Source organism: Dama dama, chromosome 4 (genome assembly GCF_033118175.1).
Source record: "Dama dama isolate Ldn47 chromosome 4, ASM3311817v1, whole genome shotgun sequence".
NCBI lineage: Eukaryota > Metazoa > Chordata > Mammalia > Artiodactyla > Cervidae > Dama > Dama dama.
This window is the reverse complement of record NC_083684.1, coordinates 53,448,336-53,516,001: the sequence shown is the minus strand read 5'-3', so window position 1 is coordinate 53,516,001 and position 67,666 is coordinate 53,448,336. Positions and strand designations below refer to the sequence as shown.

Below are 67,666 nucleotides of genomic sequence, written 5' to 3'. Positions count from 1 at the left end.
AAGAAGTGGGGCCTTGCCCTTGGTAGCACTTTCCTGGAAATTCTCTAAGCTAGGACTGCTTAGAGATCTAAGCAGGGTACCCTGCTTAGGGTACCCTGACTTTGCTGGATTTTTAAAAAACATATTTTCTTGCCGGAGTTGCACGGCTTATGGGGTCTTAGTTCCCCAACCAGGGATCGAACCTGTGCCCCTTGCAGTGGAAGTGCATAATCTTAACCACTGGATCATCAGCAAAGTCCCAAGGTACCCTGACTTTAGAACAGCACCCTTGTGGGTCCCATCCTGTTTCTTGTCCCTTTGGAGGGCTCTGCCTCTGCCCCCACCATCAACCCTGGTGCACGGGGTGGGCTGGGAGTCCGGAGGAGCTCTAGGACTCTTGCCCCAATGGGGTCACCCTGGAGCCCTGTGGCTGGACCCCAATCCAGGTGAGCAGCCTGGCAAGGGGCTGGCTCCCACTGGCCAGCCACCAGAACAGTGCTGGCATGCTGATTGGGGAGGCCTCTCGCCCCCTCACCTGGACGCAGGGCAAGTTCAGGACTCTGTGCCAGGAACTGTGCCACGGTCCCTTAGCTGAAGCCTATTAGGTGGGTCTGTGCATCAACCCTCATCGCCCTTCGGCCTCCAGTCCACAGCACCCAAGGCTGGAGTGCGGCAACCGCAGGTGTTTTTCACCTGTGCATCCCATCCTGTGGTCTCCCTACTCCCCCTCCCCATTCTAGATCATCTAGATCTAGGTAGTCTTTACTGCTTTTTGCCGAGGGCTGTTTTTTTTTTTTTTTTCTTTTAAAACACATAAAGGAGTATTACATTTTATGGCTTAAAACAGAATACCATGTAGTCTGTGAGATGATAGAAAATAAATGCATTGGTCTCTACCCCTGGTTCTTGGTACAGAAATCCTGAAAGCTTTGTAATTTCCTAAGTGATAAGAACACGAACAGCGGACTTCCCTGGTGTCCAGTGGTTGAGAATCTGCCTACCAAAGCAGGGGACATGGGCTCGATCCCTGGTCTGGGAAGATTCCACATGCTGGGGAGCAAATAAGTGGGTATACCACAACTGCTGAGCCCGTGTGCCGCAACAAGAGAAATCCCCGCAATGAGAAGCCCTCGCACGGCAATTAGAGAGTAGCCTTTGCTCACGGCAACTAGAGAAAGCCCTAGCACAGCAATGAAGACTCAGGGAAACCAAATAATAAATAAGTGACTACAATTTTTAAAAAAGAGCACTAGGAGCATGTTTTGTTCTAATGATGGGACTCTGGGTGGGCTTCTGAATAGAGGGGGGAGGGCTGGTCACCAGAAAGACCGAGACACGATTAGAAGCCCAGAATGTTTAGAAACCCCACCCTTCCGCCCCCATCATCCTCATTCTTCAGACGGGGGAGTCAGCTGACGACGGAGTTAATAACTGACTCTGCATGCACAAGGGAGCTTCCATATGAGGGCAATAGTACAGGGCTTGGGGAGCTTCCAAATGGGTGAACACATGTACCCTGGGAGGGTGATGTACCCCAACTCCAAGAGGACAGAAGCTCCAGCACTCAGGAGCCTCTTGGACCTCATCGTGTGCATCTCTTCAACGGGCTGTTCCTCTGCATCCTTTATCACATCCTTTAACAAAATGGTACATATAGTTCCCTGAGTTCTGTGAGCCGCTCCGGCAAAGTAATTGAGCCCAAGGAGAGAGTCTTTGGAACTTCTGATCTATAGATCTATAGGTAGTTGGTCAGAAGCACTGTTGATAACCTGGCCTTGTCATGGGGGAGGGGTGGCAGGGGCAGTCTTTTGGGACTGAACCGTTAACTTGCAGGATCTGACACTCTCTCCGGGTAGATAGTACCATGCAAGCATATTAGGTTGCTTCGGTCGTCCAACTCTGTATGACCACATGGACTGTAGCCCACTGGGCTCCTCTGTCCATGGGATTCTCCAGGCAAGAATACTAGAGTGGGCTGCCAGGCCCTCCTCCAGGGGATCTTGCAGACCCAGGGATTGAACCGGGGTCTCTTATGTCTCCCGCATTAGCAGGCAGGTTCTTTACAGAGAGCAACACTTAGGAAGCCCCAGATAGAGTCAGAATTGAGTTAAATTGTAAGCCTTCCAGACTTCTAGCTGGTGGCACGGAGAAGTGTTTGTGGGGGTGTGTTGGGGGGTAGCCTCCACATGGTCGACGACCAGAGTCTCAGAAGTGCAGGGCTGTGTGTGAGAAGTCAAGGACACACACAGGGGAGAAACGCAGCAGGGGAGAACTGGATTTTTCCCTACAGAGGAAGGAAAAATCCAGATTTTTTCCTTTGTACATCTAAACAAAGAATCATCAAAATCTACCATATGCTTCCTGGTCAAAACAGAGATCATAATACCAAGGTGTATTCTGGTTCTTCTGACCTAAATGGCCTATTTTTTTGCGAATCGTGCCTGCCAGAATATTCAAAACCTGAGGCCAATTATGTAGCCAATTTAAATTTACAAAAGGGCTATAGCCCTTCAGGGAGGAGGTAGCCACTTCTTTCTCAGCTGTCCGTGAAGATCCCTTTATTTCTTTATTTTTGGCCATGCGGGGTCTTCGTTGCTCTGCCGGCTTTTCTCTAGTTGCAGCGAGTGGGGGATGCTCTAGAGGAGGTGCGCGGCCTTCTCTCGGCGGTGGCTCCTCTTGTGCGGCACAGGCTCTAGGGCACGTGGGTTTCAGTAGTTGCAGCTCCCGGGCTCTAGAACACGGGCTCAGTAGGTGTGGTGCATGGGCTTCGTTGCTCCGAGGCCTGTGGGATCTTCCCAGATCAGGGATTGAACCTGTGCCTCGTGCCCTGGCAGGCGGACTCTTCACCACTGAGCCACCAGCGAAGCCCAGACCCCTTTATTTCGACCATGAAAACTATTGTTCGTGTCCTCCAAGTCCTGCCGCCGGGAAGAGAGATCAGACTTTGAAAGGACTGGCCAGTACCTCCTCCACAGTCAGCAAATAGGAAGAGCTCTCTCTTCCCGGGGCTGTCAAGACGCTGAGTCCTTCCAGGAGGTGGGTAACAAGATGCTCCCTTAGGTAAGTCTTACTCGGTGTGGGGCAAATCCAAGACCACTCATTTTGCTTCATTATTCTTCACTGGGGGATGGTTTATGGAAGCAAAGGCACGGTCAAGGTTGAAAGACTCTAGGAAGGGACTTTAGGCAGGGACTCTTGCCTAAAGAGGGTAAGAAAGAGCTGGTTAGAAGAGGAATCCTACACCAACGCTATTAATCCCAAATAGGACCTTTTACAAGACCAGAGAAATTCCTGCTCACAGTTTCCTGCATTCTCTGATTAAGCATCACATTTGTAGGACTGCCCTGGTAGTCCAGTGGTTAAGACTTCCCCTTGCAATGCAAGGGACTTGAGTTCGATCCCTGGCCAGGGAACTAGGATCCCACATGCCTCAGGGCAACTAAGCCCTTGCACCACAACTAGAAAGTCCATGCTCTACAATTAGAAAACCTGTGTGCTGCAATGAAAGATCCTGCATGCTGCAACTAAGACCAGACACAGCCAAATAAGTAACATAAACATTTTTTTTTTAAATGTTAGGACTGATTAAGAAGAAAAGAAAAGAATTGCATCTGTTGTTGTTGTTTAGTCGCTAAGTTGTGTTGACTCTGTGACCCCATGGACTGCAGCACACCGGCTCCTCTGTCCTTCACTATCTCCTGGAGTTTGTTCAAATTCATGTCCATTGAGTTGGTGATGCTATCCAACCATCTTATCCTTTTCCGTCCCCTTCTCCTTTTGCTTTCAATCTTTTCTAGCTTCAGGGCCTTTTCAAATGAATCAGCACTCCCCGAAGCTAGAAAAGATTGAAGGTGATCAAAATATTGGCGCTTCAGTTTCAACATCAGTCCTTCCAACGCATATTCTGCGTGGATTTCCTTTAGGATTGACCGGCTTGATTTCCTTGCAGTCCAAGAGAGTCTCAAGATCTTCTTCAGCACCACAATTCAAAAGCATCAGTTCTTCAGTACTGAGTCGTCTTTATGATCCAACTCTTTTGTCCATACATCCCTACTGGGAAAACCATGGCTTTGACTATTTGGACCTTTGTCGGCAAAGTGATGTCTCTGCTTTTTAATACACTGAATACGTCTGTCATAGCTTTCCTTCCAAGGAGCAAGATTCTTTTAATTTCTTGGCTGCAGTCACCTCCCGCAGTGATTTTGGAGCCCAAGAAAATAAAATCTGTCACTGTTTCCAATTCTTCCCCTTCTATTTGCCAGAAAGTGATGTGACTGGATGCCGTGATTTTTTTTTTTAATGTTAAGTTTCAAGTCAGCTTTTTCACTCTCCTCTTTCACCCTCTTTACACTTACATGCAAACTCAATTGGGTTCTAGGCTCAGATTAACAGGCTTTCCTCCTGCAAGAAAACACCCTAGACATGGACTTTAAAGCAGGAGGAATCCGGGATGGCTCTCCCCTAGGGGACGCTGTCCTGCGCCTCACTACCCAATGACACTCCTATTACTGTGATACCAAAAGACACCCACAACTTTCTCAAGAGGCCCGGGGGTTATTTTGTACAGCCTTGTCTCCTAGGAGCCAGTACTCTCTAATCATTAGCTTCCAGGCAGTAGGCTCTTTTGGAACCCAATTATATTTGTTTTTCTTTCTAATCAGAGTACAGCATGGGGTGTAATTCTAGGAATTAATAGAGATTGTCTCTGGAGGAGGAAATTGAAGAATGAAAATAACTTGTCAGATTCTGGCCTTTTATCCTACTTGAAGTTTTTAAACATTTTTCTAAAACCGTATTTTTGGACTCCTAATTGGATTACAATCAATTTTCATAATCTCATTACCAAATAAGATTCCCCCAGCTTTTACATTACATTAAAAAATGATGTATTGCTGGGACTTCACTGGTGGTCCAGTGATTACGAGTCCACCTTCCACTGCAGGGGGTGCAAGTTTAAACTCTGGTCCGGGAATTAAGATCCCTTGTGCGTCACACTGCACCACAAAAATTAATAAATAAAAAAATTTTTAAATACAGTGTATTGCTATGGACTGTGCTTTCTAAGATTTGCTTCAAATTGCCTGAGGCAGCCAGTGGGTGGGAGTAGAGATGAAAGCAAATTGGTCAGAAATTAACTGTTGGCATTGACTGCTTCTTCCATTCTTCATCCACTTTGAGACATGTTTGGAAACCTCAATAGCAAAAAATTTTTTGACAGTGTATATATTGAAAAGAAATTTTTCCCATATAATAGTTTCCCCATCTCTTAGAATTCAGGGTCTCCCACCCAGATTGCTATGACCCCCTTCCCCCTTCCTTGCTCTATTTAGCATAGCGTTGATCACCTTCCAACATGTGACGTCATTTACATGTCACATCTACTGCTCATCATGGCCCAGTGAATCACAGTACATTTCATGCTTATTCCATAATAAAATGGAGTCTTTTCAATAATTGTGAAGACAATGTTGGGGCATTGGCAGATTCCTTTTTTAATGATTTTCCAAAAGTATCTAATTTGCTTACACTGTCTCCCGTTCACCATGTTTCTTCTCCTAGAAGGTAAGTTCCCTGTCCAGTTTTACCAGCTGATTTGAAAAGCATGTGTATTTTGGATGAAGTTGGTATAGAGGTTAAAAGCAAGAATTTTAGAGCCACCCTGGTTAGGTTCAAATACTGGCTCTGTCACCTACTATCTATGTGACCTTGGGCAGGCCACTTAGCAGGTTTTCTTATCTTTGAAGTAGAGACATAGCCACGCCTACCCCAGGTTGCTAACCTGACTGGTAGTAAAAGGGTCCATGAACGCTGGCTGGATTATTACTGGTTACAGCACTCATTTAGGAAGTCAAATAGAAATGCATTTGATTTCTACTGGAGCCTGTTTTATCTTTCGTTAGTGGTGCTGGGGACTTTTCTGGCAGTCCAGTAGTTAAGACTTGTGCTTCCACTGCAGGGGATGTGGGTTCAGTCCCTGGTCAGGGAACTAAGATCCCACACGCTGCCTGGTGTGGCCAAAAATTGGAAAAAAAGATAATGATGCCAGGCCCTTAAAAGGTGATAGGAATTGTTCCATTAGCTAAGGGATATGAGGCCTCCAGCCCAGATGCCTGACTGAATAACAGCAGATGTTCAGCACCAAGGGTCTTACAGCCTGGTGAGGGATGCTCCAAAGGACCAATGGTGGGGATGACAGACAGACTCTGGATCCGGGCATCTCTTGCTCCTCCCTCCACTGTGGCTTTTGCGATTTGGTCCCTTAATGACCCTGCGGGTTTGAACAGAGTCTGAAGGAAGGGAAGTTTGGAGAACAGGGCCTGGAGACAGGGCTGGGAGGGGATGGCAAGCAAGCTTGGGAGGCAGAGACGGGGAGAAGGGAGAGGTAGGCAGAAATGGCTAATCATTGGGAGAATGGAGCCAGGGCGGGGTGGAGGGGAGGAGTGGGAGGGGAGGAGGGGTCGGGCGGGGATCTGATATTGGATTTTAAGGGAGGGGCGGGCGAATAAAAAGGGTTGAAATGGCGACGGGAACAAGGGAGGCAAGGTGAAGGCCCACTGGTGAGGAACACTGGCTGAGATGCAGGGTAAGACGTGGGGCGCAGAGCCGGGTTGGCGGCAGGCGCTGGGACGTGCCGGGCGGAGAGCGGCTGCGGTGGTCGGCTGGCAAGGACCAGCTGGGAGTCTGGGGACTTGAGGGGGCGGCTGCTGGGGTGTGGGGGCGACAGCCCTTGGGTGCGGGAGGCAGGGGCGTGGCCTGCGGAGGCTCCAAGTCCCTTATGTCCGGACCCTGGCTCTCCAGCAGCCGCAGCCGCGGGGCCTGGCGAGGAGACCACGAGGGCCTCAGCCTCCCGGGGCCTGCCCGCCTGTATTCCCGCTTCCGACCCCGAGCCCGAGCCCGAGGAGGCGCCCGGCTTAAGCCAATTGCCCATCGAGATGCTCCTGGAAGTGCTGAGCTACCTGCCCGCAAGCGTGCTGCGCGGTCAATGCCGCCACGTGTGCCGCTACTGGCGCTCCCTGGTGGACACCCGGGCCGTGTGGCTGAGCATCTTGCCCTACAGCCACGCCAAGCTGTGGCCCGTCTTCCGCACCTGCCTGCCCCCAGACGACGACGACGACCCCAGGCCCTGCCTCCTGGGCCGCTTCTGCGAGCGCAGACCTTTAGGACGCAATCTCTACCCGAACCCCCGTGGCATAGGTGGGGAGCCCAGGAAAGGATGCCCATGGGATGGCTTGGAGGCAGAGAGGAGAGGCTCAAGGAAACCCCTGGGACTTGTCCGTGGGCTGGCGGGCAGGCCAGGAACTTGGGCACAAACATTTTTTCATTTAACAGACGCCTTCCTGCCTTGGAGGACAGTCAACTGTAGAAGCTGGAGAGAGGAGGAAAGCTGGGAGGAAGACCGCAGGCTAGTTCCCGAGGACTCTTTCCGGCCTTTCTACAGGTGGACTTCCCTCTTCCCCAAGGGCTGGGGTGGGCGGTGGTGAGTTCTTGCCTGGTTCGCACTAATCCTTCCCCCTTTCTCCCAGGTGGTGTTACAAGAAGCAAGTGTTGGACCTGGAGAAGGAGGGTCTATGGCCGGAACTCCTGGATAGTGGAAAGATTGAGATTTGTGTCTCTGCCTGGTGAGTGTGATGGCAAAAACAGCTTTAAAAACAGGGCTGACCTTGGCGTGGATGACAAGGCATGTAGGCCTCCCAACAACCCCTTAGATAAAGCAGGAAGGGAAATGACTCACCACCATCAGAGCTTTACTACTTAGCCATATCCACTCCCTGAACCCTCTCCTGACCCCCCAACAGACCTGGATGGGAAGATGCCAGGTTGGATCCTATGCAAAGGAGTTGGTTTAGGAGGAGGCAAGATAGAGTTGGCTAAGAGATCAGATTCTGGAGTCAGACTTCCCACACTCAAACCCTGGCTTCTGGGCTTTGTGGCCTTGGGCAAGTCATGGTGTGCCTACGTTTCTCTGTCTTCATAAGGCAGGGTTCTATGTCAGCCACAGAGCCAGTGCTTTGAAGTGTGACCTGTTTCAGCAGCCTTCATGATCCTTGATCCTGTGGGAAAGTGTGTTTTGAAACCTCGAATTGAGAAGTTCAGAGAGGTGAGGTCACTCGGTCTGGTGGCACAGCTAGGGCTTGGCGGGACTGGCATTAGGGTCTTACTTGTCTTTCTCCAGAGCTTGTGCTCTGTTTGATGGTCTTGAAACCAGGATGGTCCATGAAGATCTTCCATGGGATACCTCATTTGGATTATTTTAAGGGAGGCAAGTTCCAAATCCTCTATCGTTTTTTGTACCCTCTTCTCAAATTACTCAGCTACAGATTACATCTATGGTGGGGGTATTGTATGATTATGCTTTCCCAATTTCCTGTCTCTCAGCCCTTCAGTTTTACAGAAAAAGTCATTCACTAAGGTGTACTGTCCCTGGATGTAAAGGCCTCTGGGGAAACAGGCAAAGTGAGATTGAAATTTGAAATTTTGGCCTTACCACATTCACTTTCAGTCAAAACACTGTAAACTTCCCCTCTCTCTCTGAAAACCCATCTCTTTAGGAAATGTATTTACAATAAAATTCTTTATTTAACTTCATAATTTGTGCTAGTTATAAAGAATCCACCCGCCAATGCAGGAGACACAGGAGACTTGGGTTCAGTCCCTGGGTTGTGACGATCCCTTGGAATAGGAAATTGCACCCCACTGCAGCATTCTTGCCTGAGAAATTCCAGGGGCAGAGGAGCCTGGTGAGCTACTTTCCATGGGTTCACAATAAGTCAGACACAACTGAATGACTGAGTACACACACTTAGCCGATTAACAATATTCTGAGTTTCAGGTGAGCAGCAAAGGGACTCAGCTCTGTGTATACATATATCCATTCTCCCCCAGACTTCCTCCTATCCAGGCAGCCACATAACATTGAACAGAGTTCCATGTGCTATAGTGGGTCCTTGTTGGGATCCTTTTTAAATATAGCTGTGTGTACAAGTCCATCTCAAACTCCCTAACTATCCCTTCCCTCCATCCTTCCCCACCCCCGGCAGCCATCAGTTCATTCTCAAAGTCTGTGAGTCTGTTTCTGTTTTGTAAGTTCATTTGAATCATTTTCTTTTTAGATTCCACATATAAGGGATGTCATACAATATTTCTCCTTCTCTGTCTGACTTACTTCACTCATTATGACAAACGACATTATTTCATTCTTTTTAATGGCTGAGTAATATTTCATTGTATATAGGGTTTTTTTTTTTTTTAATCAATGTTTAATATCAGCCTCCAAGTCAACTGAGACTACATAAGCCATCCTTAGTCATATTGCTGGTTTTCCTGGAGTGGCTAGCCCCTGCTATAGTCTACCTCTGTGGTTGTAGCTAGCCTCCACCAAATCATATTGGCAGGCTTATCCCAGACAGAGATACTCCTATCAGACATAAAATTGCAAGGATCCAGAGATTGCCTCTTAGTGTCAGACGGCAATGACCATAACTTTGAACAGGGCGAAATTCCTTTCTACACAATATCTTTTCTGGAATCCACATGATTCCAATTTGCAGCAACGTCTGGCAGCCACTAGTAGGTAACAGTTCAGCCAAAAAGAAACAAATTTAGCACTTAGAAAATTTTAAATTTCTACTTCAGAGCAGTATGAAAGGTAAGTCAGAAGAATATAAACATATTATATAAGGGTGAAATCTGGAAGAAGTAACATGTACATTTACACTTAAGAAGTGATATGACACCTCTGTGAAGGAAGTTACTACTTTGTGTATATACATTTCCTTCTTCAATGCATGAAAGTAAAAAGTGAAAGTGAAGTCGCTCAGTCATGTCTGACTCCTAGCGACCCCATGGACTGCAGCCTACCAGGCTCCTCCGTCCATGGGATTTTCCAAGCAAGAGTACTGGAGTGGAGTGCCATTGCCTTCTCTGGTATGTATGTGTATATATATATATCAAATTAATCTTGTTTTTAAATTTTTATTTTTGACACCAAAAATGTACATATCTTGTGTGTGCAAGTCAATGAATTATTACAGAGTAAACTTATTCACTTAAATCAAGAACAGAATGTTAAAAGAAAAAAACAACATTGCCAGCAAACACCACCCTTGGTATCCCTCATGCCCCATTCCCATCACTTCCAATCCAATGGTAGCACCATCTTGAATCCTGTTACCATAGGTCAGTTTTGTCCATTTTGGTGCTATGTATATATATATGGAGTTATACCGTATATAGTGTGTATCTGGCTTCTTTCAACCACGTGTTTGTAAGTTCACCCATAACTGTATATAGCTGCAGTCTGCTTTCTTGGCTTCATAATTCACTGTGTGAATATACCATGTGAGCATAGGTGCTCAATCGTCTGAGTTGTGTCTTTGCAACCCCATGGACTGTGGCCCACCAGGCTCCCCTGGCCATAGGATTTCCCAGGCAAGAATGCTGGGGTGGGTTGCCATTTCCTACTCCAGGGGATCTCCCCGACCCAGGGTTCTTTACCACTACAGTCACCTGGGAAGTCCACTAATTAATTCTCTTCTCCAGTGGCTCCTAGAAGGAGAAATTCCTAAATGGAGGTGCTGGGGTTTGAACCAGGGGCCTTGTGCAAGCCAAACATGTGCTCTACCGCCGAGCTACACCCCCACTTAATCTATCCGTTTACCAGTGGCGGGCATTGGGTGTTGTGTCTTTGAATGTTACTTGATATCCCATTACTAATTTACTTAGATTCCCTTGGGTCCTTTTATGTGACTAAGGAAATTGTATCTTAAACATCACCATTGTACACATTGGAAATGACATCTTTTGCCACCAGCAAAACATAGAAAGAGAAATAATATGGTTGGAGGTACCTTGAAGAGCATGGCTCTAGGTCTTTACTTCTGAAATGAATGCACATGCAGATCAACTAGAGAGGGTGTTTAGGGCAGATGGATTCCTTGGGGAAGCAGAGGGGCCAAGCTTCCACGTGACCCTGATGCTGCTAGTCCTGGGGACCACAGCACCATTTTTGATTTTTAGACATGGGAAGGCCATTCAGGTAGAGGAGGCAGATGCCCGAAGAGGTGGGGTGGCAAGTTCAAACTTCAAGATTTTCCTTCTCCCACAGGTGGGCAGACCAAGAAGCCTTGGTCTGTCTGTATGAGCTAATTGTGCGACTTCTAGATGCCAAGCAGGCCAAGCTACATCATTTCTCTCCTAGTCCAATCCATCAAGGTAGAACCAGTATCCCTTTTAAGGTGAGTCTGACAGGGGCAAAGAGAAAGAATGGTATGTCTTATGATGATCTATTGCTAAAAAATAAATTTCCCCCAAATTTAGTGGTTTCATATCAGCAGCACTCATTTTATCTCCTCTCATGGTTTCTATGAGGAGGACTCTGCTGAGAGTTTCTGGCTCTGGTCTGTCATGTGGTTCCCTTCAGACACAGGCTGGAGCTGAAGGGCAGGGTGGGCTGTGAGTGTGTACACGGCAGCTGGTGGCTGGCCAAGCAGCTGTTGGTTTAGTCTCAGAGCTTGGCCATGGGATCCCCCTGCGTGGTCTAGTTGGGGCTTCCTCACAGCAGGGCGGCTTCAGGGCAGGTAGCTGCTTCCTGGTGGCTCAGGGCTCCACCATGCGGCTTCTGGAGAAACCAGCAGAAGCTGCATCGCCTTTATGACCCCACCGTGGAAGTCACTTGGTGAAAGTCACTCAGCATCACGCCCACCACACTCTTGGTTACAGTGAAACCTGCCCAGATTCAAGGGGGTGGGAATTAGACCCCACCCCTGGGTGAGGAGTGGCATGATTCTAGAAGGACATGTGGAAGTGGAGACATTATTGCAGCCATCTAGGGAAAATACCACAGGCCAGAAGGCCCCCAACTCAGCTTTTGAGGGGAAGGCCACGGCACAGTGGGACTTAACCTCTATTTCTGCCTACAGACCAACCACGTGTTCTCCAACCTCAGGAAGGGCGTCCGCTTTGTGTCTCTGGAACACTGGATTTGGGACATGGGGTTCCTGCCTGAGGACTATGGAATCACTGTGCCCAAGGCCAGTGTGATTGTACGGGTCTGTCAACTCTAGTGGAGGACTGTCCTTGTTAAACCACCTACCATGCCTTCCAGACCATTGGCTGGGCCACCTCAATAATCAACGGCTTGTAGTTCCTGGCATCCTGGGATCTCCTGGGTCCAATCAGGGGTTCTACCGGGCCCTGTCTTTAAATTCTACGAGAAGCTATGAGAAGAACGCTTTTACATCAGGTCTACTGGCTGCTGCTGCTCTAACACAGCCCCTGTTCTACAGAGTGGAGACACACGGGTGAACACCGGGAAATGGTGAGAGGGCTTCATTGGTCACTTCCAAGAAGCCCTCGCCTCACCTCTGAACTAGAAGCTCAATCCCTGTGGCTGAGTAATTCCAGCCCCTAAACTGTGATTTCAAACCTGGGACCAAGACTCAAGAGCTGAAAGTAAAACTAGCTCAAAAAATGTTGTGGAGGCAGAGGGTTCTGCCCACCCGGTGAGCAATGAATTGGTCCCCCGAACCCAACCCTGCTCTGAGTTGTATATTGTATGAAATTATTTTGTTACTTTGAAATTCTTTTTAAATATGGGGAGAGTAAATCAGGAATATATCTGATGATCATAGGTAATAAAATTTTGCCAAAGATGAATAGAAATACAGTGTTAACAGCTTGATGACTACTCAGTTCAGAGTAAGAAGTTGTTTCAGTTGAGAGAAAATTGTACAGAAGGAAACAACTGTAGTCTGGCGTGATGCAGTCCATTGGGTCGCAAAGAGTTGGACATGTGTATATATGCCAGATTGAAATAGAATATGTATGTATCCTTATATTTGTATTCTTGATTGCCTTTTGGACAGGAGAACTAAAGCGTTGCAGGGTTACTGCAATGGTGATAGATGCATAGGTGTGATTTTGTAGTTACTGATTTTGCTTATCTAAATTTCTCATTTTCTACATGCTTATGTGTAGAAATACAATGTTATGCACTAATAAATATTCTCCAATGCAATTTCCCTTTCCAGAAATAACCACATTTAGAAATCGTCTTTGCTGACAAAGTTGTTGTTGTGTGTGTGTGTGTGTGACTCTAATTCTTTTTTTCCCCCAAAAACTTTAAACTTTTAATTTTGTTTTAGGGTGTAACCAATTAACAATGCTGTGTTCATTTCAGGTGAACACCGAAGGGACTCAGCCATACATATACACATATCCATTCTCCAGATTCTAATTATTTGTATTAGTGATGACCCTTAGTGTGTTGAAGAGGACTCTGAGGATCTCAGTGTTTCTCATCTATTTGCACACATGAAATATAGTCCATGATGGCTACACATCCTCCGTGGCCAATCTCACCTCAAGTATTCACTTGGGCCACGGTCACATTAAAAGTGGCACACCCTTAACCAGGATGCAGTGGAATGGAGCCATAGCTTCTAAAATGCCATTTGGCCAGCTTAAAAGTTTTCATTTCTTAGTAGAGTTCTAACCATTTGTGAAACATGGTTCACCCTGAAATTTCCTTTGGAAAATTTTCACCACAGAAATAGTTGCCAGTTTTTTTGTTTTTTTTTTTCTACAGTTCCTGTCTGTCCCTCTTGAATGGTCGTTACCGTGTGTGCCAAAGTATCTTTCCACTGAAGTGTGTTTAATTTTGCACTTATATGTTGCTTACTTCTCTTGGGCTGGGACTTCTTTATCTTCCCAGGGACCAAGTAGCCCAAAGTCACTGCTTTTTTTATGACGATCATAATTAGCTGATGGATTATTCTATAAAATTGAATTTTTCTACTAGAAGTCATAGGAATCTTATCTTGTATTATTCTTAAATATATGGTTAATATTTTGTATGTATTGTTTAGATTTATTTAAGACAAACTAACAATTTTAAAAACTATATACGTGTGTGTGGCTGACTCACTTTGCTCTACAGTAGACATTGATACAACAGGCTCCTCTGTCCGTGGGGTATTTTCAGGCAAGAATACTGGAGTGGGTTGCCATTTCCTCCTCCAGGGCATCTTCCTGACCCAGAGTTTGAACCCGTGTCTCTTGCATCTCCTACATCATCAGGTGGATTCTTTACCACTGCACCACCAGGGAAGCCCCAAAATTAACTCTACTTCAATAAAAAAAAGACTAATGATAACAATAAACAATTTGAAATATATAAAGGGCAATAAAAATAATGTAAAGCATCCATAGATGACCATTCTTAATATTTACATGTATATTTTTATATTTAAAAAGGGGAGTCAACAAGTTCCATATCGCACATGAAACTCTGCTCATGTGACAGCCTGGATGGAAGGGGAACTGGGGGGAGAATGGATGCAGTATACGTATGGCTGAGTCCCTTCGATGTTCACTTGAAACTATCACAACATTATTAATCAGCTATACCCCAATGCAAAATAAAGTTTTTTAAAAAGGGTTACTTATTTTACTTATTTTGTTATGGATTCCCTGGTGGCTCAGACGGTTAAGAGTCTGCCTGCAATGTGCGAGATCTGGGTTTGATCCCTGGGTCAGAAAGATCCCCTGGGGGGAGAAACAGCAACCCACTCCAATACTCTTGCCTGGAAAATCCCATGGCCAGAGGAGCCTGGCAAGCTACATTCCGTGGATTGCAAAGAGTCAAACACAACTGGGCACCTTCCCTTCACTTAGTTTTTTAATAGGGAATTCTAAATACAAACATATGTAGAGAGAAGAGTATTTTTATTATTCTTTTTAAACATATATTTCCTTTTTGGAGGGGCAGGGAAGGGCACAGTATGCAGGATCTTCTTTCCTGACCAGGGATGGAACCCATACCCCCTGCAGTGGAAGCTCACAGCCTTAACCACTTGACGGCTAGGGAAGTTCCTCTCTCTTTAAAGAACCCACAAAACCAATGTGACACTGAAGGAATTATTCATGTCTTTTTCAATATATGGGATCACCTATTACTTATAGTTTCTAAATAGGCAGTTGCCAGTGAGTGATGCTACTGGGTAGGGTACACCAGAGATGCAGGCAGCTCTGCCTGAACCCTTACGAGGAATGTTTACATGGCCTGCGATTTTGGATATTCTGGCTGGACAGTTCAGTGAGAAGCAAGTAGTGGATTTCTCTGGAAGGAGGCAGGCCCTCCACACCCCCCAGGCCCATCTGCCCCTCAGGCTGGATCCCTCCTCCCAACCCTCTGCAGACCTTCCATACCAGAGCTCTTACTCCGGGCCCTCCCTGGCTGCCCTACTCCTTGCCCCACCCAGGACTCTCTTCTCAAATCTCCCTAGGTGTGTTTCCTCTTCAAACAGATCTTGGATCTTTAAATCTTATTTTGTTGTGTTCTACCTAGGAAACTGGCTCCAGCCAAACTTTTCTTAAGGTCTTGGTTATTTTATTCCAAGTGTAGCCTCAATAGGAGGAACTGATTCTTCAGTGTGAAAAGGTTTTGCAGCTCTTTTCTGCTCTTGACCCATGTCAATGAAATACCAATCAATTGAAGATAGAACTGAAAAATTTTATTTGGGCCAAATTTGAGGATTATAACCTGGGAAGAGCATCTCAAAGAGTTCTGAGAACAGTCCTGTCCTTTAGTGATCAAGACACACTTTATATAAGTTTTTTGAGACAGTAGACTGTACATTAAATGGTGTATTATTGACAGTTTACATAATCCAGTTTGAAGTGCCCAGTGTTTGTACATGTGACCCTTTACAAGGTCAAGAAGGAATGTTATCCTTTAAGGAGTTGTCTTGTTGACGCTAGGAGAACGCTGTTTATGGTTGAGCAGGTATTCCTGCTGGTGGGGAGGTTTGGTCAATGCATAATGCCGATGCACAATGCACGGTGCTGGGAGAGGTGAGGGAGGGCAGAGAAGAATTTTTATGTTAAATTTTTCTTGTCTTGCCGTAAATATGAATTTTATTTCACACCCACTACAGGCTGTTGGGTGGGGAGTTGAGAGGGTTTTACCTGAAATCTTATCTCCAATCCCACATTCTCCAGCCCCACTCCAGGAGACATGGGCATATCAGGATTGAAGCACCTTGAGGAAGGAGCTTGAACCCAACACCCAGGGCTGCCCCACTCAACCCTACCTCTAGGGAGTGAGGCTTTACTCAGATCCCTCCCACCCTCCCGAGAGAGATTTTATTAACTGCTTATGTCCTTCCTCCTAGGATCCTTCCGACCCTCTATCCACACAAAAGGCCCATTCCCAGTCAGGTTCCTTCCCTGGAATCAAAACACCTCCCAGCTCTACTCCTGTTAACAGGGTAGGTGAACCAGGGCCAGGAAAACCAAGTTTGTGGAACTTCTAACGACCTTGGGATATTCGTGCAGCCTGCCTCCCAGTGCTCCAAGATAAAGGAATTTTCTGCTTCTGCAAACCAGACTCGCAGGTTTCCGCCTGCCCCCCACCACCACCACCATACTCCCCACTTCCCAAGCACACCTTCAGAGATGCACCTGCATGCCCACTCAACACTTCCCTATCCATTCTTGTGGCTTCACTGGATCACAGCCAACTGCAACCTTCCTGCTTTTATGGCAAATAATTTCTCATGCAGCCTTTAACACCTTGAAATGAAATACTTAGGGATTTCCCTGGTGGCAGAGTGGATAAGAATCTGTGTGCCAGTAGAGGGGACATGGGTTTGATCCCTGCGTCAGGAAGACCTCCTAGAGGAGGAAATGGCAACCCACTCCAGTATTCTTGCTTGAGAAATTCCATGGACAGAGGAACCTGGCGGGCTACAGTCCATTTGGTCCCAAAGAATCAGACATGACTGAGAGAGTAACACCCACACAGGATGTATCAAGCCAGCCTTTACCATCTTGGCATGAAATACTTAGATAATGAAACCTGTGTCCACACAGAATTCTTCTAATGTTAATAAAATGTCCCAAATATAATATAAATAGGGTAAAAGTGAAATAAAAGGAGAGAAATTCATAATTATTTAAAATTCTTATTTTTTTCCTTTTTTTTTTTTTCTGCCACATGGCTTGCCAGGGAAAGTGTTGGACCTCCAAGAAATTCCTGAGAAATTCATAATTAAAAGAACATGTAGGGGGAGGAGAGGGTGGGACAAACTGAGAGAATAGCACTGATATATCCCTATATATACACTACCGTGTGTAAAATGGATAGCTAGTGGGAAGTTGCTGTATAATGCAGGGAGATCAGCTCCCTGCTCTATGATGACCTAGAGGGATGGAACTGGGGCCAGGGGGAGGCTCAAAAGGAATCGGATATAAGTGTTAGCACTCAGTCGTATCTGACTCTTTGTGACCCCATACATTATAGCCCATCCGGCTCCTCTATCCATGGGATTCTCCAGGCAAGAATACTGGAGTGGGCTTGCTGTTCAGTCTCTCGATCGTGTCCGACTCTTTGCGACCCCATGGACTGCAGCACGCCAGGCTTCCCTGTCCTTCACCATCTCCTGGAGTTTGCTCAAACTCATGTCCATTGAGTCAATGATGCCATCCAAACATCTTGTCCTCTGTCGTCCCCTTCTCCCCCTGCCTTCAATCTTTCCCAGCATCAGGGTCTTAGTAATGAGTCGGCTCTTCACATCAGGTGGCCAAATTATTGGAGTTGAGTAGCCATTCCCTTCCACAGGGCATTTTTCCAACCCAAGGATCTCCTGCATTACAGGTAGATTCTTCACCATCTGAGCCATCAGAGAAGCACCTATATATGCATAAAGCTGATACATACAGCAAAAACTAACAACATTGTCCAATTAAAAATTAATAAGTACAATACAATAAAATAAATAAATACAAAAAACCAAAAAAGAATATTACTTCAATATGCAAATGATACTTGGGCTTGCTCCCAGTAAGATTGTATGGTCAGGCCACTCAAGATGGCTGTTCCCTTGCTCTCTGTACACCCTTTGCCCTACCAGTGCCTGCTCTACTGCAACCTATGCACATGGGCACACGGCTGACCTACCCACCTACTTGCCCCAGGCCCCATCTAGTGATTGTTCTTATCAAAGGGGCAGTGAGGAACTTGCCCTTCTGGTTTCCCTGGTACTACTGAGGCCGCCTGACATCAATTCCCCTGTAACTGGTAATCTTCCCCCCAGTCCTGACTCCCACCCTGGGAGTAAAGACAGCCACCACATCCTGCCCCCGTGTTCTGCCCACCAACCTCTGCACACAGTGGGGTGTCGCTCCAGGACCTTGCTTCCGATGTGTAAGCTTCCCCATCCATTAAACTACTTACGTCTCTGTTGCTGACTCGGGGCTCTTTCTTTGGTCTTGAGGCTGGGCAAGCACAGACCTTGTAGACCTGTGAGGAGTGGCTCAACAAGATTTAGTTACTCAGTGTGGAGGGCAGTCAGCAGCAACCTTTGGGGATTTGTTACAGATGCAGATCTGATTCAGAGCTTGGATTTTAAAACCTTCCCAGGGCATGTGAAAAATCCCCAGGGTGATCAGACTTCTCTGTGGATGCCTAGGGCTCCATAAGACCCAGAGCTGGTACTGCCTACACGAGGAGATTTTGTGGTTTTCTGAATAGGAGCATAATAACTAGCAAAGTACCAACAAAGTCAAGGACATTCTTCCAACTGACACAGTAATTGCATTCCTGGATTTCTCAGTGTCTATTTTTTTTAAATTATTGTTACTTTTTTATTATAGTCGCTTTACAATGGTAAAGAATCCGCCTGCATTTCAGGAGACCTGGGTTCGATCCCTGGGTTGGGAAGATCCCCTGGAGAAGGGAAAGGCTACCCACTCCAATCTTCTGGACTGGAGAATTCCATGGACTATACAATCCATGGGGCTGCAAAGAGTCGGACACGACTGAGCGACTTTCGCTTTCACTTCACTACAACAATAATATAGTTGGCTTAAATATAGCTGGGTTCGTTTCTGCTGTACAGGAAAGTGAATCAGCTACACATATACATGTACCTTTTGGGGGATTTTCTTCCCACTTAGGTCACCAAAGAGCACTGAGTGGAGTTCCCTGCGCTATACAATATGCAAATGATACAAATGCAAATGAGACTTGGGCTTGCTCCCAGTAAGACTGTGTGGTCAGGTCACTCTGGATGGCTGTCTCTTGCTCTCTGTACGCACTTTGCCCTACCAGTGCCTGCTCCACCTACACGCTATGCACATGGGCACACGGCTGACCAAAAGATCTGCGTATATTTTGGCCATCTGTATGTCTTCTTTGGAGAAATGTCTATTTGGTCTCGCGCCCATTTTTTGATTGCGTTTTTTTTTTTTAATTAAGCTGCAGGAGCTATTTGTATATTTTGGAGATTAACCCCTTGTCAGTTACTTCATTTGCAAATATTTTTTCCCATTTTGAGGGCTGTCTTTTGCTCTTGCTTATGGTTTCCTTTGCTATGCACAAGCTTTTAAGAATAATTAAGCCCTATTTGTTTATTTTTGTTTTTATTTTCATTACTCTAGGAAAGTGAAGTCACTCACTTGTGTCCAACTCTTTGCGACCCCAAGGACTGTAGCCTGCCAGGCTCCTCTGTCCTTGGGTTTTTTCAGGCAAGAATACTAGAGTGCTTTGCCGTTTCCTTCTTCAGGCAATCTTCCCAACCCAGGGATCAAACCCAGGTCTCCTGCATTATGGGCAGACTCTTCATTGTCTGAGCTACCAGGGAAGCCCCAATTACTCTAGAGGGTGGGTCAAAAAATATCCTGCTGCAATTTATGTAAGAGTGTTCTGCCTATGTTTTCCTCTAGGAGTTTAGGCCTTACACTTATGTCTTTAATCTATGTTGAGTTTATTTTTTGTGTATGGTATTAAGAAGTATTCTAATTTCATTCTTTTATATGTAGCTGTCCAGTTTTCCCAGCACCACTTATCGAAGAGACAGTCTTTTCTCCATAGTATATTCTTTTTTTTTAATGTATTTTCTTTTTGGCTGCACTGTCTTCCTTGCTGCCTGAGGCTTTCTCTAGCCGCAGTGAGCAGAGGCTACTCTCTAGTTGTAGGGTGCAGGCTTCTCATTGCAGTGACTTCTCCTGTTGCAGACCATGAGCTCTAGGCATGTGGGATCAGTTGTGGCCCACAGGCTTAGTTGCCCCATGGCATGTGGGATCTTCCTGGACCAAGGATGGAACCCATGTCCCCTGCATTGGCAATTGGCTCCTTAACCACTGGACCACAAGGGAAGTCCCCATTGTATATTCTTGCCTCCTTTGTCATAGTTTAGGTGACCATAGGAGCATGGGTTTATCTCTGGATTTTCTATCCTATTCCATCTTATTTTTTTGTTTGTTTGCTTTTGTGCCAGTACCATACTGTCTTTTTTTCTCTTTGTTAGCACTTATTTATTTGGCTGTGTCAAGCCTTAGTTGTGTATGTGGGATCTTTTATTTCAGCACACAGGCTTCTCTCTAGTTGTGACATGTTGGCTCAGTAGTTGTAGCTCAAGGGCTTAGTGGCCTGACCAGGGATTGAACCTGTGTCCCCTGAATTAGAAGGTGGATTCTCAAACACTGAACCACCAGGGAAGTCCCACCATACCGTTTCGATTACTATAGCTTTGTACTATAGTCTGACATCAGGGAGCCTGATTCCTCCAGCTCCAATTTACTTTTTCAAGACGGCCATTCAGCATCTGTTAACACACTTTACATTTACATGTAAACTGAATTGGGTTATAGGCTCATATTAACAGGCTTTCTTCCTGTGTGAAAATCCGCAGGACATTGACCAAGAGGAGGAATCCAGGACGGCTCTCCCCTGGGGAGTGCTGCCCTGTGCATGGCTACCCGCGGGCACCCCCACTGCTGAGACGCCAGAACGCACCCACGCCCGTGCTCAGTCGCTCAGTCCCGTCTGGTTCTTTGCAATCCCCTGGACTGGAGCCTGCCAGCCTCCTCTGTCCATGGAACTTCCAGGCAAGAATACTGGAGTGGGTAACCATTTCCTCCTTCAGGGGATCTTCCCTACCCAGGGATGGAGCCCGTATCTCCTATGTCTCCTGCATCTCAGGCAGATTCTTTAGCATTGAGCCACCTGGGAAGCCCAAATACACCCATAACTTTCCCAAAATGTTCCTGTGATCTTTGTTTACCCTCGACCCCTGAGAGCCATTATGCTCCAATCATTTCAGGCAATATGCCCTTGCAATCGAATCATATTTTTTTCTTTTTAACTGGAGTATAGCATGGAGTGTAATTCCAGGAATTAACAGAGATTGTGTCTGAGGAAGAAATTGAAGAATAGAATCTGGCTGCTCAATTTCTGCCCTGTTATCCTACTTGAAGTTTTAAAACTTTTTTTTTTTTAGATTTATCTCTAGTTGTGGCTGGAGAAGGAAATGGCAACCCACTCCAGTACTCTTGCCTGGAAAATCCCATGGATGGAGGAGCCTGTTCAGCTACAGTCCATGGGGTCACAAAGAGTTGGACTCAACTGAGTGACTTCTCTTTCTTTCTTTTTCTAGTTGTGGCGAACAGGGGGTACTCTTCATTGAGGTTCTCAGGCTTCTCACTACAGTCTCTTCTCTTGTTGCAGAGCATGGGCTCTAGGCCCGCCAGCTTCAGTAGCCCTTGGGCTCTGTAGTTGTGGCATGCAGGTTTTGTTGCTCCACAGCACGTGGAATCTTCCTGGACCAGAGATCAAACCCATGTCCCTTGCATTGCAAGGCAGATTCTTAACCACTGGAGCACCAGGGACTTTAAACTTTTTTAAAAAACCACCTTTAGAGCTCATGATTGGGTGATAATCAATTTTCTTAAACTCATTATCAAACAGGTTCCCACAGTTTAAACATTACATTAAAAAGTAATGTATTTCACTGGATAGAAGGGTGTGGTTTCAAAGATTTGCTTCAAATTGTCTGGGGTAGCAAGTGGGTGGGAGTAGAGATGAAACCAGAATGGTCAGGAGTTAACTGTTGGAGCTGCTTGCTCCTTCCACTCTTCCACTTTGGGACATGATGGAAAACCGCAATAGGAAAAATTTTATTGACAGTGTACATATTGAAAATAAGTTTGTCCTGTATAATAGTCACCCCATCTCTCAGAATTCAAGGTCTCCACACCCAGACTGCTATGGCCCCCTATTCCCTTCCTTGATTTATTTCCCGTAGCATTGATCACCTTCCAACACATGACATGTCATTCACATGTCATGTCTACTGCTTCTCATGGCCCATGGGAATCATAGTTTCATTTCATGCTTATTCCATAATAAAACCATTTTCCTCCCGTTGTGAAGATGATGTTGAGGGGTAGACAGGAGATTGCCCCAAAAGCATCTAATTTGCTTATTCTGTCTCCTGTTCACCATCTCTCTCTCTCTCAGAAGGTAAGTTCTATGTGGGCAAAAAATCTATGATGGTTTCACTTGCTGATATTTAAAATTACATGTGTAGCTCATATTTTATTTTCATTGCATAGAGTTGGTACAGAGGTTGAAAGCAAGAATCCTAGAGCCACCCAAAAATGAAAGCATTAGTCATTCAGTCATGTCCAATTCTTTAGGACCCCATGGATTGCAGCCCACCAGGTTCCTCTGTCCATGGAATTCTCCAGGCAAGAATATGGGAGTGGGTATCCGTTCCCTTCTCCAGGGGATCTTCCCAACCCAGGGATCAAACCCAAGTCTCCTGCAATGCAGGTATATTCTTTACTTTCTGAGCCATCCAGGCTAAGTTCAAAACCCAGCTCTGTCACCTACTAGCTGTGTGACCTTGCGCAGGTCACTTGACCTCAGTTTTCACAGCTGTGAAGTGGGGACATAGCCATACCTACCTCAGGGGGTTGCTAACCCGACTGGTAGTAAGAGGCTCCATGAAGTTCAGCTGGATTATTACTGGTTACAGCACTCATTTAGGTGTCAAATAGAAATGCATTTGGTTCCAGCTGGAGCCTGTTTTCTCCTGTGCAAGGATCTCCAAGATAGTGATGCTGGATCCTTAGAGGTGATGGGAACTGTTCCATTAGCTAAGGGATATGAGGCCTCCCGCCCAGATGCCTGACTGAATAACAGCAGATGTTCAGCACCAAGGGTCTTACAGCCTGGTGAGGGATGCTCCAAAGGACCAATGGTGGGCATGACAGACAGCCTCTGGATCCTGGCATCTCCTGCTCCTCCCTCCACTATTGCTTCAGTGATTTGGTCCCATAATTACCCTGCAGGTGTAACTAGAGTTCGAAGGAGGGGAAGTTTGGAGAATAGGCCAGGAGGCAGGGCAAGAGGGCCTGGCAAGTAGGCCTGGGAGGAAGACAGGGAGAAGGGAGGGGCAGGCAGATATGGCTAGTCATTGGGAGAACGAGGCCAGGGCGGGGGTGGGGTAGGGGGTAAGGGAGTGGAGGGTGGGTGGTCTGGTTGCTGGGTATGAAGAAGGGAGGGGCGGACGAATAAAAAGGGCTGAGGTGGTGGTGGGAACAGGTGAGGCAAGGTGAAGGCCCACTGGTGAGGAACACTGGCTGAGATGCAGGGTAAGACTCGGGGCGCAGAGCGGATTTGGCGGCGGGTGCTGGGATGCGCAGGGCGCAGAGCAGCTGCGGTGGTCGGCTGGCAAGGACGGGCTGGGAGTTTGTGGACTTGAAGGGGCGGCTGCTGAGGTGTGGGGGTGACAGCTTTTGGCTGCGGGAAGCAGGGGCATCGCCTGCGGAGGCTCCAGGTCACTGATGTCTTACGCTGGCTCTCCAACAGCAGAAGCCGCGGGGCCTGGCGAGGAGACCATGGGCGCCTCAACCTCCTGGGGCCTGCTCCCCCGCGTCCCAGCTCCGCACCACGAACCACAGGAGGTTCCGGGCCCGAACCATCTGCCCATCGAGATGCTCCGGGAGGTGCTGAGCTACCTGCCCCCAAGCACGCTGCTCCGGCAGTGCCGCCTGGTGTGCCGGCGCTGGCGAGAGGTGGTGGACGGCAGGGACCTGTGGCTGAGCATCCTGCCCTGGCAACACCCCGACCTGTGGCCCGTCATCCTCACCTGCCTGCCCCCTGCTGGCGACCCCGGGCCCTGCATCCTGGGCCGCTTCTGCGAGCTCAGACCCATAGGGCGCAAGCTCACCGTGAACCCCCCGGAGAAAGGTGAGGACTCCAGGAAAGGGGTAGATCCTCGTGCGGGTGGGTGGGAAGGAGTTTTTCCGCAGCTAAAACTTGGTGGCTGGGGCAAACATGGAGCCTGTTGGGAGGAGCGGAGGGGCAAGGCCACCCTGGAAACCCCTGGGACTTAACAACGTAGGTTGGAGGGCAGGCAAGAATCTTGGTCACAAACCTTTTTCATGTAACAGAAGACCTCTGGAATTGTATGATGCTGAGCGGTAGCGATGACTCGGAGGAAGAGGAAGACTTCGGGGTCAGGCTGAAGACTTCTGGGGAGACTAGCTACAGTCCTGCCTACAGGTGAATGTCCCTAGTGCCCAGGGTCAGGGCGGTGGTGAGTTATTGCTGGGCCTCATTTATCTTGCTCTTTCATAGGTGTTGGTACAAGGGAGAAATTTTGGATCTGGAGGAGGAGGGCCTGTGGCGGGAACTCCTGGATAGTGGAAAGATTTGGATTTCTGTCTGTCGCCGGTGAGTGTGAGGCTAAAAACAGCCCTTTGTTCAGTGCTGACTTTGGCATGGATGATGTCATTTAGGTCTCCTAGCAACACCTTGGGGCTTCCCACCTCACTCAGTGGTGTGAGGAATCTGCCTGCCAATGCAGAAGATGTGGGTTCAATCCCTGGATGGGAAAGATCCCCTGGAGAAGGGGATGGCAACCCACTCCACTATTTTTGCCTGGGAAATCCCATAGACAGAGGAGCCTGGTGGGCCGCAGTCTGTGGGGTTGCAAAGAGTGGGACATGACTTAGTAGCTAAACAACAACCCCTTAGGATAAAGTAGGAGGGGAAATGACTGGGCCACCTTCATAGAGCAAAAGTCCACTCCCTGAACCCTCTGCTAATTCCCCCCTAAAGGGACTTGGATTGGAAGATGCCTGACTGGATTCAATATAGAGGGCCTGGGCCCAACTAAATCTCATCTGTGAATGAGATGCTCCTGGGTTTAGATGGAGGCAAGATAGAGTTGGCTAAGAGGTCAGATTCTGGAGCCAGAACCTCTCACGTTCAAATCTGGCATTAGGCTCAAACTTGTTTGCCTCTTAGAGCTTGTGCTCTGTATGATGGTCTTGAAATTGGGATCCATGAAAGAACTTCCAAGGGATATCTGACCTGGATGATTTTAAGCAAGGTGCATCCCAAATCCTGTACACTTTTATGTTCTCTGTTGTAAAATGACTCAGCTACAGATCACACCTATGGTGGGAGCATCACTGTTTATGCTTCTCAGTTCCTATCCCATAATGCTCATTTTGTTTTGTTTTGTTTTCCTTAATTCATCTGTGCCGGATCTTAGTTGCAGCTCTCTAGTTGTGGCACTTGCTCCAAGGCATGTGGGATCTTAGTTCCCCAACCAGGGATCCAATCTGAGTCCCTTGCATTGAAGGGTGGATTCTTAACCACTGACTCCCAATGCTCCAGTTTTATAGAAAAGGAAAACCCCTGAACTAAGTTCTTTTGGGGCCTTATTATGTGTTTCACCTCAGCCTCCAGGTCATCCTAAGTCATGTTGGTCTTACTGGAGTGGCTCACCCCCAGTTTACACTATGCGAACGTGGACAGCCTCCACCAAATTGCATTGTAGTCTGTCCATTATGACCCAAAGTTCCCAGGTGGACAAACACTTAGCGTTTCATGGTCACAGGAAAAATTTTGAATAGGTATTTATAACTGTATGTGGTTGGCACAGAACAGTTTGAAAGGTAAGTCAAAAGAACATATATTAGTACTATGTTAGGATACTTTGTGGGAGAAGGCAATGGCAACCTGCTCCAGTATTCTTGCCTAGAAAATCCCATGGACAGAGGAGCCTGGTAGGCTGCAGTCCATGGGGCCACTAAGAGTCGGACATGACTGAGCGACTTTCACTTTTCACTTTCATGCATTGGAGAAGGAAATGGCAACCCACTCTAGTGTTCTTGCCTGGAGAATCCCGGGGATGACAGAGCCTGGTTGGCTGCCGTCTATGGGGTCACACAGAGTCGGACATGACTGAAGCGACTTAGCAGCAGCAGCAGGATACTTCTGTGGAAGAAGTAGAATGTACATCTGAAAAGTGAAGTGATGCTAAGTCTCTGTAAACGAAATTACCTGTTTGTGTATTTATATAGTCCCTTACTCTTAAGTGACATGAAAAACAGAATGTTGCCGGCAAATCTACCCTTAGAATCCCTCATGCCCCATTCCCCATCACTTCCAATCTAAAGATAGCACCATCCTGAATTCTACTAACATAGATCAGTTTTTCCATTTTGGTACTTAATATATATGGAGTCATGCAGAATATAGTTTGTATTTGGCCTCTTTCAATGAACATGTTTGTAAATTCATCCATAATTATAGGTAGCTGCAGTTTCTTTTTATGACTGTGTAATATTGCATTATATGAATATACCATAATTTGTCCATTTAGCATTGACAGACATTGGATGTTTCTTTGAATGTTGCTGGGTATTCCATCATCAGTTTATTTAGATTTCCCCTGGATCCTTTTAAATGACTAAGAAAAACACATTGGAAATGACATCCTTACAGAATGAGAAGCAATATGGGGAAGAAAAAATAATATAGGAGGGGGTACCTTGAACAGCACAGCTCTCGGTCATAGCATACAGACCAGCCAGGGAGCTCATTTAGTCCAAATGCATTCCTTGGGTGTGCAGAGGTTCCAAGCTCCCATGTAACAAGCACTGGCAGGTAATGATTGTACTTGTTGGGGGGACCACCGTTTTGGATTTCCACATGGGAAGGCCATTGAGGTAAAGCGGGCAGACCCTCAGAAAAATGGGGTGGCAAGTCAGTCTTAAAGAGCTTCTCCTCCGGCAGCTGGACAGAACAACAAGGCAGTGACCGGATGTATCAGCTAGTCGTCAAGCTTCTAGATGCCAACTATGCCACCTTGCATTATTTCTTCCATAAACGTTTTCCCGTCCGTCCGCGGACAGGTAGCTTCTCCTTTCGGGTGAGTCTCTGACAGGGGTGAGGGGAAAGAATGGTGGGGTCTGTAATGAACTACTGTTGCCTAACAAATTGGCCCAAGTTTACTGGTTTAATATTAACAAGGCTCATCTTATCACCTCCTATGCTTTCTATGACTAGGTCTCTGCTACGAGTTGCTGACTTTGTTCTCTCATGTAGCTCATTTCAGACATTGGCTGGAGCTGAAGGGCAGGGTGGGCTGTGAGTGTGTCTACAGCTGGCCAAGCAGCTCTTGGTTTAATCTCAGAGCTTGGCCATGGGATCTCCCTGCTGGGAGAAGTTTGGGCTTCCTCACAACATGGCGGCTTCGAGGAAACCTGCTGTTTCCTGATGGTTCAGGGTACCGCACTCTTGGTTACAATGAAACCCTCCCAGATTCAAGGGGGTGGGAATTTGGGAATTAGACCCCACCCCTGGGTGAGGAGTGGCATGATTCTAGAAGGACTGTGGAAGTAGAGACATTGTTGTAGCCATCTATGGAAAATACCACAGGCCAGAAGGCCCAACTCAGTATTTGAGGGGATGGCCATGGCACAATGCGACTTCTTTTTCTGCCTACAGATCATGCATGCGTTCACCAACATCAAGAAGGGCGTCCGCTTTGTGTTGTTTGACCACAGTGTCGAGGGCTATGACTCGTGGCCTGAGCAGTGTGGAGTCCCCAGGCCCCAGTCCAGTGTCATCGTACGGATCCGTCCCTAGGCTGTCCTTGTGAGACAACCTGACCGTGCCTTCCAGGAGCTGCGACCATTGGCCAGACCACCTCAATAATCAAGAGCTTGTAGCTCCTGGCATCCTGGGATCTATCCTGGGTCCAATCAAGGGACCTACTGGGCCTTGTCTTTAAATTCTATGAGAAACTACGAGAAGAACGTTCTTACATCAGGGTTACTGACTGAATGCAGCCCCTGTTCTATGGAGTGGAGACACATGGGTGAAAACAAGGAAATGGCGAGAGGGCTCCTCACCCTCCCCTCCAGTGCCAGGCCCTTTGGTTTGGCCCCCATGCCCTCTGCCCTTGTCTTCTGGTTCTGCTGCAGAGGCTTCATTGATCACTTCCAAGAATCCCTCTCCTCATGTCTGAACCAGAAACCCATCCCTCTGGCTGAGTAATTCCAGTCTCTAACCTTCCGTGATTTCAAGACTTTGACCAGGACTCAGAGCTGAAAGTTAAACTAACTCAAAAAATTGTTTAGAGGCAGAGGGTTCTGCCCACCCTGTGCACAATGAATTTGGTCCCTGGAGCCCAGCCCTATTCTGGATTCTACGGTGGATAGAATTATTTTGTTATTTTGAAATTCTTTTTGAATTTGGAGATAATAAATCAGGACTGTATCTTCCAATCATAGTTAATAAATACAATATTTGCCTAAAGCAACTCAGCTTTTTCAATGTTACAATGTTACTTGACTACTTTGTTGTTCAGTCACTCAGTTGTGTCTGAATCTTTGCAACTCCATGGACTGCAACATGCCAGGTTTTCCTGTCCTTCACCATCTCCCAGAGAATGCTCAAACTCCATTGAGTTGGTGATGCCATCCAACCATCTTGTCCTCTGTCATCCCCTTCTCCTCCTGCCTTCTATCTTTCCCAGCATCAGGGTCTTTTCCAATGAGTCAGCTCTTCCCATCAGGTGGCCAAAGTATTGGAGCTTCAGCTTCAGCATCAGTCCTTCCAATTCAGGGTTGGGTTTCCTTTAGGATTGACTGGTTTGATCTCCTTGCAGTCCAAGTGACTCTCAAAAGAATCTTCAACACCACAATTTGAAGGCATCAAATCTTCAGTGCTCAGCCTTTTTTATGGCCCAACTCTCACATCCATACATGATTAGTGGAAAAACTATAGCTTTGACTAGACAGACTTTTGTCGGCAAAGTAATGTGTCTGATTTTTAATATGCAGTCTAGGTTTGTCATAGCTCTCCTTCCAAGCTTTTAATTTAATCTTTTAATTTCATATCTGCAGTGATTTTTGCAGCCCAAGAAAAATTTGTCACTGCTTCCATTGTTTCCCCATCTATTTGCCATGAAGTGATAGGACCGAATGCCATGATCTTAGTTTTTTGAAGGTTGAGTTTTTTTTTTTTTTTTTTTTGAAGGTTGAGTTTTAAGTCAGCTTTTTCACTGACTTGGTTCAGAGTAAACAGTTGTTTTCTTTGAGGGAAAACTGTCCAGAGGGAAATACCAATAGAAGGTGTATTCTCCAGTCAAGAGAATGGAAGAGTTAGAAAGGAAATCATGAGGTCAAAGATTATCAACCAGGGTTAAAAGCCTTAGGCAGGTGTGGAAATGGGCCCAGTGTCACAGTGACACCACATTTGTGACTTTCTGGTCACAAGCGTGAGAGAACCTTGCAATGGCAGGATCCAGCTGTCCCCACCCCAGTCCAGGGGTCATGGCTGCCCCCTCCCAGCTGCAGGATCCCTAAGAAGCTCCAGGTGTCCAGATGGAAAGCAGATGAAGCTGCTGCTGCCTTTGATGTGTCCACCCTGAAGTGTTCCCCCACCTGCAGTAGAAGATGGGACACATATATGTGTGTGTGTGTGTGTATACATATGTACATATATATATATACACATACATTCATATGGGCTTCCCTGATGGCTCAGATGGTAAAGAATCCGCCTGCAATGCCAATGCGGGAGGCCTGGGTTGGATCCCTGGGTTGGGAAGATCCCCTGGAGGAGGGAATGGCAACCCACTCAAGTATTCATGCCTGGAGAATTCCATGGACAGAGGAACCTGGCGGGCTACAGTCCATGGGGCTGCAAAAAGTCGAACACAACTGAACAGCTTTCACTTTCACATATGTATACACATATATATTGTACATTATGAATATATGTAAGTGTTGGTGTATATATATATATATACACCAAATTAAAAATGGAATATATCCTACATTGGTATTCTGGATATGTATCTCCAGAAGATAATATACACATATATATGCTTCCTGGTGGCTCAGTAGTAAAGTCTGCCTGCCAATGCAGGAGATGTGGTTTCGATCCCTGGGTCAGGAAGAATCCCTGGAGAAGGAAATGGCAGCCCACCCCAGTATTCTTGCCTGGGAAATACCATGCACAGAGGTGCCTGGCATGAGGTTGCAAAGAGTCAGACACAACTGAGCAACTGAGCACGCACACACGCCTTCAGGACTCCAAGTCCCAAGAAAAAGAGCTGGAGTAAAATTCAGAACATCATGTAAGCAGTGATGTCTGGATGTCAGAACTTGCCGAAACACCAAGGAATGCCAAGAAGCTAGTGGGGCTCAAAGTGTCAGGGGAACCTCCAGAAGTTCTCTGTTGGATGTCTCTGAGATCCTGCTGACTCTACCAAGAAAAATGTCAGTGGAAATTCCTCACCTCTCAGGAAGAGGAAAGGGGAATTTTATTAAAGTCAAACAGGATTACAGCATAGGAAGCGGATACTCAGAAACCTCTGAGAACTGTACCATTTGTTAGAAGGTGAAGGTATAGTCATGCATTGATACATTTTCTAAACAAAGGATCGTACCACAAAATGACATATAATATATTATGTAATGTTCACCAAAGATACATAGTCCAGGTAAGAATGTACAAAGCAAGCGATAATGTACAGAACAAGCAGGACCCTAAGTGAGCTGGGAAAGAACGCGTCTCTTCAGAAAGTCACACTGCTAACATCAGAAGAAAGAGAAAGGAAATGATCTTTACAATAGAGTGAACGCTGCTGTTTTTTAGGAGTTCTGATGTAATGAAGTTGTACACTGTACATTAGACAGATACATAGGGAGAATTTTGTGTTTAATTTTCTCTTGTCCTGCCTCAAAATGTACATTTTATTTCACCACTCCATAATCCCACTAACACTGATTTATTCTGTTATTGGTTTTTTGTTCTTGTTGTTTTTCTTTGTTACTGGTTTATTCCTGGGATTTTATTTTTTGCTTAGCCAGTTCTGATCAATGTGGGGTGGTGTTCATTTGCATTTCCCTGTTGATTAAGGAGCTAGAGCACCTTTTCATGTGTCTATTGCAATTTGTGGTCAAATTTTATTTTATTTTTCAATAAAAATTTAAATAAATGAAAAATTTTTATTTTAATCATTCTATATATTTATTTCCTATCTTGCAAATGGGAGGAGGCCTCCACGGAGGAGGCCACCCCTACACAATAGGTTAAGGCCATGACCTGGTTCCATGGTGAATCTTCTAACCAGTCGTAACCAGAAGTGTTCATTGAAGAAAGAAGTGAGACCTAAACTGTTTGCCATGGGGAAACTGACTTCTTGTCTTTTGGATGCGGTTTCTTCATCTGCTCGTGTTGGAGGGTCTCCTGCAGAAGTGTTGGTCAGCAGTGGCTCGCCGTGGGGATGGGGGTGCAGGTAGCAGCAGTCGTGGGAGGTGCCCCTTGGCCTGAGCATGGTCAATCATTTGTAACACTTATTTTATTGAAGTAGAATTGATTTGCAATATTGTGTCAATTTCTTCTGTACAGCAAAGTGATGGATTCAGTTTTACATATATATGGTACATTCATTTTCATAATCTTTCCCCTTATGGCTCATCACAGGATATTCAGTACAGTTCCCTGTGCTATACAGTAGGTTTTTATTGTTTATCCATTCTAGATACAATACTTTTTATCTCCTAATCCCAAAGCTGCAATCCATCCCTCCCCCCACACCGCCTCCCTGGCAACCACAAATCTGCTCTCAATGTCTTTGAGTCTGTTTCTACTTCATAGATAAGTTCTCTCGTGTCATGTTTTAGATTCCAAATAGAAGTGATATCATATAGTATTTATCTTTTTCTTTCTGACTCACTTCACTTAGTATAATAATCTCTAGGTCCATCCTTGTTGCTGCAAATAGCATGATATCAATTTTTGTAGCTGAGTAGTATTCCCTTGTATTTATCTATGCACCATATCTTTATCCTTTCATCTGCCAATGGACATTTAGGTTGGTTCCATGTCTTGCCTATTGTAGACAGTGCTTCAGTGAACATTGTGGTGCATGTATGTTTTGGATTATATGTCCAGAAATGGTATTGCAGGACCATATGGCAACTCTATTTTTAGTTTTTGAGGAAACTCCATATTGGCTGCACCAATTTATATTGGTGCAATTTAATTCCCACCAACAGTGAGGGAGGGTTCCCTTTTCTTCACATGGTCGGTCTTTTTTGGACCTATACTCCCATCCATCCTCCCACGGGACTTAATGCCTCCCAAACATCATTTTTAGTTTTTGAGGAAACTTCCATATTGGCTGCACCAATTTATATTGGTGCAATTTAATTCCCACCAACAGTGAGGGAGGGTTCCCTTTTCTTCACATGGTCGGTCTTTTTTGGACCTATACTCCCATCCATCCTCCCACGGGACTTAATGCCTCCCAAACATCATACTGTTTCCTCTAGAAACATTTCAGTATAAATCTCTAAAAGATAAGATCTCTCTCCTTGAAAGAAGAACTGCAATATTGACACTTCCCTGGCAGTGCATTGAGGAAGACTCCATGCTTCCAATACAGGGGGCCGGGGTTCAAGCACTGGTCACGGAACTAGATCTAACATGCCACAACTAAGACCCAGTGCAGCGAAATAAATTTTAAAAAAAGTTTTTTTTAAAGAAGAAACTGCAATACTCTAGCACACTTAAGGAATTATTAACGTCTTTCGGGGAATTCCGTGGTTGGGACCCAGTGCTTTCACTGCCGTGGGTCTGGGTTCAATCCCTGGTTGGGGAACTGAGATCCAAGTTGTGTGGCGTGTCCAAAAACAAACAAACAAAAAAAAAACCCCAAAATACAAGAAACCACTTTTGGGGACTTCCTGGAGGTCCAACGGTTAAGAATCTGCGCTTCCACTGCAAGGAGCATGGATTTGATCTCTGGCCTCTGGTCAGGGAACTGAGATCCCACCTGCCTCATGGCATGCCCGCCCCCCGCCCCCCCCCCCCGCAAAAATAAATAAATAAATAAATGTCTTTTGAAATATATGGGATTACCTATTACTTATATTTTCTAAATGGGCAGTTGCCTGCAAGCAGTAATGCTACCAGGTAGATGCAGGCAGCTCTGGCTGAAACTTTGTTAGGAATTTTCCCATGGTCTGCGATTAGGGAGGTTCTGGCTGGACAGTTCCAAGGACATTAGACAGGATGGATTCTTCTGGAAGAAGGCAGCCCCTCCTCATGCCCCCAGCCCATCTCCCCCTAAGGCTGGAGCGATCCTCCTCCTCCCCCTCTGCCCCTTTGCAGACCTTCCATATCAGGGCTCTCCTTTCAGTCACCTAGCCTGTCCCACTCCTTGCCCTGCCCAGAATTCTCTTTTCAAATCCCCCTTCAAACAGGCCAATGTTTTGATTATTATTCTGTTGTAGAGATTAGAAAATTAGCTCTGGACAGAATTTTTCCTAATGTTTTGATTATTTCACTTCCAGGCTGGCTTCAGTAGAAGGAATTACTTCTTTAGGGCAAAGATGGTTTGTGAAATTTGTGGCTGTTTTCTACTCTTGACCCCTAGAGGCTGGGTTAGGTGGAAAGCTGAGAGGATTTTATCTAAAATCCTGTCTCCTCAACCATATCTAACCCCTCACTCCAGGTGATAAGAGCATATCAGTGCTGAATAGCCTTAGGGAAGGAGCTGGCTTATCCACACCCAGGGCTGCCCCACTTAATCTTACACTTAAGGAGCTGTGCTCTTTTCTAATCCCTCCCACCCATCTGAGAGAGGAGATTTTGTTAACTATTTGCTCTTCAGCATTTCAGTGGTGCTTAGCGACCTCATGGACTGCATGCCAGGCTTCCTTGTCCTTCACCATCTCCCGGAGCCTGCTCAGACTCATGTCCACTGAGTCGGTGCTGCCATCCAACCATCTCATCCTCTGTCATCCTCTGTAGTTAACTATTAGGTTGGTGCAAATGTAATGGCAGTTTCTGACCATTAATTTTCAGTCATTATAACTAAGCTCAAACACATCTTGACCATGACAATCAACACAGTTTTGCCAACGAGAAATAAATTTGCTTATTCCTGTAGCTTAAAACTCCGTGCCTCAGGATTCGAGGAACTCTTGGAAAGCATTCTCTGCCTCCTGCTGGTTGTGGAAACATTTTCCCTACAAAAGGTTGTTGAGATGCTTGAAGAAGTGATAGTTGGTTGGCAAGAGTTCAGGTGAATATGGAGGATGAGGCAAAACTTCCTAGCCCAATTCTTTCAGCTTCTGAAGCGTTGGTTGTGCGACATGGGGTTGGGCATTGTCGTGGAGAACAATTGGACCCCTCCTGTTGACCAATGGCAACCCAATCTAGTATTCTTGCCTAGAGAATTCCATGGGCAGAGGGGAACTCTCCAAGGGGTCCCAAAGAGTTGGACATGACTGAGTGACAAACAGATATGTTGACCAATGCTGGCTGCAGGTGTTGCAGTTTTGGGTGCATCTCATCGATTTACTGAACATGCTTCTCAGATGTAGTGGTTGGGAATCAGAAAGCTGTAGTGGATGAGTCAGGCAGCAGACCACCAATGACCATGACCATGAACCTGGCTGGGTTCAGATCCCAGCTCTCTCACCTACTAGCTGTGTGACCTTGGGCAGGTCCCTTGGTCTCAGTGTTCTCAGCTGTGAAATGGGGATATAGTCATATCTGCTTCAGAGGCTGCTAATCTGACCAGTAGTAAAAGTTTCCACGAAGTTTGGCTGGATTATGACTGGTTGCAGCACTCATTTAGGGAGTCAAACGGAAATGCATTTGGCTCCTTCTGGAACCTGTTTTCTCCTGTGCAAGGATCTCCAAGTTAGTGATGATGCTGGATCCTTAAATGTGATGGGAATTCTTCCCGGAACTAAAGAATATAAGCCCTCCTGCCTGGATACCTGACTAAGTAACCGCAGGTGTTCAACACCAAGGTCCTTACTCAGAGCCTGGTTAGGGACTCTCCAAGGGACCAGTGGTGGGGACGAAGAGACAGACTCTGGATCTTGGTGACCCTACCCCCTTCCTCTTCTGCGGATTCTGTTTGATGATTAATTCACAATCTGAACACAGCAGAAAGGAGAGGGTGTCTGGAGAATACCGGAGGCGTGGATGGGAGGAGCTGGCTCGTCAGTTGGGGTCGAAGCAGCAGGGAGGAGGGGGCGGGACAGTGAGGAGGGAGAGGCGGGCAAGACCACAGAGTCACAAAGAGCAAATGAGGGCTGGTGGGTGGTTCTGGGTTTTAAGAAGGGAGGGCAGGAGTATGAAAAAGGCGGAGGAGGCAATCAGGGCAAGTGATGGCCTGCTGGGGAGGAGCAGCATGCGAAGATGCAGGGTAGGACTCAGCCGGGGCTCTGCGCGGCCCGGAGGGGGCTGGCTGCCTGGGGCTGTGGTGCAAGTAGGGGAGAGTGGAGGGGATGGGAGTCTGGCAGGACGCCTTCGAGTCTGGGGACTTGAGGATAGGGCTGCGAGGCAGCTGACGGGGTTGTGGGGGGGGGGGGGGGTGTGTGACAGTCTTGGGGTGTGGCTGGCAGGGGCGGAACTGGTGGAGGCTGGAGGTCATGGATACTCTGACGTCTTGGCACTGGATCTCCAGCAGCGGCAGCCTGGCCTGGCGAGGACGGCATGTGGGCCTTCGGGGGCCTGCCCGCCAGTGTCGCCACTCCGGACCCAGAACCCGAGGAGGTGCTGGACCTGAACCAACTACCAAACGAGCTGCTCCGGGAGATGCTGAGCTACCTGCCCCCAAGCACGCTGCTCGGGCACTGCCACCCGGTGTGCCGCCACTGGCAGACCTGGTGGACGGCTGGGACCTGTGGCCCGTCATCCGCACCTGCCTGCCCCCTGCTGGCGACCCTGGGCCCTGCATCCTTGGCCGCTTCTGCGAGCGCAGACCCATAGGATGCAACCTTCTCCGGAACCCTCATGGCCTAGGTGGGGAGCCCAGGAAAGGGGTCCTCGTGGGAGTGGGAGGGTGGATGCGGCAGCCTTGTATTTGGTGGGGGCGTGGCAGGGGACCACAGGGGAGCCCCATGGGACTTTAACTGAACTCACAGGTGGACGACAAACCTGGGCACAAGTCTTTTTTACTTAACAAGTGGCTTCGGGCAGCCCACTCCAGTATTCTTGCCTGGAAAATCCCATGGACGGCAGAGCCTGGTAGGCTACCTTCCACAGGGTCGCAAAGAGTCGGACACGACTGAGCGACTTCACTTTCACTTTCCAAAAAACATAGCTTAGTGATGCACTGCATGATGGAGGGAAGCTATAGAGGCATTCCTGAAGTCTTTTCTCCATTCTGCCATAGTACTGGTAACAAGTAAATGTCCCTCCCTATTCCCCAAGGACTAGGGCGGTGGCGAGAACTTGCCTGCTCTTGACTTTTCGCCTTCTTTCTTAGATGGTTTCTAAAGAAGGAAGTATTGGACCTAGAGGAAGAGGGCCTGTGGCCAGAACTCCTGGATAGTGGAAAGACTGAAATTTCTGTCTCTGCCCGGTGAGCATGATTATAAAAACAGCCTTTAGCTAAGTGCTGACCTTGACATGAGTGATGTCATTTAGGCCTTCTAACAACCCCTTGGGCTTCCGAGGTGGCTCCGTGGTAAAGAATCTGCCTGCAATGCAGGAGAACTGGGTTGGATCCCTGAGTCAGGAAGATCCCCTGGAGAAGGAAAAGTAAAGTGTCAGTTGCTCAGTTGTGTCAGACTCTGTGTGACACCATGGACTGCAGCCTGTCCATGCAGTTCTCCAGGCAAGAATATGGGAATGGGTTGCCATGCCTTTCTCCAGGGGATCTTCCTGCCCCAGGGAATGAACCTGGGTCTCCTGCATTGCCATCAGATTCTTTACCATCTGAGCCACCTGGGAAGCCCATGTGGAGAAGAAAATGACACCCCAATCCGGTATTCTTGCCTGGGAAATCCCGTGGACAGAAGACCCTGGGGGGCTACAGACCATAGGGTCGAAAAAGAATTGGACACAACTTCAGTGACTAAACAACAACCTCTTAAGATGAAGGAATACTAATGACTTTACCACTCTCATAGCCTTAGTACTTAGCAGAGTTCACTCTCTGAATCCTCCCTTAACCCCAAAAGGAAACTGGATTGGAAAATGCCTGGCTGGATTCAACACAGATTCAACACATTCACTTAAGTCAAGAACAGAATGTTAAAAAAAAAAGAACAGAAAGTTGCCAGCAAATACCACCCTCAGCACCCCTCAAGCCCCATTCCCAACACTTCCAACCCAAAGGTAGCGCCATCCTGAATTCTGTTACCATAGATCAGTTTTATCCATTGTGATACTATATATATACATATATATTAATAAATATATTAATGTATTAATGTATATATGGTGTCATACATAGTGTGGATCTGGCTTCTTTCAATAATGTAATTCTTCTTTCAATATTTGTAAATTCATCCATAATTGTCTATAACTACAGTTAGTTTACATTCATGACTGTATAATATCTCATTGAATATACCATAATGTATCCATTTACCACTGATGGACATTAGACGTTGTTTTCTTTGAATGTTGCTGGGTATCTCTTCATCTGTTTATTTAGATTCTCCTGGATGCTTTTAAAACACTAAGAAAATTATACCTTAAATCATTACCACTGTTTAGTTCAGTTCAGTCACTCAGCCGTGTCCGACTCTTTGCGACCCCATGAACCACAGCACGCCAGGCCTCCCTGTCTATCACCAACTCCCGGAGTCCACCCAAACTCATGGCCATTGAGTCGGTGATGCCATCCAACCATCTCATCCTCTGTTATCCCCTTCTCCTCCCACCTTCAATCTTTCCAGGCATCAGGGCCTTTTCAAATGAGTCAGCTCTTTGCATCAGGTGGCCAAAGTATTGGAGTTTCAGCTTCACCATCAGTCCTTCCAATGAACACCCAGGACTGATCTCCTTTAGGATGGACTGGTTGGATCTCCTTGCAGTCCAAGGGACTCTCGAGTGTCTTCTCCAACACCACAGTTCCAAAGCATCAATTCTTCGGCACTCAGCTTTCTTTATAGTTCAACTCTCACATCCATACGTGACTATTGGAAAAACCATAGCCTTGACTAGACGGACCTCTGTTGACAAAGTAATGTCTCTGCTTTGTAATATGCTGTCTAGATTGGTCATAACTTTCCTTCCAAGGAGTAAGAGTCTTTTAATTTCATGGCTGCAGTCACCATCTGCAGTGATTTTGGAGCCCAGAAAAATTAAGTCAGCCACTGTTTTCACTATTTCCCCATCTATTTGCCATGAAGTGATGGGGCCAGATGCCATGATCTTAGTTTTCTGAATGTTGAGCTTTAAGCTAACTTTTTCACTCTCCTCTTTCACTTTCATCAAGAGGCTCTTTAGTTCTTCATTTTCTGCCATAAGGCTGGTGCCATCTGCATATCTGAGGTTATTGATATTTCTCCTGGCAATCTTGATTCCAGCTTGTGCTTCCTCCAGCCCAGCGTTTCTCATGAGGTACTCTGCATATAAGTTAAATAAGCAGGGTGATAATATACCTCCTTGACGAACTTCTTTTCCTATTTGGAACCAGTCTGTTGTTCCATGTCCAGTTCTAACTATTGCTTCCTGACCTGCATACAGGTTTCTCAAGAGGCAGATAAGGTGGTCTGGTATTCCCATCTCTTTCAGAATTTTCCACAGTTTATTGTGATCCACACAGTCAAAGGCTTTGGCATAGTCAATAAAGCAGAAATAGATTTTTTCTGGAACTCTCTTGTTTTTTCGATGATCCAGTGGATGTTGGCAATTTGATCTCTTGTTCCTCTGCTTTTTCTAAAACCAGCTTGAACATCTGGAAGTTCATGGTTCATGTATTGCTGAAGCCTGGCTTGGAGAATTTTGAGCATTACTTTACTAGCATGAGTACAATTGTACAGAAGCTTGAGCATTCTTTGGCATTGCCTTTCTTTTGGATTGGAATGAAAACTGAACTTTTCCAGTCCTGTGGCCACTGCTGAGTTTTCCAAAATTGCTGACATATAAGTGAATGGACAAGTGTGTGAATTGTTGGAGAGAAGAATAGCTGAATATAGAAGTGAGTAAAGAGATGGCTGACTGGTTGGATGAATAAAAAGAAAGATGGCTTGAGGGATCTTTAAAGATTAAACCGAGACTCAGGCTTCCTTAGTGGCACTAGTGGTAAAGAATCCACCTACCAGTGCAGGAGACCCAGGTTCCATCCCTGGGTTGGGAAGAGCCCCTAGAGGAGGGCATGGCAACCCAGGCCAGTGTTAGAGTCGGACACAACTGCAGTGACGTGGTATAGTAGAGCATATATACTCTTACATGTTATGTAGAACATAAGTGCATATATGGACATATCCATATGTGCTAAGATAAATTAATGTATATTTACATAGCCTTGTGTTTGTATTCTAGATTATCTTCTGGATATGTGTATATGGAATAAGAATATAAACTAAAGTGTTACAGGGTTTACTGCAGTGGTGAACAGTGAATAGAGGTGAGTTTTGTACTTACTGATTTTGCTTATCTGAATTTCTCACTTTCTACATGTGTGTCTAGCAATATAATGTTATAGACAAATATAAAGCATCCCCCAAATGCAATTTCTCTTCCTTTCCAGAAATACCTATGCTTATTTACTTACTTATTGTTTTTTAAATTTGCCTGAGCTGCGCTGCTTGCCTGGATCTTAGTTCCTTGACCAGGTATTGAACCCATGCCCTCAGAAGTGAAAGTGCAGAATCTTAACCACTGGACTGCAAGAGCATTCCCCAGATATAACCACATTTAGAAGACATCTTTTTTTTTTTTTTCCTAAGTGAGTTGGTTGCACTGGGTCTTCCTTGTTGCACTCAGGCTTTCTCCAGTTGGAGCAATCTGAGTCTACCCTTCATTGTGGTGCGTGGGCTTCTCACTGAGGTGGCTTCTCTTGTTGGGGCTCTAGGTGAGCAGGCTTCAGTAGCTCTGTGTCGTGTGAAATCTTCCCAAACCAGGGATCGAATCCATGCATTGGTAGGCGGATTCTTATCCACTGTACCACCAGGGAAGTCCTAGAAGACATCTTTGCTGACTCAATTTTTTGCTTTGTTATAGAGAATTCTAAGTTATAAGCAAATGTAGAGAGAAGAGTATTATAACTTCCATATATCTATTAGCCAGAAACGTGTATCAGCTTATGGCCAGTCTTCAATCCACACCACTATCAGTTCTCTCCTCTTATATATAAATATATTTAAAATATATTTTTATTTTGACAAAATCTCAAACTTAAAGAGGTATTGTAGTTATGGCACATAAACATTTTTTCTGCACATAAACATTTTTTCCCTATGAAACATTTAGTAAATTTCCAACTTGATGTACCACCAACATCACTACAAAATCTTTTTGTGTCTATTTTCTGCAAATACGGACATACTTCTACATAACTACAATAAAACCATTGGAATAATGAAGCTCATGTTGAATAAATAACAGAAAGGCTTAACATAGCTTTTCTCTCTTCTTGGAAATACGTGTTTGCAAGGTGAGCCCTGGCTGGCAGCTGGAAACTTGAATTTTGGAAGTGTTCCCAATGTTTCCTAACTGATAAGACAGCTCATTATACTTACTGTGCAACCAAGATGGTTTCTGCTTGACCCCTGCTTTCATTTGGGGAGTCCATAATTCTGTTACATCCCAGAAAGAGGGTCTTCCATGTCCAGGTCCCAGTGACACCCCAGGGTGCTGGGTCTCTCATGAGCTTCCCAGGACATCACTCATGTGTGACTGCATTTTTGTTGCTGCGGAAGGAGTTCACTCTGCATGAACCCCCCCCCCAAGGGAAGGGGGAGGACAGAGAAAAGAGGCACATGGATTCTCCCAGTCTCTGCCTGAGTGTTTTCCCCTGAGGATCCGGCTGTGCATCCTTTCTGCCCTCAGGAGTGAGTACATTTCAGGAGTGAGTCTGAGACAGACCTGGGACCTGGGACCCTTCCCAGCAGCGCTGCAGTGTTGGCACCTGGATGTACCTCTTCTGAACGTGCATGCGTGCTAAGTGGCTTCAGTCATATCCGACTCTTTACAAACCCATGGACTGTAGCCCGCCAGGCTCCTCTGTCCATGGGATTTCCCAGGCAAGAATACTGGCTTGGGATGCCATTTCTTCCAGGAGATCTTCCTGACCCAGGGATCGAACCTACGTCTCCTGCATTGGCAGGTGGATTCTTTACCACTGAGCCAGTAAGGAAGCCTGAGCCTCCGTTTACTCTTTTGTAAATGGGAGGAGCCATAGTACCCACCGCTTAAGATCCAGTAAGAGGTTAAATGAGTTTTCCATCTGATCACTTCATTATTGTTATTACTATTATTATTATTATTATTGTGTAGGTCAAGCAAAGGACAGTTGTGAGATTGACTTTGGGAGTGGTCCCTCCACGTCAATCTTTTGGAAGAGTTTGAGAGGGATCAAAGTTCCACTTTGAATGTCTGCTAGAATTTCCCAGTGGTGCTGGATTTTTCTTTGTAAGGAGTTTTAATTTTTTTAAGATTTATTTATTTATGCTTGTGGACTCCATAGTTGTGGTGCATGGGCTTGGTTACTCCACGGCCTGTGGTATCTTCCCGGACCAGTGATTGAACCCGAGTCTCCTACATTGACAGGCAGAATCTTAACCACTGGACTTCCAGGGAAGCCCCTGTAGGGAGTTTTTAAATCACAGAGTCTATTTCACTTCTGAACATAGGTTTGTTTAAAAAAAAAACAAAAAAACTATTTCCTCATGATGCAGTTTTTTTTAAGATTTATTTATGTATTTAATTTTGTCTGCACACAGACTCTCTAGTTGTGTCCTGCAGGCTCGAGAGCCCTCTGGCTCAGTAGCTGAGGCACATGGGCTTAGTTGTTCCCAGACATGTGGGGTCTTAGTTTCCAGACCAGGGATCGAACCCACATCCCCTGTATTGCACTGTACCAGCAGGGAAGTCCCCCACATAAGGAATTATTAATGTCTTTTAAAATACATGAGATCACCCATTACTGATATTTTCTAAATGAGAAGTTGCCAGCATGGAGTAATACGACCGGATAGGGTACACCAGAGATGCAGGCAACTTTGGCTGAACCCTTATTAGGAATGTTCACATAGTCTGCGATTTTGGATATTCCAGCTAGCCAGTTTGATGAGAAGCAAGTAGTGGATTCTTCTGGAAGCAGGGAGCCCCTCCAGACCCCCCAGGCCCATCTCCCCTCAGGCTGGAGCCCTCCTCCCCCTTCTCCTCCCCCTCTGCAGACCTTCCATACCAGAGCTCTCCCTCCAGACCCTACTGTCCCACTCCTTGCCCCACCAGCTCTTTCTTTCAAAAACCCCAAGGTGCACGTGTCTTCTCCAGATAGGTTGGTGCTTTGATTTTTTTTTTTTTTTGGCTGCACAGTGAGGCTTGTGGGATCTTAGTTCCCCAACCAGAGATCCAGGTCCGCCGCACTGAGAGCTCGGAATCCTAACCCCCGGACCGCCAGGGAATTCCCGGTGCTTTGATCTTTAAAGCCTCTTATTTGATTGTAAAGCATAGAAAATTGCCTCTAGCCTGAAATTTTCTTAAGACTTTGATTACTTCATTTCCAAGCGTGGCTTCAGTGGAAGGAATTACTTCTTGAGACAGAAGAAGTTATATGGATTTTATGGCCCTTTTCTCCTCTTAACCACCCCCGCTCCCAATTCTGGGTTGGATGGGGAGCTGAGAAGCCTTTACCAGAAATCCCATCTCCAAACCCACATCCCCCAGACCACTACTCCAGGAGACATGGGCACGTCAGGGCTGAACCACCTTGGGGAAAGGGCTTGAACCCAACACCCAGGGCTGCCCCACTCAACCCCACCTCTAGGAAGTGGGGCTCTTTTCTAATCCCTCCCACTCTCAGGAGAGAGGAGATTTTGTTAACCACTTACCCCCTTCCTCCTAGGATCCCTGGAACCCTTTATCCACACCAAGGGCCCATTCCCAGTCCAGTTTCTTCCCTGGGATCAACCCAGCTCTTTCTTTTCAAAACCACCAAGGTGCACCTGTCCTCTCCAGATAGGTTGGTGCTTTGATCTTTTTTTTTTTTTTGCACAGTGAGGCTTGTGGGATCTTAGTTCCCCAACCAGGGATCTGGGCCCACCGCACTGAGAGCTCGGAATCCTAACCCCAGCTCACCACTCTATTCCTGTCAACAGGATAGGAGAACCAGGGCCAGGGAAGCCAAGTTGACTGAGGTTTTAACGCCTTCATTATATTCATGTAGCATGCCTGCTGGTGCTCCTCCAAGGTTCGGGAATTTTCTACTTCTGCAAACCAGACTGGCAGGTCCCCACCTCCCACTTCCCAAGCACACCTCCAGAGATGCACCTCGGTCCCTACTCAACACTTCCCTGCCCATCCTTGTGGCTTCACTGGGTCAGAGCCCACCACAACCTCCCTGCATTTATGGCAAATAGTTTCTCATGCAGCCTTGACCACCTTGAGAGGAAATACTTATGGACTTCGCTGGTGGCACCGTGGATAAGAATCCACCTGCCAGTGTAGGGGTCATGAGTTCGATCCCTGGCCTGAGAAGATTCCACATGCCGCTGAGTAACTAAGCCCGTGGACCACTACTGAGCCCACGTCCTGCAATTACTGAAGCCTGTGTGCCTAGAGCCCATGCTCCTCGACAAGAGAAGCCACTGCAATGAGAAGCCCAAGCACCACAGTGAAGAGTAGCCCCAGCTTGCCACAACTGGAGAAAGCCAGAGTACAATAATGAAGACCCAGAGCAATAGAAATAAATAATTTTTTTAAAAAAAGAAATGAAATACCTAGATAATGAAACCTACCTCCAGTGAGAATTCTTTAAATGTTAATAAAATGTCCCAAAGTCTGTATGTATAGTGGAAAGTTGAAATAAAAGGAGAGAAATTCATGAGTAAAAGAATACCTGAACTTGATTCCAGTAAGATTCAGCTACTCAAAGTGCAGTCCACGGAGGACAGCCATCAGCACCCCTTGGGAATTTGTTACAAATGCAGACCTCATTCAGAGTCAGATTTTAAAACCTCCCCAGGGTATGTGAAAAATCCCCAGGGTGTACAGACTTCTTGTGTGGGTGTGCTCAGTTGCTCAGTCTAGTCCGACTCTTTGCAACCCCATGGACTATAGCCCACCAGGCTCCTCTGTCCATGGGGATTCTCCAGGCAAGAATACTGGAGTGGGCTCCATAACCTGCACTTGCCAAGTGGCGCTAGTGGTAAAGAACCTGCCTGCCAATGCAGGAGATGTAAAAGACATGGGTTTGATCCCTGGGTGAGGAAGACCCCCTGCAGGAAGAAATGGCAACCTACTCCAGTGTTCTTGCCTGGAGAATCTGGCAAGAATCCCACGGACAGAGGAGCCTGGAGAGATACAGTCCACAGGGTCCCAGAGAGTTGGACATGACTGAAGCCACTGAGCCCGCAGGGCAGGCAAGGCTTCATGACACCCACAGCTGGCACTGCCTAGACGAAGAGACTTTGCCCTTTTCTGAATTGGAGCATAATGACTAGTAAAGTGCCAACAATGCCAAGAACATTCTTCCAATTGACCCAGTAGTTGAACTCCTGGACCTTTCAGGGTCTATTTACACTCTCTACGTTTACAGACAAACTGGAATTAGGTTCTAGGCTCAGCTTAACAGGCTTTCTTCCTGCAGGAAAACACCCAGGACATTGACTAAAAGGAGGAGGAATCCAGGACGGTTCTCCCTTAAGGGGTACTGTCCTGTATTGTGATACCAAAATGCACCCATAATTTCCCCCAAAGGTCCTTGGGGTGCTTTGTACACCCTCCTCTCCTGGGAGCTATTATGCTCTAATCATTACCTTCCAGGCAGCAGGCCCCTGGAATCCAATTATTTTTTTCTTTTTAACTGCAGTACATCATGGAGTGTAATTCCAGGAATTAACAGAGACGGTGTCTGAAGAAGAAACTGAAGAATGGAAACAGACTTATCAGTTTCTGCCCTTTTATGCTACTTGAAGCTTTTAGACTGTTTTTTAAACTGCTTTTTGAACTCATGTGTGCATGCGTGCTAAGTCGCTTCAGCCGTGTCCAACACTTTTCGACCCTCTGGATAGTAGCCCGCCAGGCTCCTCTGTCCATGGGATTCTCCAGGCAAGAATACTGGAATGAGTTGCTGTGCCCTCCTCCAGGGGATCTTCCCGACCCAGGGATTGAACCCACAACTCTCCTACATTGGTAGGTGGGTTCTTTACCACTCGCGCCACCTGGGAAGCCCAAACTCATGATTGGGTCCTAATCGATTTTCATAATCTCATTATCAAACACAGTCCCACAGTTTAAACATTACATCAAAAAATAATGTACTGCTATGGGCAGAAGGGTGTGATTTCTAAGATTTGCTTCAAATTGCCTGGGGGAGCAAGTGGGTGGGAGTAGAGATGAAATGGGATTAGTTAGGAGTTAACTGTTAGAGCCAGGTGTTCCTTCTGCTCTTCCACTTTGGGAAAAACTTCAGTAGGAAAAACTGCATTGAAAAATGTACACCTTGAAAAGAAATATGCCCTGTATTACAGTCAGTCCACCTCTTAAAATTCAAGGTCTTCCTGCGCAGACTGCTATGGCCCTCTTTCCTTTTCCCTACTCTATTTCCCACCTTCCAACACAGATGTCATTCACATGTCATGTCTATTGCTCATCATGGCCCATGTGAATCACAGTCTGATTTAACGATTACTCCATAATGAAACAGTTTTTCTACAATTGTGAAGAACATGTTGGGGAGCTGACAGGAGATTTCCCAAAAGTATCTAATTTGCTTATTCGGTCTCCTGCTCATCATATCACTCTCCCTTAGAAGGTAAGTTCCACGTGGGCAAAAATCCATGATGGTTTTACTTGCTGATATTTAAAATTAAATGTGTAGCTTGCATTTCATTTTTCTTGGATAGGGTTGGTACAGAGGTTAAAAGCAAGAATTCTAGAGCCCGCCAGGCTAGGTTCAAATCCCAGCTCTGTCACCTACTAGCTATGTGACCTTGGTCAGGTCACTTGGCCTCAGTTTTCAACCTGTGAAGTGGAGACACAGCCCCTATCTTAGTGGGTTGCTCCTGTTGTTGTTCAGTAGCTAACTCGTGTCCAGCTCTTGGCTGCTCCATGACTGCAGCACAACGGGCTTCCCTGTCCTTCACTGTCTCCTGAAATTTGTTCAAACTCATATCCATTGAGTCTGTGATGCTCCTCTGACTGATAGTAAAAGGCTCCATGAAGGTTGGCTGGGGTTATTACGGGTTACAGAACTCTTTTAGGGAGTCAAATAGAGGTGCACTTGGGAGACTTCCCTGATGGTCCAGTGGCCAGGATTCCACATTCCCGATGCAGGGGGCTTGGGTTTGATCCTTGGTCAGGGAACTAAATCCCACATGCCACGACCAAAGATTCCTCAGCAAAGACAGAAGACTTGGAGTACTGCAACTAAGACCCAGCACTGCTGCTGCTGCCGCTGCTAAGTCACGTCAGTCATGTCTGACTCTGTGCAACCCCATAGACAGCAGCCCACCAGGCTCCCATCCCTGGGATTCTCCAGGCAAGAATACTGGAGTGGGTTGCCATTTCCTTCTCCAGTGCATGAAAGTGAAAAGTAGACCCAGCACAGCCTAATACATAAATAAATGTTAAAAATTAAAAAGAAAAAAAGAACGTTTGTCTCCTGTTGCAGCCTGTTTTCTCCTGTGCAATGATCTCTGGAATAGTGATGCTGGATCCTTCAAGGTGATGAGAATTGTTACAAGAGCTAAAGGATATGAGGGCTTCCACCCAGATGGCTGAATGAATAACAGCAAGTGTTCAGCACCAACTGAACTCAGAGCCTGGTTAGGGACACTCCAAGAGGTCACTGATGAGGATGGCAGGTGACAAGACTCTGAATACTTCCACCAACCCCTCCCTCTTCTGAGGTTTTGGCTCAGTTGAGTAGTTACCTCCAAGGTCCCAACACAGCCCAAAATAGAGAGAGTTTCTGGAGATCACTGGAGGTGGAGATGGGAGGGAAGGGCTAGTAAGTCGAGGCAGAGGGAGGAGGGGCAGGCCAGTGAGAAGGGAAGGGTGGGCAGAGAATGTGAAGTAGGGAAGAGAGTGGGGGTGTCGCCGGGTGGTGCAGGGTATTAAGAAGAGAGGGGCCAGGGGATAAAAGGGGGGGCGGGGAGCGCCTGAAGCTAGGCCAAAGCTTGCAGAACAATAGCTGAGATGCAAGGTAGGACTCAGGGGGCTGCAGAGTCCCAAGGGGTTGGCTACAGGGGGCTGTGCTGGCAAGGACGGATGCAGGGTCTGGGGTCTTGAGGACGGGGCTGGGGGTGGCAAGGATGGAGAGACAGCTGGCGGGATTTAGGGGCTGGCAGTCTCGGGGTATGGCTGGCAGGGGTGGGGCTGGCGGAGGTTTCAGATCCCTGAAACCCTGAAGTATGACCCTGGTTTTCCCGCAGTGGTAGTCCAGCCTGGTAAAACGAAAATGGACAGCTCGGCCTCCAGGCGGTCCTGCCCGCCTGGGTCCAGCCTCCAGATCCCAAACCCGGGGAGGCAGTGGGTGTGGACCAACTGCCCATCAAGCTGCTCCGGGAGGTCCTGAGCTACCTGCCCCCAAGCACGCTGCTCCGGCAGTGCCGCCCGGTGTGCCGGCGCTGGCGAGACCTGGTGGACGCCTGGTACCTGTGGCGGAGCATCCTGCCCTGGAAACACCCGGACCTGTGGCCCGTCATCCGCACCTGCCTGCCCCCTGCTGACGACCCCGGGCCCTGCATCCTGGGCCGCTTCTGCGAGTGCAGACCCATAGGACGCAACGTCCTCTGGAACCCCAGGGTCGAAGGTGGGGAGCCCAGTAAAGGGGTCCTCAGGATGCGGATGGGAGGGTCTTGAGAGGTGTAGCCTCATGGGAAACCTATGGGACTTCTCCGTGGGCTGGAGGGCTGGTCGGAAACTTGGTCACAAATCTCTTTTTTTAAAAAAACTTTTTTATTTTGTATTGGGATATAGCCGATTAACAATATTGTGATCGTTTCAGGGGAACAAGGAAGGGACTAAGCCATACATATCCGTGTATCCATCCCCACCCCCAAACCCCCTCCCATCCAGGCTGCCGCATATTGAGCAGAGTTCCATACAATCAGTCCTTGTTGGTTATCCGTTTTAAATATAGCCATATATACATGCCCACCCCAAACTCCCTAAATATCCCTCCACCCCCCCCATCACACACCTTTTTTATTTTACACAAGACCTCCAGAAATCCATGGTTCAGCAAAGTTGGGACCCCCTGGCAATAGAGGGTCATGCCTAGGGTCCCTTCACAGATGAGCTTCCAAGGTGCCTACCAGTGAATATCCTTATTCCCCAAGGGCCAGGACAGTGGTGAGTTCTTGTTATGGGTTCTCATTGATTTATGTTCTGCTTTCTTAGGTGGAGTCATAAAAAGAAGCAAGTGTTGGACCTGGAGGAGGAGGGTCTGTGGCCAGAACTCCTGGATAGTGGGAAGATTGAGATTTATGTCTCTGACTGGTGCGTGTGACAAAAGCAGCTTTAAAAACAAGGCTGACCTTGGCATGGGTGACAAAGCATGTAGGCCTCCCAGCAACCCCTTAGATAAAGCAGGAAGGGAAATGACTTCACCACCATCAGAGCTTTACTACTTAGCCGTGTCCACTCCCTGAACCCTCTCCTAGCCCCCAAAATGGACCTGGACGGGAAGATGCCCGCTTGGATCCTATACAGAGGACTTGGTTTAGGAGGAGGCAAGATAGAGTTAGCTAAGAGGTCAGATTCTGGAGCCAGACCTCCCACACTCAAACAGTGGCTTCCTGGTTTTGTGGCCTTGGGCAAGTCACAGGGTGTAAGGCAGGGTTCCACGTCAGCCACAGAGCCAGTGGTTTGAACTGTGACCTGTTTCAGCACCCTTCATGATCCTTGATCCTGTGGGTTAATGTGTGTTTTGAAATCTCAAATTGAGTAGTTCAGAAAGGGGAGATGACTTCCCCTAGTGGCATAGCAGAACCTGGCATTAGGTTCAGGCTTGTCTGACTCCAGGGCTTGTGCTCTGTATGATGGTTTTGAAACCATGGTGGTCCATGAGCACCTTCCGTGGGATACCTGACTCAGACAATTTTAAGGGAGGCAAATTCCAAACCTCTACACCTCTGTTCCCTGTTTTAAAATAACTCAGCTACAGATCACATGTGTGGTGGGAGAATCATATAGTTATTCTTCCCAATTGCTATCTCATAGTCTAGTCCTCCAGTTTTACAGAAAAAGAAAGCCCCTTACTGTGTTATATGGTCCCCAGATGTAAAGACTACTTGAGAAATAGGCAGAGTGACCAGCTGAAATTTTGGCCTTACCAAATTTCTTTCTTTTTTTTTTTTTTAAATGGTACATTCTGTGCACAGCCTGATGATGAAGGTTGGGGATTTCAGAAACTCGGGAGCTTTTTAAAAATTGTTTTTAAATTTATTTATTTGTCTGCACTGAGTCTTAGTTTCCAGCATGCGGGATCTTTGACCTTGCAACATGTGACCCCTCAGGTATGGCATGTGGGATCTAGTTCCCCGATCAGGGATTGAACCCTAGCCCCCTACATTGGTAGTGCAAAGTCTTAGCCACTGGGCCACCAGGGAAGTCCTGTGCTTATTTTATTTTTTTATTTTTAAATTTTTTTGGCCGTGCTACACCAAAATATAAACATCTTAGTTCCCCGAGCAGGGACAGAATTTGTGCCCCCTCCAGTGGAATCATGGAGCCCTAACCAGTAGACCACCAGGCAAGTCCCCCAAACTTATTTTCAATCAAGGCACCATAAACTGACCCTTCTGCAAATCCATCTCATTAGAAGATGTATTTACAGTCAACTTCTGTTTTTAATTCTTTATCAAACTATTATAGCATATTTGTAAGGCGTTGAGCAATGGTGTACCAGTGGATTATAATCAGCGACTCCTCAGTTTCGCCAAAAATCACCCAGAAACCCTGAAAACTCCCAATGCCTGGGTCACACTCTATACCAATTAGATAGGAGTGTCTAGGATGAGAGAGCCAGGTGTCAAGATCCTTGAAGTTTAGAGCCAACTACAAGGTTAGAGGTCACAACATCAAGAGAACCTTTCAACTACCAGGTAGGGGGATTCTCAAAGCCACCCTCAGCCTCAGCAATTGACTAGAAAGACATAGACTTGAATGAAAACTCTATAACATTAGTTTATTAGAGGGAAAAAAATACAGATAAAATTAGCCAATCACAGGGCAGCATCCAGAAGAAGTATCCAACCCCAGACTTCCATTGCCCTCTCCTCCCTGTGGAGTCAGGACGCATCACTGTCCTGGCCTCCGTTGGTGACAGTATGCAGGGAGTGATGCCAACCAGGGAAGCTCACCTGAGTTTATAGGGGGTTTATCATGAGTTTAATCTTAGCCTCCAGGTCAACTAACACTGCCTGAAGCACCTAAGTCACATTGCTTGTCTTCATGAAGTGACTAGCCCCCATTATAGACTATCCATGTGGACATGACCAGCACATGACAATCACATTGGCAGGCTGTCTGGTATGGTCTAAGGTCCCCAGGCAAACAAGGTTACTCCTGTCAGACATAACATCCCAAGTGTCCAGAGATTACATCCCAGAAGCAGGGAGCAAAGACCATACATTGGGACCTGCCTATGGGAGGAGGTGCTTCCCAGGTGGTTCAGTGGTAGAGAATCCACCTGCCGACGTCAGAGACTCGGGTTCGATCCCTGGGTCAGGAAGATCCCCTGGAAAAGGGAATGGCAACCCACTCCAGTATTCTCGCCTGAGAGATCCCATGGATAGAAGAGCCTGGCGGGCTACAGTCCATGGGGTTGCAAAAAGTCGAACACAACTGAACAGCTTTCACTTTCACATATGTATACACATATATATTGTACATTATGAATATATGTAAGTGTTGGTGTATATATATATATATACACCAAATTAAAAATGGAATATATCCTACATTGGTATTCTGGATATGTATCTCCAGAAGATAATATACACATATATATGCTTCCTGGTGGCTCAGTAGTAAAGTCTGCCTGCCAATGCAGGAGATGTGGTTTCGATCCCTGGGTCAGGAAGATCCCCTGGAAAAGGGAATGGCAACCCACTCCAGTATTCTCGCCTGAGAGATCCCATGGATAGAAGAGCCTGGCGGGCTACAGTCCATGGGGTTGCAAAAAAAAAAGAGTCAAGATAGGACTTAGTAACTAAACAACAACAGTGGGTGGGGGTACCTTGAAGCCCACGAATCTAGTTAATTACTTCCGAAATGAATGTGCATGCAGACCAGCTGGGAGCTTTTTTTTTTTTTTAATGGGCTCATTGTGGGATCTTAGTTCCCCCTTCAGGGATCAAACCCATTCCTGTTGAATTGGAAGCATGGGGTCTGGACTGCCAGGAAAGTCCCTGGGGAGCTTATTTAGTGCAATTCATTGGGATTTGTTGGATATAGGCAGGGTCCAAGCTGCCAAAGGACCCTGATGGTGCTTGTCATTGGAATCACATTTTGGATTTGCATACATGCAAAGGCCATACACGTGAAGCAGGCAGACATCCAAAAAGATGAAGCAGCAAGTCCAGCCTTCAAGGTCTCCCTTCTCCCATAGGTGAACCAGCCGACGTGACTCTGACAGTTTGTATCATCTCATTGTCCAACTTCTAAAAGCCAACCAGTCCATCCTGGGTCATTTCTCTTTTATGCCTGTTCTTTTCAGCAGTGGACAGTGTCTCCTAGGGGGTGAGTCTCTGACAGGGGTGAGGGGAAAGGATGGTGGAGTTTCTGATGAACTAATGTTGCATAACAAATTGCCCGCAAATTTAGTGTCTCAGTATCAACAGCAGTCATTTTATCTCCTCTCATGGCTTCTATGAGGAGGGCTCTGCTGAGAGTTTCCGGCTCTGGTCTGTCATGTAGTTCCCTTCAGACATGTGCTGGAGCTGAAGGGCAGGGTGGGCTGTGAGTGTGTACACAGCAGCTGGTGGCCGGCCAAGCAGCTTTTGGTTTAGTCTCGGAGCCTGGCCGTGGGATCCCCCTGTTTGCTCTAGCTGGGGCTTCCTCACAACATGGCGGCTTCGGGGCAGGCAGCTGCTTCCTGGTGGCTCAGGCTCCACCATGCGGCTTCTGGAGAAACCAGCAGAAGCTGCATCGCCTTTGTGACCCTGCCATGGAAGTCACTTGGTGAAAGTCACTCAGCATCACTCCCACCGCACTCTTGGTTACAATGAACCCGCCTGGATTCATGGGAGTGGGAATTAGACCCCACCCCTGGGTGAGGAGTGGTATGATTCTAGAAGGATGTAGAACTGGAGACATTATGGCAGCCATCTGTGGAAAATATCACCTGCCAGAAGGCCTGCAACTCAGCTTCTGAAGGCTCAAGGAGAATTACTTCTTCCTTTCTATAGGTCAGCCATGTGTTTTCCAACTTCAACATGTGCCTTGATTGAAGGGGGACTTCCCCGGTGGTCCAGTGATTGGGACTCCATAATTTCACTCCAGTGTGATCACGTGGGTTCGTCTGCCCTAGTCCAGGGCTGACCTTGAAGACTACCCTACCTGCCCGTACCTTCCAGGAGCTGGGACCATTGGCCGGGCCATCTCAGTCATCAGTGACTTGTAGCTGATCCTGGCCTCCTAGGATCTCCTGGGTCCATTCGAGGGTCTGGATTCTTCTGCACGTGCTGCTGAATGGTGACAGTTATGGGCGGAACATCTGATCCAGCAGTGACTGGCGTGGGGGTGGAGGCAGGTATCTAAGCCCCTGACCCTTCTGCACCAGCCATCCATGAACTTGGCATAGAGCCTAGAGGAATCATTAGCATCACTTCTGAAGACAAGACTGTGCTTAGTCACTCAGTCATATCCGACTCTTTGCGACCCCAGGGACTGTAGCCCGCCAGGCTCCTCTGTCCATGGGGATTCTCCAAGCAAGAATACTGGAGTGGGTTGCCATGCCCTCCTCCAGGGGATCTTCCCAACCTGGGGATCAAACCCAGGTCTCCTGCATTGCAAGTGGATTCTTTACCATCTGAGCTGCCAGGGAAGCCAAGACTGCCAGGTTTCAAATTCCAGCTGTGACAAACCAGATACTCCATATCTGCTCCATCCCTCCAGTCCCACTTCCCACTTCCAACGACTATCCTGGGAAGGCACACACTTTGGGTGACTTTCTCCTTTTTCTACCTATGTTTGTCCCACAATTATCATACGGCATTGTTCTGTTTTTAAGTCATGTGGAAATATTGTACTCACCAACCCACAACTTCACGTTTACCCTGAGGACCTGCTTTTGAATTAGTCCATATTATTACCTAGAAATCTTGCCCTTTTTGTGTGTCAGTATTTAACTCTTTTTTTAGTGCCCTTCCATGGTGTTTCATAAATTTTTTATAGAATACTGCATATCTTTTGTTATATTTGTTCTGAGCTACCTTAGGCTTTTGTAAATGGAATTTGAAATTTTTAATTTTATATATTTATCTTTGGTTGTGCTGGATCCCCATTGCCGCGCACGGGTTTTCTCTACTTGTGGCAAGCAGAGACTCCTCAGTGCTCAGTCTTCTCATTGTGGTGACTTCTCTTGTTGCAGATCACGAGCTCTGGAGGCTTGGGCTTCAGTAGTTGTGGAACATGGGCTTTGTTGCTCTGAGGCATGTGGGATCTTCCTAGACAACAGATAGAACCTGTGTCCCCTGCATTGGCAGGAGGATTCTTAACCACTGGACCACCAGGGAAGTCCCTAAAATTTGTTTAACAAAATAATTCTTAATTATCAAAAGTTCCATCTTTACCTTTTTTACATTCACTAATATTAAGTATGGGCTTCCCACAGGGTCGCACAGAGTTGGACACAACTGAAGCAACTTAGCATGAGTGAAATATTAAGTATATTCACATTATGGTGGGGCCAATTTCCAGAACACTTTTCATCTTGTAAAACTGAAACTTTTTACCCGTTAATCAACAATTCTCCATTCTTTCCCCCTCACCCCCCAGCAAACACCATTCCACTTGTTCTCTATGAATTTCCCTACTCTAGGAACCTTGTATAAATGGCATCATACAGTTTTTGTCTTTTTGTGTCTGGCTTATTTCTCTAGAGTAATGTCCACAAAGTTCATATTGTAGAATATATCAGAATTTCTTTTTTAAGGTTGAATAACATTCAGCCTCAAAAACACCACATTCTGCTTATCCAGGCATCTGTCAAGGGACACGTGGGTTACTTCCAATTATGGCTGTTGTGAATATTTCTATAAACATGGGTGTACAAATATCTCTTCAAGATTCTGCTTTCAGTTCTTTTAGGTATTTATCCAGAAGTGGAATTTCTGGATCATTTATGGAATTAATTTTTTTTTAACTTTGAGCTTTCACACACACACACAAAAGGAAAGAAAATAGCATAATAAAACCTCATATCCCCATCACCCAGATTCAACAGTTATCAAGCTCACTTCTTGTTTTATGTTTCAAGTTTGTATTGAAATTATAAGGTACGCACAGAAAAGTGTAATCTAAGCCCATCTGTAACCAGCTAATGACTAAGAAATCAGACACGGTCTCTTGTGCCACCAGAGTTGTGCCACATCTTAGTTGCAGCTTGTGGGATCCTTGCTGGGCCATGCAGGATCTTTCTTTGCACCTCTCAAGCTGTGGTGTGCAGGCTCCAGAGCTTGTGGGCTCTGGAGTTGTGATGCAGGCATAGTTGCTCCACAGCATGTGGGATCTTAGTTCCCTAACCATGGATCAAATCCAGGTCCCCTGGATTGCAAGGCACATTCTTAACCAGTGGACCACCAGAGAAGTCCCTTATGTTTAATTTTTTCTCTTTCTGTTCAAATATAAATTTTATGTCATCACTTCCCCCTTTTGAATATTATTATTTCAATAGAAAGCATTAGGTGATCAAATATCTGGCCTCCAATGCCAGGGTGGTTGCTCACCTGCCCTGAATTCATCATGTTCTTTGATGCCAGTCTTAAGAGCCCAGTTTTCCTTTCCTTTTAGGGGGTTATGCTAGAGAATATTTCACAAGGACTGATAGTCGATTCTAGGTTGTCCGATAGGACTTATGCCAATTTCACCCTGTATGTGCCTTATGCATGGCCTTTATAGAGAACAGTAGATAAAATCAATAATTTCAGGTCATTTTTTTTTTCATTTATTTTTATTAGTTGGAGGCTAATTACTTTACAATATTGTAGTGGTTTTTGTCATACATTGACATGAATTAGCCATGGATTTACATGTATTCCCCATCCTGATCCCCCCTCCCACTTCCCTCTCTACCCGATCCCTCTGGGTCTTCCCAGTGCACCAGGCCCGAGCACTTGTCTCATGCATCCAACCTGGGCTGGTGATCTGTTTCACCCTAGATAATATACATGTTTCGATGCTGTTCTCTCGAAACATCCCACCCTCGCCTTCTCCCACAGAGTCAAAAATATGGAACGCTTCACGAATTTGCGTGTCATCTTTGCGCAAGGGCCATGCTAATCTTCTCTGTATCGTTCTAATTTTAGTATATGTGCTGCCGAAGCGAGCACAGTTTCAGGTCATTTAGACATCCTTATTTTATTTTATTTTTTTTTAATTTAGATACATATATATTTTTGTCATTTATTTTTATTAGTTGGAGGCTAATTACTTTACAATACTGTAGTGGTTTTTGCCATACATTGACATGAATCAGCCATGGATTTACATGCATTCCCCATCCCGATCCCCCCTCCCACCTCCCTACCCATCTGATCCCTCTGGGTCTTCCCAGTGTGCCAGCCCTGAGCACTTGTCTCATGCATCCAACCAAAAATATGGAACACTTCATGAATTTGCGTGTCATCCTTGTGCAGGGGCCATGCTAATCTTCTCTGTATCATTCCAATTTTAGTATATGTGCTGCCAAAGCGAGCACTAGACATCCTTATTTTAGCTGGAGTTTTGAATATATACTGCAATGTGCAAGACTTTATTACTGTATAAATGATATAGAAATAAATCAACAGAGCCAACAACAATAACAAAGTCATAAGCAGATATTTAAGCCAACCAGAACTGAACCATTTACCAAAGATTTCATTTAGACTAAAAAGTGCATCCTTTGAAGGACTTTTTACTTTGTATGTGAGTCATTAGATGGTTATATTAGAGGACTCATCTGAAGTGAAAATATAACATTGTCTAAATTATCACACAAGTTTCTCCTTGCAAAGTAGTTTCAAAAATCAAGAGCCATTGCTTTGCAGCATCAGCTTTTCATCATAGAAACTTCAGAATCATATAAATTAATTGACTGTAGTAAACAAACATGGGGCTATATGCTAATGGGAATACTTTAATAGCTTATAGGAACATCTGAAAAATCAGTGATGAGAATTACAAGGGGCTTCTATTAGTCTTATTAACTGATGAATTTGATGACAAAATCCAGTGATTGGTTAAATTGCCCCCAGTAGTTATTGCCCCCAGTAGTGATAGTGTTACTAAAGAGTTTAATAACTTTTAATTTTGATTGCAAGATAGACATTTGGCAACAGTACATTTGAACTGGTACAATGTGTCTTTCAGGTGTGGCCCAGACTCTTCAGTCAGCTATCTGCTACTCTTGTCATTTTCTTCTCTTCTGAGCTTGGTGATGCTTGTCTTAGTTTAAATCAAGTGCTAGAAATAGCCATCAGAGTCCATTCAGGTGGAGAATGAGAGATGTGAATCCATGAATTAATGTCTCTCAGTTTGTCAGTGCATGGATTAGGTAATAATATCTGATATGTTTCTTTCTATGGTGGCTGCAAAGAATCATTTTTTAATGTCCTTTCCAATAAGCAAAATTTCTGGACTGTAATCCATGATCCTTCCCATCTCCTGGGAGCTCTTTGTAAAAGTAGTTCCCAATTTTTTAAAAGTATCTCAATAATGTAATGTGTTTCCTTTGAGCCATCTTGGGTGAAAATTTTCAAAATATTGTTTTCCCCATAAAAGTACTTTCTCAGATGTCCAATGTTCGTGATGAAGTATCAGCAATTGGGTTTCAATAGACACTAATGTTTGGTTTGGTTTGGTTTTATTAGAGCTAAACCATATTTGTGTGCTGGGGTCAAAATTCCTCCTTTTTGTTGCTGTATCTGTTTCTCTTTATTAGTAGCGATTTCTTGAACCTGTAGGAAAAAAACCTTTTATTGGGTTAGCAGGGTTAATGGAGAAAAGTGGACATTTTCACAGCTGCACAGAATAAATATTTAAAGCTGCCTGTTTGACTGCAGCATCAGCAAGTGATTCCTTTTAGCTTCCATAGTGTCAGATTTGGAATGCCCTGGTGTCTTAATAACTGATAACTGCTTTAGCAGTTGTATAGTAGCTATATAGCAATTAATAATTTGTCAATAGGTTTTCTTTCTTTTTTTTTTTTTTTTTTTGTAGGTTGCCCTGAAGCTGTTAAAAACTTTATTGTTGGGATATCTCTGGTGATCCAGTGACTAGACTCCACATGCCTAGTGCAGGTGGCTGGGTTCGATCCCTGGTCAGGGAACTAGATCCCACATACCGGGCAATGAAGATTGAAAATCCCAATTGCCAAAACCTAGATTGGACACAATCAAATAAATAATTTTTTAAAAGTACTCAATGTTTTTATGGCATTCAAAAGTTGTGTACCACTCCAAAAACATAATGACTGTCAGTATAAATATTTGTTACCTGGTCTTTAAGACAAGCTAAAAAATTAAGGCAATTAATTTGGCATGTTGTGCTACCTTTGTTTCTGGTAAATAAGAGCTTTCAAATTATGTTCACTGTGGGTGTCATTGTATATCCAGCTCAATAATGTCCCGGCTCATCCTTTACGTAGGACCCATCCATAAAACTAATTATATCAGTATTATCAATAGGGGTTTCTTGTGTTAACAGGTCCTTCCTGGGAGCAAGAAGTTAATCCAATCTGTTAACAAAATGCAATCATTTTTTTTTTTTTTCTTGTTGTGATGCTGGAAGTTGCAAGACTAGAGTAGATCAAGCCAGAATAGTGTTGGGAATTCCCTGGCCACCCAGTGGTTAGGATTGGGTGCTTTCACTGGGGGCCATCTAGGTCTGATCTCAGGTCAGAGAACTAAGATCCTGTAAGGTATACCACAGTGGCCAAAAAAACAAAACAAAACAAACCCACGAAAACCACAGTATTAAAGCAACAATACTTCATAAGAAGTCTGTTGGCTTGCAGAACTGTGTGGCGTGTTTTGAAAGTATAGAAGAGACTCGATTGACTGTGAGACATAGTTAAAGGAGACCCCATTACTACATCTTCAGTAGCCTTCCATAAGAGAGTCGTTTCGGAAATAACCATCACACAAAGTCAAAGTCCCTTTGCTACCAAGTCTAATGTAGTTTTGTAGCATAAAAGCAAGTCATCGACAAGCATTTTTGTAAAAGCATTGGAGTAAGACAATAACTGTCTACGAGGGCAAAAGACTTACGCATGGTTAAAGACCTGATAACAATGCAGTCGTCAAAGAAATTTGGCTATTTCTGAGACATACAAATTTTAAGACATTACTAATAGCTAGAAGCATGACTGCATCATGGAATACTTAAAATTTGGGGAACTTCATATAATTTCTTGAACATTTGTATTAATAAATGTCCGACAACATTGTCCATGTCACATTTGGCTCCATATTAACTCCCCTAGTCAACCTGATGAAGGGGTTCTGGAGAATATGAGGGGCGGGGCCAGAGGGGTTGGCTAGTAAATTGGTTCAAGGCCGAGGGAGGAGGGGGCCTGACAGTGAGAAGGGAGCGGAGGGGTAGAGATTGGATGGTCGGCGGGAAGGTGGGGCAGGGGGCGGGGCCGGGTGGGCGGTGCTAGTCTTAGGGAGGGGCGGGCCTATAAAAAGGGCAGACTTGGCGATGGAGGTGCAGAACGCAAGGTGACAGGCTAGCCCACCTGGAGCACTGGCTGAGATGCAGGGTATGACTCTGGGGTCTGCGAGGCCACGGGGGTGGGCTGGGTGGGCGTCGGCTGCGCTGCGCTGTGCTGCCTGTGGAGGAGAGGGTCTGCAGTAGTCGGCTGGCAAAGCATGGGTTGAGAGTTTGGGGACTTGAGGATGGGGCTGGTGGGGATGGTGAGGATGGAGAGGCAGCTGACAGGGTTTGGAAATGGCACTCTTGGAGTGCAGCTGGCGGAGGCTGGCCGTCGAAGCTGCAGGTCCCTGATGCTTGGACACTGACTCTCCTGCAGCGGCAACCACGCCTGGAGAGGAGACCATGTGTACCTCAGCTTCCAGAAACTGGCCAGTCGGTGTTTGCGCTCTGAAGCCCGAGCCCAAGGAGGCGCCGGGCCCGAACCAACTGCCCACCGAGATGCTCCGGGAGGTGCTGAGCTACCTGCCCCCACGCACGCTGCTCCGGCAGTGCCGCCCGGTGTGCCGGCGCTGGCGAGACCTGGTGGACGCCTGGTACCTGTGGCGGAGCATCCTGCCCTGGAAACACCCCGACCTGTGGCCCGTCATCCGCACCTGCTTGCCCCCTGCTGACGACCCCGGGCCCTGCATCCTGGGCCGCTTCTGCGAGCGCAGACCCATAGGACGCAACCTCCTCCGGAACCCTCGTGGCCTAGGTGGGGAGCCCAGGAAAGGGGTCTTACTCCAGGGAGAAGGTGGGAGGGGCCAGACGCATGGGGCGCTTGGACTCGGTGAACCGGGTGGAAATGGATCCCAAGAGAAGAGCGGGAGATCCCCCAAGGGAAACCCCCGGGGAGACTTATCCCTGGGCGGGTGGGTTGGCAAGGAACTTGGGCACTAACTGTTTTCATTTAACAGGAGGTTTCCAGAAAGGAAGGCTTCACGTGCTGAGCCGTGAAGATGACTGGGCGGAGGAGAAGGAAAACTTGGAGGTCATGCCGAGGGCCTATATGCAAACCAGCTTCCTGTCTTCCTACAGGTGAACGTCCCTCTTCCCCAAGGGCCAGGGCGGTTGTTGAGTACTTGTCCGGTTCTCATTGACCTTTCCCCCTCTTTCCTAGGAGGTATCGCAAGAAGCAGGTGTTGGACCTGGAGAAGGAGGGTCTGTGGCGCGAACTCCTGGATAGTGGAAACATTGAGATCTGTGTCTCTGACTGGTGAGTGTCATGACAAAAACAGCCCTTCAGCTGAGCACTGATCTTGGCTTGAAATTTTTTAAATTTCTAATTATACTCTTTGTATGTACCTGTGTGGGGCTGGCACAGAACAGTATGAATGGCAAATGAGAAGAACATAAAAATACATGAATATGAAATTAGGACAAATTTCTCTGGGAGAAGTAGAATGGACTTCTACATCTAAGAAGTGGGGTGATGGCAAGTCTCTGTAAAAAGACATAACTGTGTATTTACACCAGTTACTACTCTTATTTTTAAATTTTTAATTTCTATCACCAAAAAAGCACGTATCTTGGTTGTGCAATGCAGTGAATTATTACAAAGTGAACACATTCATTTCAATCAACATTGCTAGCAAACCCCACCCTCATCATCCCTCATGCTCTGTTCCCCATCACTTTCAACCCATGGATAGTACCATCCTGAATTCTGTTGCCATAGATCAGTTTTGTTCATTTGGACATTTAATATATATGGAGTCATACAGTATATAGTATATATCTTCTTTTAATCAATAACATGTTTGTAAATTCATCCGTAATTGTATGGAGCTGCTGTTACTTTACTTTCACTGGTTTAGAATATTCCATTATGGGAATATACCATAATTTATCTATTTACCACTGAAGGACATTGGATGTTCTGTCTTTGAATCTTGTTGGATATCCCATCACTGATTTATGTAGATTTCTCTATGCTGTGCTGTTCTCAGTCACTTCAGTTGTGACCCCATGGACTATAGCCCACCAGACTCCTCTGTCCATAGGATTCTCCAGACAAGAATACTGGAGTGAATTGCCATGCTCTTCTCCAGTAGATTTCCCTGGATCTTTTTAAATGATTGAAAAGAAAATTGTATCTTAAAAACATCACCATTGTACACATTGGAAGTCACATCTTTTGCCACCAGTGGAACACAGAATGAGAAATAATATGTGAGGAAGTACCTTGAAAAGCATGGTTCTAGTTCATTACTTCTGAAATGAATGTGCATGCAGACTGGCTGGGGAGCTTCTTTAGTGTAGACTGATTCATTGGGGATGCAGAGGGGCCAAGCTCCAACGTGACACTGATGGTAGAAGTCCTGGGGACCACAGAACTATTTTGCACTTACATGCATGAGAAAGCCATTGAGATGGAGCAGGTAGACCCCCAGCGAGATGGGAAGGCAAGTTTAACCTTCAGGTTTTCCCTTCTCCCACAGGCGGAATGACCGACAAGGAATTGACTGTATATATCAGCTAACTGTCCATCTTCTAGATGCCAACCAGGCCATCCTGGACCATTTCTCTCCGCTGCCTTTTCCCATCCGGCGTGGTAGAAACAGTGTCTCTTCTCGGGTGAGTCTCTGCAGGGGTGTGGGAAAGGACAGTGGGGCTTATGATGATCTATGGCTGTATAACAAACTGCCCTCAAATATAGTGACTTAATAACAACAGCACTCATTTTATCATGTTTCATGGTTTCTATGAGGAGGGCTCTGCTGGGAGTTTCTGGCTCCAGTCTCTCAGGTAGTTGCCTTCACACACTGGCTGGAGCTAAAGGGCAGGGTGGGCTGTGAGTGTGTACACAGCAGCTGGTGGCTGGTCAAGCAGCTCTTGGTTTAGAATCAAAGCCTGGCCATAGGACCTCCCTGTTTGCTCTCGCTGGGGCTTCCTCACAGCATGGCGGCCTCGGAGCAGGCAGCTGCTTCCTGGTGGCTCAGGCTCCACCATGAACCTTCTGGAGAAACCAGCAGAAGCTGCATTGCCTTTGTGACCCCACCATGGTAGTCACTTCGTGAAAGTCACTCAGCATCACTCCCACCACACTCTTGGTTACAAGCAAACCCCCCAGATTCAAGGGGATGGAAATTAGACTCCACCCCTGGGTGAGGAGTGGCAGGATTCTAGAAGGACATGTGGAAGTAGAGACATTGTTGCAGCCATCTAGGGAAAATACCACCTGCCAGAAGCTCTCAACTCAGCTTTTGAAGCCACACTGAGAAATAACCTCTGTTTCTGTCTACAGTCCAGCCACGTGTTCTCCAGCATCAAGAAGGGCGTCCGCTTTGTATCTTTTGAACGCCACATCTGGGACTTGGCGTTCAGAAATGAGCAGTATGGAGTCTCTCTGATGAACTCTAGTGTCATCGTTCGGGTCTGTCTACCCTAATCAAGGGCTGTCCTTGAAGACCACCTGACCTTCCTTCCAGGAGCTGGGACCATTGGCTGAGCCATCTCAGTATTTGTATTGTATTGATTGTACTGTATGTAAAATTACTTTGTAATTTTGAAATTCTTTTCAAATATGGAGAGAATAATTAAGGAACATCTTTCCAGTCATAGGTAATACATATAATACAATTTTGCCAAAAGTGTCTCACCTCTTTTTTAATAGAAATACATTGTTACTGCCTTGGTGACTACTTGGTTCAGAGTAAGGAGTTGTTTCAGTTGAGGAAAAACTGTGCAGAAGAAAACATCAAGAGAAGGTGTTCTCCAGTGGAGAGAATGGAAGAGTCAGAACCCTGTGTCCCAAGTCCTAAGGAAATCATGGGATCAAAAGTTATCAATCAGGGTTAAAAGCCTCGGGCAGGCGGTGGATGTGGGCACAATGTCACAGTGACACCACATTTGTGACATTCTGGTCATGAGGGTGAGAGAAAACTGCAACAGCAGGATCCGGCTGTCCCCACCCCAGTCCAGGGGTCATGGCTGCCCCCCTCCCTGCTGCAAGATCCCTAAGGAGCTCCAGGTCTCCAGACGGAAAGCAGATGAAGCTGCTGCTGCCTTTGACGTGTCCACCCTGAAGTCTCCCCCCAACCTGCAGTAGAAGATGGGACACACCCTGAGGGGAGGGTGTTTTGTCAGTTTCATCCAAAGGGGAGTTGACAGGTCGAAACAGACCTAAGAGTTGTGACCACATGTAATGTGGGTCCTGAAGGAACCTGTGTGGTCCTTCCTCCTGACCTAATGAGCTCTATTCCTCTGGCGTGGGTTGTAGTTAGGACAATTTAGCTCTGGAGGATATTTTGGGGTCAGCTGGAGGAATTTGGATATGAGGAATGAGTCAGGCATTTACAGAAAGTTAACGGTGGAGACAACTGCCCTAAAGAAAAAGCAATCACTGGTCCAGTGGTTAAGAGTCTGCCTACCAATGCAGAGGACATGGGTCCGATCCCTGGTCCAGGAAGATTCCACATGCAGAGAAGCAACTAAGCCTGTGGGCCACGACTACTGAGCACAGGCTCCAGAACCTGTGCTCCACGAGAGAAGCCACCGTAATGAGAAGCCCATGTGCCACAACTAGAGAAAACCTGCACATAGCAACAAAGACCCAGTACAGACAAAAACCGATGAATAAGAAAAAGTAAAGGCAACCATATAATTTAATTTGGACATATATATGCACTTCTATTTTTATTGTACATATATGCATATGTGTAAGTATGTATGGGCTTCCCAGGTGGCGCTAGTGGGAAAGAACCCACCTGCCGATGCATGAGTTGTAAGACTGGGTCTGGAATATCACCTGAAGGATGGCATGGCAACTTATTTCAGTATTCTTGCCTGGAGAATCCCATGGACAGAGGAGCCATTTGGGCTACAGTCCATTGGCTACTCAAAGAGTCAGACACAACTGAAGTGACTTAGCACACACCCATGTATATAGGTATGTGTGTTTATAGAAAGTTACAAAAGTTTTGTAACACAGTTACAAAAACTGTGTTATATATACATATATATATATGTATGTGTGTGTGTATATATATGTATGTGCATGTATATATGTATGTGTATATATATATACACAAACATACACCTTTTTAGGCCACAACAGCATGAAACTAGAAATCAACTACAGGAAAAATAAATATTCCATGGAAGCTAAACAACATGCTAGTAAAAAAAAAAAATGGGTCAATGATGAAATCAAAGGGAAAATTAAAAAATATCTTGAGACAAATGACATTAAAAACATAACCATGCAAAATCTATGGGATGCAGCAAAAGCAGTTCTAAGAGGAGCATTCATAGTGACACAGGCTTTCCCAAAAAACAAACAACCAACAAGCTCTGACATAAACAACCTAACCCACCACCTAAAGAACTAAGAAAAAAGAAGAATAAAGAAAGCCTAAAGTCAGCAGATGGAAAGAAATAATAAAGCTCAGAGAGGAAATAAATAAAATACACTTTTTCAAAGAATAAAAAAAAATAAAATCAAGAGCTAGTTTTTTGAAAGGGTAAACAAAATAGACAAAGCTCTGGCCTGCTCTCCAAGGAGAAAAGAGAGAGGACCCAAATAAATAATATAAGAATTCAACAAGAAGAAATGGGGGGAAAAAATGGGAATTCCCTCATGATCCAGCGGTTAGAACTCTGTGCTTCCATTTCAGGGGCACCAGTTCGATTCTTGGTCCAGGTACTAAGATCCCACATGCTGGACTTCCCTGGTGATCCAGTGGTTAAGAATCCATCTGCTAATGCAGAGAACATAGATTCAATCCCTGGTCCAGGAAGATCCCACGTGCCACAGAGCAACCAAGCGCAAGAACCACAATTACTAAGTCCATGTGTTGCAACTACTAAAGCCTCCTCTCCTAGAGCCCGCGCTTCGCAACAAGAGAAGCCACCGCTTTGAGAAGCCCACGCACTGCAAAGAGTAGCTCCTGCTCTCCCCAACTAGACAAAGCCAAGTCACAGCAAAGAGGACTCAGCACAGCCAAAAAATAAATAAAGTGAATACATTTTAAAAGAAAGAGGAGAAATAGCAACAGATATTACAGAAATTTTTTTAAAAATTAAGGGAATACTATGAACAATTATATGCCAACAGATTAGACCACCTAGAAGAAATAGACAAGTTTCTAGAAACATACAACCCATACAACAAAACTGCATCAGGAAGAAATAGATAATTTGAATAAACCTATCACTAGAAGTGAAATAGATTTTGCAATTTTAAAACTCCCTGCAAACGAAAGTCCAGGACTGATGGCTTCACTGGGGAATTCTACCAAACATAAGGAGAACTTTTACTGATTGCTCTCACACTCTTCCAAAAAACTGAAGGGGAGAGAACACTCCCAAAGTCATTCTATGAGCCACCATCACCCTGATACCAAAACCAGACAAAACCACTCCAAAAAGGAAAACTACAGACCAATATCTTTGAATATAGATGCAAAAATTCTCAACAAAATACTAGTAAACCAAATCCAACAAAGAGCATACACCATTATCAAGCTGGATTCATCCCAGCATCACAACGATGATTCAACACATACAAGTCAATCAATGTGATACACCACATCAACAAAGGACAAAAACCACATGATCATCTCAATAGATGCAGAAAAAGCATTTGATAAAATTCAACATCCACCCACAATAAAAACTCTTGTCAAAGTGAATATAGAGGGATCACATCTCAACATAATTATAGCTATTTATGACAAATCTACAGTCAACATAATGCACAACAGTGAAAAACTGAAAGCCTTCCCACTAACCTGAAACAAGACATAGAGGCCCACTCCCACCACTTCTATACTACATTATATTGGGAGTCCTAGCAACCAGGATAAGACAAGAAAGGAAATAAAAGTTATCCAAATTGGAAGAGAAGAGGTGAAGTTGTCATAAATGCAGATGACATGGTACTATACAGAGAAAGCATTAAAGACTTTACACAAAAATACTGGAACTGACAAACGATTCAGTGAGGTAGCAGAATACAAGATTAACATACCGAAATCTGTTGCATTTCTTTACCCTGACAATGAAATATCTGAAAGTGGAAAAAAAAAAAAGCCCTTTTAAAATTTCAACACACACATCCCTTGTGATCCAGGGGTTAAGAATTCACCTTGCAATGCAGGGGACGAGGGTCTGATCCCTGGTCAGGGAGCTAAGATCCCACATGCCTCAGAGCAACCCACACACCACAAGTACTGAGCTCTTGCACTCTGGAGCCTGTGAGCCACAACTAGAAAGCCGCAGCAGAGATTCTGCATGCCACAACTAAGACTCAACACAGCCAAATACATAAATATTTAAACAAACAAAACGTTCCTTCAAAAGATAAATACCTTAGAAATAAATTTGACAAAGGAGGTGAAAAACTTATATGCTGAGACCTATAAAATATTGATAAAGGAAATTGAAGGTGATTTAAAGAAATGGAAAGATATCCCATACTTTTAGATGGGAAAAATGAATATTGTTAACAATATTAATGTTGTAATATTTTGATAGCACTATCCAGAGATAAGGACATGTATTTTTAATGTACACACAGACATTGGGCGTCCCTGGTGGCTCAGACGGTAAAAAATCTGCCTGACAATACAGGAGACCTGGGTTCGATCCCCAGGTTAGGAAGATCCCCTGGAGAAAGGCATGGCAACCTTTCTTGCCTGGAGAATTCCATGGACAGAGGAGCCTGGTGGGCTAAATCCAGGAGGTCGCAAAGAGTCAGATATGACTGAGTGACTAATACTTTCACTTTTCACACAGATATTCAGACATCTAGATAGACACAGACAGAGATGTCATACCTTCTCTGCTTACGTTTCAGAAAGCCTCTGTCCCTCCCCCACTTTTTTCTCTCCCTTTCTGTTTTAAACTCTGCTAATTGAGCTAAGGCTGTAGTCTCAGATGATGTGGGCTGTTTTACCTTTCAAGGACATACCAAGAGTTATAACTTTAAGGTTTCTCCTAGGAAATCGTTTACTCTCTCAGGGTCAGAATTTTGAAAAGCTGTTTGTTATCAAGCTGACTTTCTCTAAATGTCAAAAGAGCTCCCTCCTGGCCATTTAAGAGTTAAGATAAGTGTTCACGAGCACTGGCTCTGTTCCAAATGTACATGAAGCCAGATGGAGTTGGAATGAGTGACTGCCCATCTGGGAGCTTTCCTCCTACAGGAATGCACGCGCAGCATTGACCAGAAGGAGGAATCCACGACGACTCTCCCCTAGGAGGCACTGTCCCGGGCCCGGCTTCCAAAAAGCACTCCCATTACTGTGACACCAAAAGCGGAGCCCTAACTTTCTCAAAAGGTCCCTGGGGTGCCTTATACACCTTCCCCTCCTGGAAGCCATTACTCTCAAATCATTATCTTCTAGGTGGAAAACCCTTTTGGAACTCAATTTTATTTGTTTTTCTTCTTAATCAGCATACTCCATGGGATATGATTCCAAAAATTAACAGTGATTGTCTCTCAGGAGGAAATTGAAGAATGGAGACACAAACTTGCTTGTCAGTATTTTCCCTTTGAGCTTTACTTGAAGACTTTTACCTATTTTTTTTACACCACTCTTTAAACCCCTGATTGGATCCAACCAATTTTCATAATCTCATTAGCAAACAGATTACATTACATCAAAAAAATAATGTATTGCTATGGACAGAAGGGTGTGGTTTCTAAAGTATGAAAGAGTGAGTTGCTCGGCCATGTCCAACTCTTTGTGACCCCCGGGACTGAAGTGGTTTCTAAGATTTGCTTCAAATTGCCCCAGGGGAGCA

General features: G+C 45.9%; 4 protein-coding genes, 2 non-coding genes and 1 pseudogene across 6 annotated transcripts; 5 read left to right on the top strand and 2 right to left on the bottom strand.

The window, feature by feature from the left end:
* The first annotated feature begins 5,522 nt into the window (after positions 1 to 5,522).
* LOC133055084 (F-box only protein 27-like) lies at positions 5,523 to 12,121 on the top strand. Its single transcript, XM_061140554.1, has 7 exons — positions 5,523 to 5,541; positions 6,778 to 7,173; positions 7,309 to 7,456; positions 7,503 to 7,598; positions 11,084 to 11,213; positions 11,898 to 12,020; positions 12,083 to 12,121. The coding sequence occupies exons 1-7, from the start codon at positions 5,523 to 5,525 to the stop codon at positions 12,119 to 12,121; spliced, it is 951 nt and encodes a 316-aa protein (XP_060996537.1).
* An 11,543-nt stretch (positions 12,122 to 23,664) lies between these two features.
* LOC133055083 (F-box only protein 27-like) lies at positions 23,665 to 27,712 on the top strand. Its single transcript, XM_061140553.1, has 5 exons — positions 23,665 to 24,016; positions 24,220 to 24,331; positions 24,407 to 24,502; positions 26,858 to 26,993; positions 27,572 to 27,712. The coding sequence occupies exons 1-5, from the start codon at positions 23,665 to 23,667 to the stop codon at positions 27,710 to 27,712; spliced, it is 837 nt and encodes a 278-aa protein (XP_060996536.1).
* Positions 27,713 to 35,599: 7,887 nt separating this feature from the next.
* LOC133055082 (F-box only protein 27-like) lies at positions 35,600 to 40,917 on the top strand (annotated as a pseudogene).
* A 6,408-nt stretch (positions 40,918 to 47,325) lies between these two features.
* On the top strand, positions 47,326 to 47,875 carry LOC133055080 (F-box only protein 27-like). Its single transcript, XM_061140552.1, has 2 exons — positions 47,326 to 47,368; positions 47,523 to 47,875. Exons 1-2 carry the CDS (start codon positions 47,326 to 47,328, stop codon positions 47,873 to 47,875), a joined length of 396 nt encoding a protein of 131 aa, XP_060996535.1.
* Positions 47,876 to 55,465: 7,590 nt separating this feature from the next.
* Positions 55,466 to 55,572, bottom strand: LOC133055271 (U6 spliceosomal RNA). Its single transcript, XR_009692571.1, has one exon. It is a non-coding gene; the product is annotated as a U6 spliceosomal RNA (small nuclear RNA).
* A 261-nt stretch (positions 55,573 to 55,833) lies between these two features.
* Positions 55,834 to 55,940, bottom strand: LOC133055385 (U6 spliceosomal RNA). Its single transcript, XR_009692661.1, has one exon. It is a non-coding gene; the product is annotated as a U6 spliceosomal RNA (small nuclear RNA).
* A 3,039-nt stretch (positions 55,941 to 58,979) lies between these two features.
* Positions 58,980 to 62,969, top strand: LOC133055079 (F-box only protein 27-like). The gene is made up of 7 exons (XM_061140551.1): positions 58,980 to 58,985; positions 59,256 to 59,633; positions 59,836 to 59,956; positions 60,039 to 60,134; positions 61,360 to 61,495; positions 62,166 to 62,294; positions 62,874 to 62,969. The coding sequence occupies exons 2-7, from the start codon at positions 59,282 to 59,284 to the stop codon at positions 62,967 to 62,969; spliced, it is 930 nt and encodes a 309-aa protein (XP_060996534.1). The 5' UTR covers positions 58,980 to 58,985; positions 59,256 to 59,281.
* The last annotated feature ends 4,697 nt before the right edge of the window (positions 62,970 to 67,666 follow it).

What these genes read in the sequence shown, in the direction of transcription:
- LOC133055084 (XM_061140554.1), top strand. An exon ending in CCCGAACCCCCGTGGCATAG is followed by an intron (nt 7,174 to 7,308) that starts GTGGGGAGCCCA and finishes TTCATTTAACAG; the next exon opens with ACGCCTTCCTGCCTTGGAGG. An exon ending in AAGGGCTGGGGTGGGCGGTG is followed by an intron (nt 7,457 to 7,502) that starts GTGAGTTCTTGC and finishes CCTTTCTCCCAG; the next exon opens with GTGGTGTTACAAGAAGCAAG.
- LOC133055083 (XM_061140553.1), top strand. Translation starts at nt 23,665, where the DNA reads ATGGGCGCCTCAACCTCCTGGGGCCTGCTCCCCCGCGTCCCAGCTCCG. An exon ending in AGCTACAGTCCTGCCTACAG is followed by an intron (nt 24,332 to 24,406) that starts GTGAATGTCCCT and finishes GCTCTTTCATAG; the next exon opens with GTGTTGGTACAAGGGAGAAA. An exon ending in TGGATTTCTGTCTGTCGCCG is followed by an intron (nt 24,503 to 26,857) that starts GTGAGTGTGAGG and finishes CTCCTCCGGCAG; the next exon opens with CTGGACAGAACAACAAGGCA.
- LOC133055080 (XM_061140552.1), top strand. Translation starts at nt 47,326, where the DNA reads ATGGAGAGACAGCTGGCGGGATTTAGGGGCTGGCAGTCTCGGG. An exon ending in TAGGGGCTGGCAGTCTCGGG is followed by an intron (nt 47,369 to 47,522) that starts GTATGGCTGGCA and finishes TCCAGCCTCCAG; the next exon opens with ATCCCAAACCCGGGGAGGCA.
- LOC133055079 (XM_061140551.1), top strand. Translation starts at nt 59,282, where the DNA reads ATGTGTACCTCAGCTTCCAGAAACTGGCCAGTCGGTGTTTGCGCTCTG. An exon ending in AGCTTCCTGTCTTCCTACAG is followed by an intron (nt 59,957 to 60,038) that starts GTGAACGTCCCT and finishes CCTCTTTCCTAG; the next exon opens with GAGGTATCGCAAGAAGCAGG. An exon ending in GAGATCTGTGTCTCTGACTG is followed by an intron (nt 60,135 to 61,359) that starts GTGAGTGTCATG and finishes CTTCTCCCACAG; the next exon opens with GCGGAATGACCGACAAGGAA.